A 72089-nucleotide genomic window follows, 5' to 3' on the forward strand; every position below is an offset into this window, starting at 1 on the left:
TTCTCTTGTTGGATTTTGACCTCAATGAATGTGAAGTGTCCTTCTTCATCACGATTGACAACCTTTGGTTGAAAGTCTATTTTATTGGATATTAGGATGGCAACTCTTGCTTGTTTCCGTGGACCATTTGCTTGGAAGACCTTTTTCTATCCTTTTCCTCTGAGATAGTGTCTATTTGTGTTGTTGAGGCGTGTTTCTTGTATGCAGGAAAATGCTGGATCTTGTTTGTGTATCCAGTCTGTTAGCTTATATATTTTTATAGGTGAGTTGAGTCCATTAATATTGAGAGATATTAAAGAGAGATGACTGTTGGTTCCTGACATGTTTGTTTTTGTAGGTAGTTTTATGTGCTTGTGGTTCTCTGCTTTTGACTTTGTTGTGAGATGCTTAGTATCCTGTCCTTTCACTGGTGCAGGTATCTTCCTTGTGTTGGAGTTTTTCTTCCAGGATCCTAAGGCTGGATTGGTAGAGAGATACTGTTTGAGTTTGATTTAGTCCTGGAATATTTTGTTTTCTCCATCTATGTCGATGGAGAGTTATGCTGGGTCTAGTATCTGGGCTGATATTTGTGTTCTCTTAGAGTCTGCATGACTTCTGACCAGGCTCTTTTGGCTTTCAGTCTTTGTTGAGAAGTCTGGGGTAATTCTTTTTTTTTTTTTTTTTGATTTTTAATATTTTTATTACATATTTTCCTCAATTACATTTCCAATGCTATCCCAAAAGTCCCCCATAGCGCCCCCCACTTCCCTACCCACCCATTCCCATTCTTTTGGCCCTGGCATTCCCCTATATTGGGGCATATAAAGTTTGCAAGTCCAATGGGCCTCTCTTTCCATTGATGGCCGACTAGGCCATCTTTCCATACATATGCAGCTAGAGACAAGAGCTCCGGGGTTCTGGTTAGTACATCATGTTGTTCCAACAATAGGGTTGCAGATCCCTTTAGCTCCTTGGGTACTTTCTCTAGCTTCTCCATTGGGAGCCCTGTGATACATCCAATAGCTGACTGTGAACATCCACTCCTGTGTTTGCTAGGCCCCGGCATCGTCTCACAAGAGACAGCTATATTTGGGTCCTTTCAGCAAAATCTTGCTAGTGTATGCAATGGTGTCAGCGTTTAGAAGCTGATTATGGGATGGATCCCTGGATACGGCAGTCTCTAGATGGTCCATCCTTTCATCACAGCTCCAAACTTTGTCTCTGTAACTCCTTCCCTGGGTGTTTTGTTCCCAATTCTAAGAAGGGGCACAGTGTCCACACTTTGGTCTTCATTCGTCTTGAGTTTCATTCGTTTAGCAAATTGTATCTTATGTCTTGGGTATCCTAAGTTTTGGGCTAATATCCACTTATCAGTGAATACATATTGTGTGAGTTCCTTTGTGATTGTGTTACCTCACTCAAGATGATGCCCTCCAGGTCCATCCATTTGGCTAGGAATTTCATAAATTCATTCTTTTTAATAGCTGAGTAGTACTCCATTGTGTAAATGTACCATAATTTCTGTATCCATTCCTCTGTTGAGGGACATCTGGGTTCTTTCCAGCTTCTGGCTATTATAAATAGGGCTGCTATGAACATAGTGGAGCATGTGTCCTTTTTACCGGTTGGGACATCTTCTGGATATATGCCCAGGAGAGGTATTGCTGGATCCTCCGGTAGTACTATGTCCAATTTTCTGAGGACCCGCCAGACTGATTTCCAGAGTGGTTGTACAAGCTTGCAATCCCACCAGCAATGGAGGAGTGTTCCTCTTTCTCCACATCCTCGCCAGCATCTGCTGTCACCTGAATTTTTGATCTTAGCCATTCTGACTGGTGTGAGGTGGAATCTCAGGGTTGTTTTGATTTGCATTTCCCTGATGATTAAGGATGTTGAACATTTTTTCAGGTGTTTCTCTGCCATTCGGTATTCCTCAGGTGAGAATTCTTTGTTCAGTTCTGAGCCCCATTTTTTAATGGGGTTATTTGATTTTCTGGAGTCCACCTTCTTGAGTTCTTTGTATATATTGGATATTAGTCCCTTATCTGATTTAGGATAGGTGAAGATCCTTTCCCAATCTGTTGGTGGTTTTTTTGTCTTATTGATGGTGTCTTTTGCCTTGCAGAAGCTTTGTAGTTTCATGAGGTCCCACTTGTCAATTCTCGATCTTACAGCACAAGCCATTACTGTTCTATTCAGGAATTTTTCCCCTGTGCCCATATCTTCAAGGCTTTTCCCCACTTTCTCCTCTATAAGTTTCAGTGTCTCTGGTTTTATGTGAAGTTCCTTGATCCACTTAGACTTGACCTTAGTACAAGGAGATAGGAATGGATCGATTCGCATTCTTCTACATGTTAACAACCAGTTGTGCCAGCACCATTTGTTGAAAATGCTGTCTTTCTTCCACTGGATGTTTTTAGCTCCCTTGTCGAAGATCAAGTGACCGTAGGTGTGTGGGTTCATTTCTGGGTCTTCAATTCTATTCCATTGGTCTATTTGTCTGTCACTATACCAGTACCATGCAGTTTTTATCACAATTGCTCTGTAGTAGAGCTTTAGGTCCGGCATGGTGATTCCACCAGAGGTTCTTTTATCCTTGAGAAGAGTTTTTGCTATCCTAGGTTTTTTGTTATTCCAGATGAATTTGCAGATTGCACTTTCTAATTCGTTGAAGAATTGATTTGGAATTTTGATGGGGATTGCATTGAATCTGTAGATTGCTTTTGGCAAGATAGCCATTTTTACAATGTTGATCCTGCCAATCCATGAGCATGGGAGATCTTTCCATCTTCTGAGATCTTCTATAATTTCTTTCTTCAGAGAATTGAAGTTTTTATTATACAGATCTTTCACTTCCTTAGTTAGAGTCACGCCAAGATATTTTATATTATTTGTGACTATTGAGAAGGGTGTTGTTTCCCTAATTTCTTTCTCAGCCTGTTTATTCTTTGTGTAGAGAAAGGCCATTGATTTGTTTGAGTTAATTTTATATCCAGCTACTTCACCGAAGCTGTTTATCAGGCTTAGGAGTTCTCTGGTGGAATTTTTAGGGTCACTTATATATACTATCATATCATCTGCAAAAAGTGATATTTTGACTTCATCTTTTCCAATTTGTATCCCTTTGATCTCCTTTTGTTGTCGAATTGCTCTGGCTAGGACTTCAAGTACAATGTTGAATAGGTATGGAGAAAGTGGACAGCCTTGTCTAGTCCCTGATTTTAGAGGGATTGCTTTAAGCTTCTGACCATTTACTTTGATGTTGGCTACTGGTTTGCTGTAGATTGCTTTTATCATGTTTAGGTATGGGCCTTGAATTCCTGATCTTTCCAAGACTTTTATCATGAATGGGTGTTGGATCTTGTCAAATGCTTTTTCCGCATCTAACGAGATGACCATGTGGTTTTCGTCTTTGAGTTTGTTTATATACTGGATTACGTTGATGGATTTCCGTATATTGAACCATCCCTGCATCCCTGGGATGAAGCCTACTTGGTCAGGATGGATGATTGTTTTGATGTGTTCTTGGATTCGGTTAGCAAGAACTTTATTTTTTTAATTCTTTTTTGGTTTTTTTTTTTTTTTTGGTTTTCCGAGACAGGGTTTCTCTGTATAGTCCTGGCTGTCCTGGAACTCACTCTATAGTCCAGGCTGGCCTCGAACTCAGAAATCCACCTGCCTCTGCCTCCCGAGTGCTGGTACTAAAGGCGTGTGCCACCACGCCCGGCCGTCTGGGGTAATTTTTATAGGTCTAACTTTGTATGTTACTTGGCCTTTTTCCCTTGCAGCTTTTAATAATCTTTCTTTGCAATGTGTATTTTGTGTTTTGATAATTATGTGAGGAGAAGATTTTTTTTCTTGTCCCATTTATTAGGTGTTCTATCTGCTTCTTGTACCTTTATGTCCATCTTTTTCTTTACGCTGGGGATGTTTTCTTCTATGATATTCTTGAAGACATTTTCAGGTCCTTTGAACTGGGAATCTTTGTCTACTGATTATTCTTCGATTGTGTTGGTCTTTTCATTGTGTGGTGAATTTCCCTGATACTTTGGGTTAGGAGTTTTTTTTTTTTTCTCACAAATTTGTATTAGATATTTTCTTAATTTACATTTGAAATGCTATCCCAAAAGTCCCCTCTAACCTCCCACCACCCCACTCCCCAACACACCCAGTCTTGCTTACTGGCCCTAGTATTCCCCTGTACTGGGATATATAATTTTTGAAAGAATAAGGGCCTCTCCTCCCATTGATGGCTGACTAGGCCATCCTCTGCTACAGATGCAACTAGAGACATAAGCTCTGGGGGGACTCTTTAGTTCATATTTTTGCTCCTGCTGTAGGGTTGCAGACCCCTTTGGCTCCTGGGTACTTTCTCTAGCTTGTTCATTGGGGGTGGGTTAGGAGTTTTTTGTGTTTTGAGTTCTTTGACAGTTGTGTCCATCTCTTCTACAGTATCTTCTCCACCTGAAATTGTCTATTCCATTTTTTGTATTCTGTTGGTAATACTTACATCTGTGATTCCTGACCTCTCTCCTTGGTTTTCCATTTTCAGATATGCATCCATTTGTGTTTTCATTATTGTTTTTTCTTCCACTACTAGGTCTTGGATCACGTTATTCAATTCCTGCACCTGTTTACCTGTGTTTTCCTGTATTCCTTTCAGTGAGTTATTGATATCCTCCTTAAAGGATTCTATTTTCTCCATGAGATTGGATTTTAGGAAAGATTCCTGATTTTCAGGTGTGCTGTTGTATTCAGGGCTTGCTGTGGTGGGAGAACTGGGTTCTGATGATGCCCATATATTTTGGCTTCTGTTGCTTATGGTCTTGTACTTGTCTTTCACCGTCTGGATATTCCTGATTTTTGTTGCTCTGAGTGATTGTATGGGCTGCCTCTTTTGTCCTTGGGTTGTTTTAGTTCTCCTGGTAGGCTTGTGGCCATGGTTCTATCAGACCACCTGTGGGACCTTTCTACTGGGGGCTCTTCCCTAGGGCAGAAAAGCTGCTTATCTGTTGCCCTGGCTGCAGTAGATCTGGGAGGCCCTCAGTCTGTTGGGTGTTCCATGGAGCAGTCAAGCTGTGTCCAACTGTTTTAAGTGCAGCTGATCCTCAACTTCTTTTTTTTTTTATATTTTTATTACATATTTTCCTCAATTACATTTCCAATACTATCCCAAAAGTCCCCCATAGCGCCCCCCACTTCCCTACCCACCCATTCCCATTCTTTTGGCCCTGGCATTCCCCTATATTGGGGCATATAAAGTTTGCAAGTCCAATGGGCCTCTCTTTCCATTGATGGCCGACTAGGCCATCTTTCCATACATATGCAGCTAGAGACAAGAGCTCCAGGGTTCTGGTTAGTACATCATGTTGTTCCAACAATAGGGTTGCAGATCCCTTTAGCTCCTTGGGTACTTTCTCTAGTTTCTCCATTGGGAGCCCTGTGATACATCCAATAGCTGACTGTGAACATCCACTCCTGTGGATCCTCAACTTCTTTGAGAGCAGTGGATCCTCAACTGCTGAGTGAAGTGGGTTCTCTGGCATGTATCGGGAATATGGAGACTTCAAGGAAGCAGACCAACTAGGGGCCTTCCCTAGTGGCAAGGACCAGGCTTAAAGGGTCAGAGGGATGGAAGGAAGGTCTGTGGCATTTGGGAGGGTGGGTGTTTTGGTGGGTAATGGGTCTTGAGTCCAACAGGCTCCCAGAATCAGCTCAGGAAGTTGGGATCTCAGAGGGTGTGCTTATCAACTGCACTGAGTGCAGTGAGACCTCTGGGATGTATCTGGATATGCAGTCTTCAGAGAGCAGACCAACTAGGGGTCTGCCTCAGCAGCATGGATCAGCATGGATCAGTCAGAAGCTACAGCTTGTTTTCATTAGGAGATCACATGAATGTTTGGGGTGGATGTTTATGCAAATGTGTGCATGACCTGATGGCCTTTGTGGCTATGTAGGATATGCAATTAATTTTCCTTGTTGAAGGTTATTTAAAACATTATATTCAGAAATATAATAATTATATTCATGCCCCAGACCCTTCCCCTGTCAGAAGAATGGTCTCAGGGCATGACTTTCCCTATTATTTCCTCAGGGAGCTGTAGCTCAGCATTTAAATTCAGTGATAGAACAATTCCTCAGGAATTCAGAAATTTAAACAAGGCAGCTAACAGTAGCAGCAACAGTTGAGGCAAAAATATGTAATTTGGTAGATGCATTATTAGGGAAAAATATGGAACATAAAATAAATGTAGTAGTATATTTCTAAAGGCATCTCTATATTCCTGGCAGGTTCACATACCTCCTCTGCACCTGCCAAGAGCTCTGGATTCAAGAATGAAACACACACACACACACACACACACACACACACACACGACTTATTTTTAATATGCCCTAAGGAAGCTGGATGCTTAGGCCACTACTTAACCTCCAAGTGTCTAACACAATCTCACCACAGACATCTCTAAATAATACTTACCTAACTCTATATACTAAATCTATATTTTATCTTTGCTACCCTGACCATGCTGGGTTTCTGCCAGACCCTCAACATCCCCCCCCCGCCCTGCCCAGTGCCCCCTGGGTCTGCTTTCCCGTTGTACCTACAGGCCTTCTCAACCTCCTGCATTTTCCCTGCTGGTCCTTCTCCTACCCCTTGTCATGGCTCTGCTGTGTTTCTTGCCCCCCCCCCACTCTAAAAGTCCCACCTCAGTCTCTCTGCCCAGACATTGGCTGGTGGCAACTTTCTTTCCCAATTAGCGCCAACTGGGGGAAGGCTTCCTTTAGCCTACATGTAGGACACTCCAAAAAGGTTTTTGGTTAACATAATTAGTATGATATCATAAGCTGCTACAAATAACATGTATAATAATCTCTTTTTTAAAAAAAATATTATGATTTGTGTGTGTGTGTTTTACAGGTATATTGATGGTACATGGATCGACATCGATACATAAAATGCATAGTATACTAGAAGACAGCTTTTGAGTATTTCACCATGGGTTCTGGTTATTAAACTCAGGTCATCAGGCTTGTATGACACTCTAAACACTAAACCATCTTGCCAACCCATTAACCTATTTGAAAATGTGGTCTTGAACTTGTATTATCCCACTTGCCCATGTAGCAGCTTGTAGATTGCCAGTATGGATTGTGACCTCAGTCTTCCCAGTTCTGTGACACACAGTGTTGCCATAGTTATGTGATTATATATGTTCATGTCTCAGTCCTGATCCTCAGTATAGTAGAGATTTCTGCAAAGAGACTGACTACTTGCTTCTTAATTTTGGTTGTGGTAAACATTTAAATATGGGAAATAATTGTTCGTGTCAAGGTATGATATTCACCATTGAATGTTGTCCTTCAACTGGACTGGTTAATATTCTACTTTCTGTGAAACATATTTTAATTGTTCTGTAAAGTAATTTGACTTTACCTTTTGATATTTTTTGTATCAAGGTTCTTTAAAGTAACAGAATTGATAGAATGAATACACACACACACACACACACACGAAAGGGGGGGTTATAAGATTGGCTTTTGGGATACTGAGGCTTTGGACATGCACATTCTGTGAGTCTTGAATCAGTCTCCATACTTGCCATGAAGTCAGTTCAAATCAGGGATACCTTTTAGTGATATTTGTGAAGCCAAGAAGTGTTTACATTGTATTAAATGCACACCCCAGAATAGGGATGTTTAAGAACTTGAAATAGCATTCCAATATTGATGTGATGTATCATTTTAGTGACAACTTGGATAGAGAGCTGGATTAAAGTATCCTAGTGGTCAATGGGTCTCAGACCCTCCTTCTAACCCGCTCAAGTGTGGATTTACTGATCTGTATCTGTGCAGCCACTCCACACCATGAAGACAAATGGAAGGAAGATCAACAGAATTACATGTGTGTAGTTTACTTAGAGTGTACTACTGACATCATCATCCACTCTTCAGCAATCTTACTGTTTTTTAAAGGATGAGTAGGTGAATGTAATTATGTTGTGAACATCCTGTCAAATCTATTTGTGTACTATGCTGTGTGGACTATTTAGTTTAAATTCCCATTTGCTTAATTACAAATGAAAATTCTGCATATTTCAGGTAGTGGGCATTGACATAGGTTTGAGAGGTTCCTGAGAAAGTGTCAATCTTCCTGGGGTTCAGAATGGCCTGAAGACATGACAGAGGTCCTGTGTTACCTGATGCTTCATTTTAGTACTTACCTGTCAAACATGGTTGGTGCACATGTCCTTAGACATTACTCTCATTACTGAGAGAGGCCAAAAGTTTTGTCCCCCATTCCTCTTTTCTCCAACTTTCCCATTAGAAGGGATGGTCCAGCAGTAGTTTGATCATGCTTATCGATGAACTATATCCACTCAGTTCAGCTGTGTAGACTAAATCCATAGATCTTCGTGCTTATGAAAGAAAGATCTCTGGGAAATTACAAATTGTACCTTGAGCTGTATGTTGTATGTGTTTTTTAAATATTATTTTTCAGATAACATCCAGACGACAGCCCCAATTGACGGGACTGTCCTGAGAGAAGAGTTGGCCCTGCCAAGGAAGGTAAGTTGGCCTTCACATTTTCCAAGTTATTTCCAAGGGACTTTACAATCCCTCTATTTTTAGTAGATGTCATATTGTAATAATAAAAACAATCATGCATACACATGTATTAAGTTATTTACTTAGGAAGTGAATGAAATGCAATTGTACGAAGTTATCCCCTGACCTGGTCACTGTTGTGAATGTTGTAGACCACCTTTTCTTCCCCCCCAAAGGTGCTCCTTTTTATAGTTAAATTTTTGTAATTTTTACTCAAAAGATAACAGATGAAGCTGGAGCAATGGTACCGTGATTAAGAGCACTTGCTGCTTTTCAAAGGAATCAGGTTTGATTCCTTTGGTGGTTTGCCATTTTGCTGACTCAGCTTATATCAGACTACACTATCTCTCTGATAAGGGTCCTGGACCCTACACTGTCACATGACAGAGAACCTTTATAACCATCTGTTCATAACCATCTATAACTCTAGTACTAGAGGACTTTACACTGTTTGCTGGCCTCTGTGGACTCCTGCACACATGTGTTGCTGTGGTGGTTTGAATATGCTTGGCCCGTGGTATATGGCACTATTAGGAGATGTGGCCTTGTTGGAATAGATGGGGCCTTGTTGGAGGAAGTGTGTCACTGTGTAGGCATGCTTTGAGGTCTACTACTTCTCAAGTTCTGCCCAGTGTTTTAGAGATGCTCCTCTTGGCTTGCTGTGGAAGACAGCCAGTTTTTGGCTGCCTATAGATCAAGTTGTGGAACCCTCCATTCTAATAGCACCATGTCTGCCTGGATGCTGCCCTGCAACCCACCACTATGATAATGGACTCAACCTCTGAAAGTGTAAGCCAGCCCCAATTAAATGGTGTCCTTTATAAGAGTTGCCTTGGTCGTGGTGTCTCTTCACAGCAATAAAACCCTAACTAAGACACATGCACATACATATACTCAAGCACAGATACACACCAAATAAATATTTTCAAAGGTAGCTGACTTATCATTTATGAAAAATGTGTATTTCCTGTAAGTGTTGTCTTTGTGCTCTCCTGCAGTATTCTATGATTTGGATGGGATGAGCAGGTTTTTGAGGCTTTGCTGTGCTAGAAACTTCCTATGTCAATCATAGGAACATTGAGGTCACCCGAGTTTTAAAACATGAAACTTAGTGTAGGTAATTTGAGCATGGAGGCACCCCTTTTTTAACATAACATTTTTTTTTGATTCTCTGTGACTTTCACTTCCTGCTCTTTGATGACATTCACTTCCCAGTCCCTCCATGTCTTCCTTCCTGCCAAGAAAAGTAAATATAAATATAATAATAATGAAAAGCAAGTCCAATTTTTGTCATTTATAAACTCACTGGAGCATGGTCAACTCTGATGGCAAGCCCCTTATCTAGAACTGAGTCACCCCCCTACCCATCCCAGAAGCTATGAATTGTGGTCAGCTACACTTCAGCATTCTCATCACCCTTCTTAAAAGAGTTCAGTTCTGTTGCTTCCTGTCTAGGCTGTTAGTTTTGGGTAAGTGTTGAGGTTGGGGTGAGGGCAGGGGTTGTCAGAGAAGCTCCCATATCCCTCCTCAACTGTGCATCTGTGGTCATCCATATCACTTCATAGGAACCTCTTTCTTCACAGCCAGGGGGCACACAGATCATGGGCCATGGATGCACTCATTAAAGGGGACTCATAAGGACAGGTTGTTACTAAGTTTCTTTGCCCTGTGACAGTGTAGCATCCAGAACCCTTAACAGGGTGATAGGGTGGTCTGATTTGGGCTGTATCAGGGAGTGTGAAAAATAGTTCTGTCACAGAGTATCCAAGTTCAGACAGATGTTTTTACATCAAAATCATATGACTAATACAGAATCTTTGTCTTGACTCGTCTTTCCCATCCTAATTATAATTACATAAGTACGAAAAGAGGAAGTAAACCATTTAGAATTGGAACTCCCTGTGTTCTGGACCTAAGAGTTTCTTTTCTCTAAATTGTAGGTGCAGCCAACCAAGAAACGATATCGTATGTATTGTGGAGCTGTTTCCTTAAGACCTATTTATGATGAGAGTTGTATAAGCACTGCCCATCTTTTGTCAGGTGTCTGTTTCTATCACCAGCTGGCAGGGACTGTCAAAACTTTCATTTAAAGAAACACCCCCATCCTCCCCAAACAAACCTATAAAGTGATATCCTAAGGAAGAAATTGTGAGCATGTGTACTCTGCATGCATTTAGTTGTGATAAACATAGTTTGAGATCTTATGCATCAGAATGTATGTATATCTATATGTCTCCTAGATAGAAATCCCAATTTTTAAAAACCAATTCCTATTCTTTTCTTTTATCATTTCTTTTCTTCTCTTTTCTTTTCTTTCTCTATTTCTGTCTCTTTCTTTCTTTCTTTCTTTCTTTCTTTTTCTTTCTTTTTAAAGATTTATTTGTTTGTCTTATATATGTGAGTACACTGTAACTGTCTCCTGACACACCAGAAAAAGGCAACAGATCCTATTACAGATAGATGTGACCCACCATGTGATTGCTAGGAATTAAACTGAGGACCTATAAAAGAGCACTCAGTGCTCTTGCACTCTTAACTGCTGAGCCATCTCTCCAGTCCCTAAACCCGAATTCTAACATCGATTTTCTCAATAAAGAAAGTACACACTTTCCCTACATTAGTTCAGACCTCATCACAGTCTTGTATGCTGGCTCTATTTGTTTGTGTATTGCTCCATTGAAGTAACCAAGACACAGAGGTAAGTGAGTTGTCTACCTTCATAGGCCAAGATCACCATTGTGTACACAACATGGGCTCCAGTATCAGTATATGAGATCAAACTTCCACTGACTGCCTTATCATGATTCCGTCAGTCAAAATAGATGAATTTCAGCCATTAGATGCACCTGGTACAAGTCAAATCTGCAGAGATAGAAAACCATAACAAAATCCCACTTAAGCATCCATTTGCCTGGGTGCAGACTTTGCACAAGGGTGAGAGACAGAGAGAACCCACATATGCTGGAAAACAGCTTTTATGGTAAAGTGCATACTTGGGATGTAGGAGGCCCTCAGTGTGAGCTTCAGTGCCACACGAATCTGAGTGGTAGTCTCATGACCATTATCTCAGCACCCCAGAGGCAGAAGCAGGGGATCTGGACTCCATGGTTATTTGCAATACTACAGTTTCTGGGCATCATGGGCTGTCCAATAGTCCATGCCTAACAACAACAAGAACAACAAGAAAATAGGAAACAGAAATGACAAACAGGGAATGAATGAGCTGACCTGCCTAGTGAGAGCATTCAATGTAAGAATGGAAGATCCAGCAAAGAAGGCAAACTGCATGTGTGTCCCATCTTAATTTCATTTGTTGTAACAGATCACAGTAAGAACTGGTGACAGACTTTTGGTTGTTATCATGAGCTCAAAGCATCACACAGTTTAGAGCCCAACTCCAATCAATGTTGTTGGAAATCTAGTCACAAGAATTCTTTTAACTGGCCCCACTTAAAGACTAGCTAGACTGCTTTAAACATATTTTCTTTTACTGTTAGTCAGTCTCCATGTTGATTAGCAAGTAAGAGCAGAGGAATCTCATCCATTCAGTGTATCTACCCAGCACTGAAGGCATGGCTGCATGTCATACCAAGGTGTGTCTGCATGTCTAGGCATCAGCAAAGGAGGCTTTGAGTTCAGGGGAAGCAAGGGAAGTTCTACCCCTGGGTAGAGAGTGAATAGAAACTCATCCTGTATAGTAGAAACTGGACTTTACTGAAGAAGAAGTGACCAGGGCATGTGCACACTCAGTGTGAGTGCAGCCACAGCCCTTGCTCTTGGTAGGCCTGACCTGGCTATAGAATAGTTGCTAAGGTAATGATCCCTGAGAGGCAGAATGCACACACTCAGTTTATTGAGCAACAGTTGTCGAGGCATCTTGTCTTGTCAGTTTATGTTGAGGGTTTATTTAGAGTGAATCAGTTGAAAGATAGTGCTATTTCCCTGCCAACCACCAAGTGATAATCTGGTGTCTGAGTCACTGTGGTAGATATGATCACAAAGCACCAATAGGCAGCTTGAGGCTGGTGGTGGTGGGAGGTGCACTTATACCCACAAGGCCCCTGGATTGCTTCTTTTGCAAACTCATATTCTGTGTCAGGGATTCAAAAGTAGAACATCCCTCCACATCTTACTTTTTACTTCTGTCAGGCAATTTGTTCACAGTGACATAAAAGCAAGTGCTCCAGTAGCTTCCAGTGAAATGTAAGCAATGTAATATAATTTTCTCCTGCTGTGGCCCACTGCAGGTAATACTATATGTTCTCCATGATCTGGGAAACATCATGCTGAGTTAAGAATGAGAAGCAAGCAATCACTGTCCTTTTGGCTCAAGGCCATGCAACCAACCCTTCTGCATGCACCCTGTCTAAACTTGCTGCTGGGTCTTGTCTGTTCGTTTCCCATACTTAACAAATGTCATGAGATTTCTGTATTGCCAGTGCTTTTAATTAAACCTCTATTATTAGGTATTTTCAGACTCATAAGGCTTATGAAGTGTCCTTCATTTCCAGTGCCCTAGTGCAAAGCTTAAAGGAAGAAGGAATTGTCTAAACCTCATTGCATCCATGTGGTTGTTAAAGTGCTCTAGATACTGGTCATCTGGGTTATACAGTGTTGCCACACTGATTCATGCTGCTTTTCTCCTGGTCCTGACATTACCTATATTGACCATGTGATGTCTACACCAAATGTACACTGATCTCTGTGATGATCCAGAAGGAAGCAATGAGATAAAATATTTAAACTCAGAGCAATGCTTAGCTGCCCTCTGTTATTTTTATACCATTAAGGTTGAACTTCATTGTTGGGTCTTCATTTCTTTTTCAGGTAAGAAAAAAAGAATGTTGAGGGATGTCCAGCCCTCAGGAGGCAGTGCAGAATTTATAAAGGGGCCTGATGGAGATATAGGAAACTCTAGCAGCAGCAGCAGTGAAGGTACGGTGAAACTCAGTAGCCAGGGAGTTATTTGCTGCCATTGTAAATGGTGTCGGATCCCATCTGTAAAATGATAATACCCATGGGTATTTTCTTTTTAACATGCTTAGAAACACTCATGGAGGGATAGCTGACAGCGTGAAGGTAGTGGTAGGAGATGGCTACATAGCTGAGCTGACAAAGGTCTCTCATTCCTGTTTTTATTTTATTTATTTTGTAACTGTTTTCATTTCTGGGATTGAGAAGTAGAACATTCATCCTCATCTGTTCTTTTCCCCTCTGCATGACATAAACGTAGCAACTAGCATGATATCTGCAGGTTCAAAGTAAGAGATGTAGTGTTCATGAATGTAAAATACCTTGGGTAGGTAAAGAATGCTAAGAAACAACCTCTTGAGACACAAAATCCAACAGGGGATTAAGCTACTGCTCTCTAGTGAATTCCCCTGGCACTTCCCAAACACTATAGAATACTTTTGTGGGGTGAGGGACTGTAAAGAAAAGATTGACATGATTTGCTTTTGTAGATTCATCAAGCTTAGTGTGAGTTGTTGGGGAACTGTGGCTTCATAGTGCCAAGAATGGAGAAGTGAGGAGCTGCACAAAGTTCACAGAGGTCTGACTCTTATATCGAGTTGCATGCTGGCCGTCCTGCACGCTCAGTTCACAGGGCCCCTCTGTTGATCCTGTGTCATCTCCATGAATAGAGACCTTTCCTACAGTGACCATGTCATACCTGCCATTAGGGTACACAGATGTCTGAGATGGTTCAGGAATAATGCCCGAATCAGAAGGATGTGCTTGGAAATAAGTAATGAGATGTATGGTAACATACAGCTTGATCTTTAATTTACTTGTTTGTCTGCTCTGCAGCTGACCTCCTTTTGTTGTGCTTGCATTCCAGAACATTCTCTGGCAAGAAGAGCAGTATATAGAAACAGGAGACTGCGTACTCAGAGCATAATATCAGAGTTAACAAGAGTATGTACAGCAGAGAAGTCCCGCGGCACTGCTGATGGTACTGTGGCCACTTGATAACTACTTTGAGTAACCAAATTGTAGTTGTAAATTATGTTGTCTTTTCTGTATAAAAAGAATTAAGATTCCTCGCACTGTTTTTTCATAGTGACATATTAATCTCCCTAATTCACCAGTAGAACTACAACCAAAAAATGTAAAAATCACATAAAATAAACTTCTCTTTCGGTTCTCAGTGAATGATGTAACCCAAAGGAAGTTGAGCTTGTTCTCATGTGAGGCAGGGTGGCTTCACAAACTACTAGGATCACCAAGGTGTGGGTCATTTACTGTCTCCATTTGCTTTCTTCCAGATATTCATATGTTTGAAGAAAACACTGATGTTGACTTGGGTAGGGAGAACAGCCTTCAAAGTGATGATCTTGGGAGTGGGAGATAATGGCATTCCTGGTGAGATTCAACTCTTCACTGATTTTCTTCCAGATGTCACTTATTTTCATAACGCCAGCATCGAGAATGACTCATCAGGAGAGAGCAGCCTTGGAAGCAGTTATGCTGGTAGTAGTGGTAGGTAATGGCAGTCCTGGCCAAATCCAATGGGAGGGTCTAGGATCATTTGGGTTTTTCCTATTCCTTCTCTTTGGGTATCTACAGATGACTGTCAGTTTGAAGGGTCTTCCAACTGGCTAAGAAGCAATGATAAAACTATTATTGAATCATTATAGTTAGGAATTTCTTCCTGAGAAGAAGCATTTTAGTTGACAATGACTTTTATTGTGGCATATAGTTAAAGAGATGATCCCACTGTGGTGGAGAAGATATGGCAGCTGGCAGGGAAGGTATCTTAGCCAGTTCAGGGGCTAGTCAGTCACATCATATTCACACTCAAGAGGCAGTGAGTTAAGAGAAATGAGACTGGGCTCTAAAGCCTAAAATGTCCTCAGTGACTCACTTTCTCCAGGGAAGATCTACCTGTGCTGGAGCCAACCCTTCTCAAGAGGCACTGCCAGCTGAGGACCAAGTGTTTGAACACTTGAGGCTATGTGGAACATTTCCCACTCAACCCAAATCACACAGTATAGTTTAAGGCCTTGTGTAAATGGATCCTCTTGTGCCACATAATCTGGACAGAAGGTAGAAAGACAAGGACCCAGTTTCTTATTTTTTCCCTGCTACAAAGGAAGATAATATACTCCAAGGACAGCATCATGACCATGACATTTGTCCCAGACTTTAATGTATGTTGTCATTATTTAGGTGTCCTTTCCTGTGTCTTATGTTTTCTCTAGGTATTCTCTGTGTCTGCCTTTGTCAAAGGTACACTGTTCTACTTTGCTTCCCATTGCTCTGAGACACACAAGAACAAGAGAAACTTGGGGAAGAAAAGATTTATTTCATTGTATTTTAAAGTCTTAGACCATCATTGAGACGAGTTAAGGCAGGAATCTTGAGACAGGAAGGTAAACAGAGATCATGGGCAACACTCCTTTCCGACTTGATCTCTGGCTTGCTAAGACACCTTTAATATACTTCTAAAGCCATTCTTTCCAAGAATAGCATGCCACTCACATTTGGCTAGGACCTCCTATATCAAGTAGCAATCAAGACAAGCCCCACACAGATTTCTACAGGCCAATCTGATGGAGACAGTTCTCCAATTTAGGCTCCTTCTTTTCAGGTGAGTGAGGCTGACAGTGAAGATTAACCAATACAAGTCACCACTTACAACTTGATACCCAAACACATTGCTGTTAAATACAAATCATAATCTTCTCTTTATTGCTTGTCCCCAAGATCTCACATTAATATCATATTACAAAAAAAGTCCCATGGCCTTCAAATAATTCTAACCATTTGAAAGCTCTTGTTCTTCTTAGAAATCCAAAGCCCTTTAGCCATAAGCTCTTCTTTTCTATGTAAAAGAGGTCATATACCTTGTTTCGCTTAGAAGGAAGAAACTTAGAATAAAAACACAATATAAACCCCAGAGTCTAAGACACATGCAATGCTCAATATGTATAACTCACTCATCTCCTGAATCCTGGGTAAGTTGTCCCTCTGTGGTTCTATGAGCAGTAGCAGGTCTTGTCTTGTAGACAAGAGAGCTCCACTTCACACCTGATAGTAATCCCAGTAGAGTCTCTGCTGCTGTATGAAACAACTCAGGCCTACACTGTCTGCCCTTCAGCAGGATCTTATAACCTGTAGCCCACCTATGAAGCTCTGAGGACTCAATGGCTGAAGTCGAGTTCCAGATGCTTCCACAATCCTCAAAATAAACTAGTCAGTTGGATCGCAACAACATAGAGTTTTTCCTGCCACCCATTTCTGTATTAGTTTCTTTTTGGTTTCAATAACAAAACAGCAGCCGCAAAAGGAACTTATGGAAAAAAAGAATGCATCTTGTCTTGCAGTTCCATAGGTAGAACCTTTAATGGTAGGACAATCTGGGGATCAGAAAAGCCAGAACAGGAAGTTGAGAGATCAATTCTTCAACCAGATGTAGAAATTAGAACAGGCCTGCAAGTGGGGGTGAGGCTATCCACTTTTAAAACATACTCCCAGTGATGCAGTTTGGTCAGGAAGACTTCCAGACCGTAACATGCTATAACCTTCCTAAAATCCCACCTTCAACTGGGGACCCAAATGTTTAAATACATCTGCTTTTGAGATGCATTTCCTATGGAAACCACCATATTCTGCTGCTGTCCCCACTTTCCCATGGAAAAGTGATGTTGAAGAAGGCATGAAAGTCCCGAGATTCTACTGATGGTATTGAGGGTACCCATTGTTTACATTTTGTGTTAATAATAGTTGTATATTTTCTGGTATCTCCTCTGTGAATAAGATGAAGATATCTTGAAAATTCTTTTGATATGTGAAGTGTTAATTTCCCTAACTTACATGGAGAAGTACAAACATGGGACTTAAAACATTAAAATTACTATTGTGGTGCTCACTGAATGATAAAACCAAAAGGAAAGCTGAGATTGATATTTTGCAATGCATGTGTAATCCACTACAGGTACCAATATATGAGTCACTCTCTCCACTTACTATCTTCTAGATACTGATGATAAGGTCGGCAGGGATGCTCCCACCAGCCCAAGTAAAACATCTTTGCACAGACCAACTTGGGAGAAATATTTTAGTGGTAAGTAATGACATTCCTGGTCATCTCAGATGGTCTAGGCACAGTCATGTTATTCTTTCTCCATGGCTTATAGTCAATTTAAGAGTCTTCCGAATAGGCAGAACCAATGATGAGGGTGTGTTGCTAAATCATTCTTTAAGCTCTTCTCAATGCTTTGACCAAATATTTTATTATTCATTCTTATTCTTTCACCCTTTGTAAGAAGAAAGTGTACTCTTTAGACAAAGAAATGGCCATGTCATCTAGTCCAGAGTTTAATGTAGTTTGTAACTGTCATCTAATAGCTGAGCCAAACGTGTTTCCTTCCCATGTCTCTGTCCTGCTGGTGTATTCATTAATAAGTATTTTTCATTTTTTTCTGTGTCCTACATCTTGTCAAAGGTACCTGTTAGACTTTGCTTTCCGCTAGTATGATAAACATATTGACTAAAAGTACCTTTTAGGAAGAGGCTCATTTCATCTTTGAGTTACAGGACACTACCAAGGAAAGTGAAGTCAGGGGCTCAAACAGCAAGCTGGAGGCAGGAACATAAGCAGAGGTCATGAAGGAATGCTGCTTACTGAGTTGCTTTCTCTGGGTTGCTCAGTCACTATTCTTACAGAAGACTGCTACATCTGCCTAAGGATTAACACTACCCATAGTGCTCTGGACCCTCCAATGTCAAGTAGCAATAAAGAATTTGCCCATAGTCATATTCACAAGCCAATCTGCTGGAAGCAACTCCTCAGGTTTGATTCCATCTTCCTAGGTGTGGGAGTAGACGATGAGGATTAAATGGCACTGTTCATATCAAAATGACACAGAAGCATGCCACTGTTGAATCATCGCCCTGCCTGGCTTTCTATGTAGTCTCATGTTGATATAAAATAGTGTACAGTGTTAAAAGTCCCCAGTCTTCAAATAATGCCAACCATTTAAAAATTCAAGTTGTCCAAAACTTCCAATCTCTTAACTTCAGTTTCCTGGGAAAACTCAACTTTTAAATGCTCCTAGTTCAAAGAAGCAATAAGAAGGCCACAGCGAAAAGAAAGGAAAACAAAACAAAACTCACAAGAAAATAATACCAGAAGGTCAATATCCAACATGGAGGAAGTACTCCTCCTCTTCTGCTTTTAAAAGCTTTCAGAGTTGTGTTTCGCAGACAAACACCCACAGCACATGTGCCTCCTATTGGAGGCTCATGCCAGCTCCACTCCAAGTTCACTGCTTTCGGTATCCTGTCATCTCCAATATACAGAGGTCTCCCTGGAATTAGCTTGGATTTCCCCCCCATGGCCTTGCTTAGCCTCTCTTTAGGGACTCTGACCCACCCACTTCGTGCCACACCACAGCTTCTTTCCATGTGTGCTTCAATCCTGAAGCGTTTATGCTACCACAGCAAGTAGCACATTAGAAACTGACACATTACCAAGTTTCGGTGCCACTCGAGATTCATGCTTGGCCTCTCTGAGCCAGTGCTTCTATGTGCTGACTTCAAGGACAAACTTCTTGGAAGATTTCACCTCAGGGTCCATGCTGGTTCTCTATTCATCTCATTTCCCAGCCCTGGCTACCCAAGAGCTATTATCCCTGTAAAGCACAGGGCTCTCTTCCAGAGTCCTAACCCAAACTTCATTCAAGTAGCTCCAAGGAGACTTTGCTGCTCTCTGAAACCCCACAAACCAAGATTTCTTCCTTGTCTTTCTTTTAGCATTATTTTCCAACATCCTACTCATGAGCTTATTCCATTTTAAACACTCAATGGTTCTTTCATGTCAAAGTTCTACATATCCATAATCCTCCATCAAGGAACATGGTCAGGTCTGTCTGTCACATCCATGCCCCAGCTTTCTGGTACCAATTTCTGCTTGGTTCTTTTTTGTTACTGTCATAAAATATCACAATCAAAAACAGAAGAAAAAACCCGTTTTGGCTTTTGTTCCAGTGCTACAGTCTATTTGGGGGGAGGCTTGGAATAGATGGGGCAGAAAAACAAGCCAAGATCCCATTTTCAACTACATCCAGAAAGCAGAAAAGATTGGATGGAAGTGGGGTGAGGCTACAACCTTACAAAGTTCAGACCTAATGATGTACTTCGCCAAGTAAGGCTTCAAGTCCACCAAGTACCACCACCTATGGAATCGAATATAGAAATGCATGAACTTTGAGTGACATTTGTTATCCAAAGCACTGTATTCGACCCTTGGCCCATAAGAATGTAAATAGGCATTGAGACATAAGAATGCCAGGGTTAATCAAAGTCATGCCTGTTTTTCTCCAAGATCCCATTTTGGTGTAATATAAAATAGTGTACAATGTTAAAAGTCCCACAGTTTTCAAATAGTGCCAGCCACTTAAAAGTTCAACTTCTCTTTCAAAGTCCATAGAAGCAGTAAGCGGCTTCAGTAGAAGGACATGGACACGGGCATCTGATAGAGAATAGAGCAGCAAAGTCATGCAGCACCACTAATGCATGGGGATGCTGTAGTCAGTTTGTTATTAATAGTACTTGTGATTATACAACAATTTTGTGAAAAGAATGTGAAAATAATCTTGCAGGTTATTTCTGGCTTACCTTTACAAGTTCAGCTGCACAATGTAAAAGTGTTTAAACTCTTAGTTTGGTTTTGATTGCATGATATGAACAAAGGAGAGCTGACGTGGTTCTTGTGTGAGGCAGTGTGGCTTTTCCTACTATAGGCACCTACCATAGACTCTCTCCACTGGCTGTCTCCCAGATTCCATATGGAAGAGCCTGAAAATTGCTTATGGATGGAGACTAGCCTTCAAGGAAATGACCATGGTAGGGGTAGATATTGGCCTTCGTAGTCAGATCCAGTGAGAAGGTCTGGGTGAAGTAGGGCTATTTCTTTGCTTGAGTGGTTGAGGCAGAGAGAATGGCAATTAAAGGTCTTCCAAGTGGGCAGAGGTGGTGACTGAACCATGGCATATTAGTTGATTTCCTGTTGCTGCCAAACTACCTGACTGAAAGCTTGGTAAGATTCCTGCTTATAGTACAAGGGGATCAGTGCACCACAGTGGAAAAGAGACACAAGGGGCTTTAGCAACTATAGCAGCTCCTTTTGAAATGTAGTACTATTAGTCTTTTCAACTTTGTATATATTTATTTTTTTATTTTATTTTATCCAGGGAGCAATGCCATTTTATTTTAGTTTTGATTTTTTTGATTAGATATTTTCTTCATTTACATTTCAAATGCTATCCTGAAAGTTCCCTATACCCTGCCGCCCTCCCCGCCCTGCTCCCCAATACATCCACTCCTGCTTCTTGGTCCTGGCATTCCCCTGTACTGAGGCATATGATCTTCAGAAGACCAGGGCCTCTCCTCCCATTGATGTCCAACTAGGCCATCTTCTGATACATATGCAACTAGAGACACAGTTCTATGGGGTACTGGTTAGTTCATATTGTTGATCCTCCCATAGTGTTGCAGACCCCTTTAGCTCCTTGGGTACTTTCTCTAGCTCCTTGATTAGCGGCCCTGTGTTCCATCCAATAGATGACTGTGAGCCTCCACTTCTGTATCTGCCAGGCACTGGCATAGCCTCACAAGAGACAGCTATATCAGGGTCATGCCAGTAGTATCTTGCTGGCATATCCAACAGTGTCTGTGTTTGGTGGTTGATTATGGTATGGGTCCTCAGATGGGGCAGTCTCTGCATGGTCCTTTCTTCCTGCTCAGCTCCAAACTTTGTCTCTGTAACTCCTTACATGGATATTTTGTTCCTCATTCTAAGGAGGGATGAAGTATCCACACTTTGTTCTTCCTTCCTCTTCAGTTTCATTTGTTTTGCAAATTGTATATTGGGTATTCTAAGTTTCCGGGCTAATATCCACTTATCAGTGAGTGCATATCATGTGAGTTCTTTTGTGATTGGGTTACCTCACTCAGGATGATATCCTCCAGATCCATCCCTTTGCCTAAGAATTTCATGAATTCATTGTTTTTAATAGCTTAGTAGTACTCCATTGTGTAAATATACCACATTTTCTGTATCTATTCCTCTGTTGAGGGACATCGGGTTCTTTCCAGCTTCTGGCTATTATAAGTGAGGCTGCTGTGAACATAGTGGAGCATGTGTTCTTATTACCAGTTGGAACATCTTCTGGGTATATGCCCAGAGGAGGTATTGCTGGATCTTCTGGTAGCACTATGTCCAATTTTCTGAGGAACCGCCAAACTGATTTCCAGAGTGGTTGTACAATCTTGCAATCCCACCAAGCAATGGAGGAGTGTTCCTCTTTCTCCACATCGTTGCCAGCATTTGCTGTCACTTGAAATTTTGATCTTAGCCATTCTGACTAGTGTGAGGTGGAATCTCAGGCTTGTTTTGATTTGCATTTCCCTGATGGTTAAGGATGTTGAACGTTGTCTCAGATGCTTCTCAGCCATTATGCATTACTTCAGTTTCATGGCATCAAATACACTGTGCTAACCTGTGATATCATCAGGCATGGAATTGGTGCACATCCATACAGGCACTCCAGGCACTCAGATAGACATTCAAACAAAACAAAAGAAAACAAAGCCAAACAAAAACAAAAACAAACAAAACAAAAATTTAACCAATATGACTACCTGTCTTGATTTGCAGATTTCATGTAATCCATGAAGGAGAAATGAAATTCTATAAAGTTGTCTTCTGGACCTACATCATACATAGCATGAAGAAGCACACACTGCATTTACACAAACACACAATACAATATTAAGGTCACACATCATTAAAAATCATATACATTTAATGCATGTGGGATCTAGATGCTGGACAATGGAGTTAAAAGAGGTCTGACTGATACCTAGAAGGAAGTAGCAGCTGTCCTGATGTCAAAGTATTTTGAAGAAGTAGCAGAAACCTATCATTAACATTTATTTCATTGTCTCCTCAATAAAATGTTTTCAGGTAGCTTCAGATTCACATTATATAGAAGGGCAAAACTTAGGTTTCTATTTCTCCAGTTCTTCTCTTAAAATTGATTTCCAGCCAAGAGGGTGATTTTGCATCAGCGTGACCATATTTATTAATGAACTATGTTCATTCAGCCTGAATGTTTAGACTAAATCCAAAGAATTCTGTCAACATCAAGCCAAGAGCCCCTGTTATGCACTAAGTGGTATAACTATGCAATAGCTAGAGCTATTTTGTGTTCTTCTAGTGGTGTCCGTCAAGCGCCAGATGAAGCTTCCCCAAGTCATGGAGACACGTACATCTCTAATGAAGGTAAAATACCTTTTTCCTTTTCCTAAGACACAGAAAGGCAAGGTTTAGGATTCCTTTATATTCTATTTTATGCCAGCAGAGTGATGAATCAGGTAACATACACTGTAGGTATTCAAGAATATTTTCAGTAAGAGGAGGATCTGGAACAGGATCCTGTCATTCTTAATGGAGGACTATATACAAAAATGTCAGTGCCACCTTCTACAGATTGTTTTCAGGGGGCCTTTCTTATGACAGAAGGTTTTTTTGTTTAGATTAAAACTAGAGTTATTTTCACTCTAAGGTTTGCCCATATTACCTGTTAAAAGTTTGTTTCTCTCAAAGTATCGTCTTATCTTTCTTCAGGAGATTTCTAAGACTAAGGCAGTTGGAAAGTATTTCCCCAAAGATTGATGTGGTAAAAGATTTTTATGTCCATGATAAGGATATCGAGGCACTGAGATTTTAAAGCATGAGGTTAGGGTAAATAATCCAGACACAGAGGCACCCCTTAATAAACAGGGATTCATCTTCCAAGAGCAGGCTCTCATAATAGTTCTCTGCTGTATCCCAACAAAGCTTTAAGAATCTCCTAGTATAGGACAAAGAGGTAAGATTGTCTGATATGGGCTAAATGGGCTGCAGTGTGAAAAATCCTATTTTTATTTAAACTGTACCCATCCTCAGGTGTTTTGTCATAGTATCACACAATGAGACTAATATAGAATCTTTCACTTGACTACTCTTCCCAGTCCTGTCTACCGCTGCTCAAAGTGTCTACAAGAACCATAGACAAACATAACTCAGTATGATCTGATCCTAAGAGATTTTTCTCTAAATTGCAGATTCAGTCCAGGAAGCAGAGATTCCGTATGTATTCTAGAATGTCTTTCTTAAGACACATTGTAGATATGAATTAAGCACTTACTAGACCATTTTCTGAGTGACCTGATAGCCACGAGAAGGGCAAGCATAATTTAGAAAACCTGGTATTCCAAGAGACACGCTGACAGTCATGTGTTTTTAGTTCTGTCATTTCTTTTAGTAGCCTTTGGATTTTGTATCACAGGTCATATTTGCATATGTGTCCTTCCCCAAAATATCTTCATTTGCCAGTCAATTTTGTCTAATTGGTTAATGAAAAAAATTGAGGGTTCACACATTAGTTGTACCTCACCACAGATATTCTTGATTTCGTTTCTCAGCATGTATCCTGTTAAAGAAGGACCTACCAGGACATGGGGGCATGTGACCAAGAGTGGTAGCTAGTGAGCACAAGAACAAAATGTTTTTCCAGATGGGAGGTGTAAAACTAGCTTTCCTCACTATAAACTGTGCCTTTTATTCTATCAAGGTTTGGGTAGAAATTATGGAGAAACCCTAGCTTTCCTGAATAATTCCAACACACAATGAACTCTGAACAGTACCTTAGCTGTCTTGGCGGTCAAATCTGAAAGAACATCCATCCATTCATTGTGCTGGAGATACAAGTTTAAAAGCTAGAGAAAGCACAGGTAGGCCCAGTGTGTTTATCTTACAAAAAACTGGGCTACCATGCAGAAGGCATTGGGTTAAATCCTTAGCACTGCATAGCTGGGGAGTTGGTGCACAGTCTTGTAATCCTAGCTCTGTAGTGAGTAATGCATGGTGATCAGTCTGAGGCATTTCCTGGTCAATCCTGGTTGTGCCAGGAAACCCTGTCTGGGAACAGTAAAACAGCCACCAGAAACAAAACAACCCAGAAAAATAAAAGCCTTTCTGCTTCTTGTCAAATTGATTTTGACAATGGGAGACTCTACACCAGAAATCATGGTGGGCTGGTGTGGTGACTGGGTTTTTACTTCAACATGGCTTATTCTAGACAAATGGTTTAGTGCTATAGGTGCTATTAATGTAAGTCCAAAAGCCACACATTTCAGACTCATGTCCACTACGTAATAAATATGGTCTCATTATTTGGACCGTACTTCTTTTCATGATGAGTTATACTTTATGCCTGAAGGCTACTTCGCCTCATTGCTGCTATTCCCATCTTGGCTATTATGAGTGTATAGGGAGCCAGTACACTCAGTAGATGTATACATTCACCATCAAATAATGTGATTTCATGTCACTATTTTTTTATATGCCTTGTGACTGTGGGCACATATCTATGTTGACATCCACTACAGATTGTTGTGGTTAAAGGCATATAGGAATGTGTGTCTTGTTCAGGATTGAAGTAAGGATAGTAGAGTTTGTAGTTTAGAAACTGAACTTTGTTGAGGAAGAATGCAGATGAGAGGTGCATACTCAGACTTAGTGAAGGCTCTGACCTTCTCTGGGACACTTCTTCATTATGACTTCACAGACAGTGTGGATGGCAGTAGTCATCTAGAAAGTGATGTACACAGACACATCCATTAAATCACCAAATCACCAGAGTTCTTGTGTTGTTCATTGAGTTTGAAGGCTTATCCAGAATATATCAACTCAAGGGAAATGCTCTCCCCTGACACTATAATATAACAACTGTGTTAGAATGGCTGGAGTCAGAGTCATTGTGGGGTCATTGGATGGTAAGCATGGATTGCAAAAGGAGGCATTGGATCTATCCAAAGTCTGTCTTATCACTTCTCTTGGAGAAAATTGTTAGTATTTAAATTAGGAACTGAAAAAAAAGTAGAACATCTATTCCTCTTCTGAGTTTTTTCTTCAGGGTAATTATGTCAAAGTGGAATGAAGACAGCCTCCTGCCTACTTCTCTATTTGAATGTGATATTATACAGTCTTCACAGGTTATAAAACATCATGGTTAGGTGAAGAATGAAAAGAACAGCCACTGCCTACTGGTCTGAAGCTGGACCCAACCACTGCTGCCCTGCTGACACTTCAGGCATTGAGCAGATACCTGAGAGCACTCCTTTAGGCCTAGTGGTGTTTTTTCTGGCTTTATGTTCATTTACTTTCTAAGATTCATCATGCTAAATGTAAGTGCTTGGGCTATAGTGGTCATAGCACCAACAATGCTGTACCCAGAAGTTGTGTAAGTCTCACTAGGTTTACATGGATCTAAATGGATACCTCACACACTGTGTCCCATTGATACTCTGTAAATACTATGTCATTCCCATGAACTGAGACCTTACCATGCCATACTTCTGTTAAATGTACACTGATATTGTGATATTCTGAAAGTAACATTATTTCAGAAAAGTATGATTGAAAGTCACTATTGAGATCACATGGTATCCACATACCAGTTGTTAGATTTTCTTGGTTTTGTTTGTTTGTTTTTTTAAATTCCATTGATCTGAACCTTATTTGTTCTGAATGCATTCCAGTTAAAGCTATATTGCGAAGGCTTCGTCTTCGGCGCACAGAGTCCTCCAATATGGTTCTTAACAGATCAATTGCGGACATCGCAAGAAAGGACTGTGCAATTAATAAAGGTACGGTTGATATTCAATACTTGGTGTGAAGTACGTGCAATACTAATGCTAAGATGGAAGAGGAGACTCTGAGAGCCCCACCAATATGTAAGGAAGTGTAGACTCCTGGAGAGTAAGAGAACAGGAGAAATCGTCTTCTTCAAAAATGAACTCCTCCCTCTACCCCTGACCTCATTGTCGGATAATGAGCGATCAGCTCTGAAAATCATATCCATACAAGTAGCATCACATAGACTGAACAGTTTGTATTTACATCCACCTCACAAAAGGATGACCCAGGAAAGGAAAACTAGCAGGAGTGAAAAAGTGTGTGATGGTTATTTTTAAAATGTAAACATGTCAGTATCTTGCACTCATCAATAATGTATTGTGGATCAAAGGTGAATAATTTAGTGTCATTACATCTTGTGCCTCATAGTACATTAAATTTCTTGAACAATGTGTACATGTCAAGATCCAAATTCTATATGCTGTAGTATTTATAGTCTATATAGAAATATGATTCAATAGCTAGCTGTATATTTCTTACAGTTCTTGGGACCTGAGTGAGAGTTCTCAGATCAATATGAAGGTGAAGGACAGAATCAACTCCACAACTTGTCCTTTGACCCCAGACAGAAGCTACATAGCATGCATTCTTACATATACACTTTGGATGTGTACCTCCACGCACAGTGATAAATGAGCAAAGTAAAAACATAAGATGATGGTAAATGATTACAGAATCTACGTATGTTGTTGTGTAGAGGTCGGAAGAGGTTAGGGGAGATCTAGAAAGTCTTGAAAGCTTCCAGAAAGGTGATAATAATCTGTCATTCAACACAAGCTTTACTTAGTGTTGACTGTATCCAAGGTGGATTATGTGCCCGGGCTTTTAGAGTCATCTTATTTAGGAGAACAACATTTCTTCTGGAGATCTTGCACTGCTCTCCTTTCCCAGGCTGTGAGTATGGTTTTATAGAGCTTCAACCATGTTTGTTAATTATACACACTGAGGCAAGACATACAGACTATATCCAGATGTCACTGTCCCTGCCAACATGAAAACCCCTACCCATGACAAGTGATGTCATGAGCTGAAAGTTCTTTCTGCCCCCTAGATTTGAATGGGGAGGAGCGAATGGAGGCAACAACACTGGATACTAAGGTCAGATGGCTTTTCCTTTTTCTTAGAAAGATTACTTTCATGAGACAACTTCTAGTTTAGATGAAATCATGTATAAGAGGCTTATAGGTTATTGTATGGGGAAAGGTCCGGTTTCTTCTGCAACTGTCCTCTTGTCTTTCTGCTGGGTGTCTTTTAAGATTAATACAGGTGGAGTGAGTTTCCCCAAATATTGATGTGGCAGAAGATTCTGAGGTCCATTAAAGGACAGTGAGGCAGTTAGAACTTTCAAGGATGAAGTTAGAGTAGATAATTGGGCTGCAGAGGCACTCCTTAGAAGGGATTCATTTCAGAGCACCAGGTTGTCATAATGTTTCCCTGCCATGTTTCAAAGTAGCTTTGAGGGAATTCTTAGCAGAGGAAAAAGGGATAGGTTTGCCTGACCTGGGCTAAATGGGCAAAAGTGTAAAGAATTAATTATTTTCTGCACACAGTACCCTGCCTCAGGTGTTTTCTAAGAGTATCATACAATAGACTAATATAGAACTTTTGACTTTGCTATTCTTTCCAGTCCTGTTTACCACTTCCCTGAGGCACTAGAAAAACCAAAGATCTGTGCAAACATCTCATTATGATCTGGGCCTAAGTGTGTTTTCTCTAAATTTCAGGTCCAGACAAGGAAGAACCGATTCTGTACGTATTCTGGAGTGCCTTTCTCAGGACATACTGTAGATAAGATCTGTGTTCTTACTCGTTGTCTTTGTCAAGTTCTCCACTCTGTATTTCCTTATAAACAGATTTATTTCCATTTTCGAGAAATAATCTTGTTTCCCATTCCCATTTCCTTTAATCTCTCCCTCAAACTCCAACCCATCCAACTTAGTGCGCTTTTCAATCATTCCTTGGAAAACAGACAGGCAGGAAAAAAAGAATAAAAATAAATAAAACAAAGAAAAAGCATGAGAAACACACACACAACTGTTGAAACACAGAATGAGAAACCATAACATACAAAATATACAAAAAGATTATTAAGATATAACAAAACTACATGAGACCAAAAAATCTACAAAAATGTCAGTGAGTTATTAATTTTTTTGTTTTTTAGTGTGCGTGCATGTGTGTGTGTGTGTGTGTGTGTGTGTGTGTGTGTGTGTGTGTGTGTGTGTTGGATCTATTGTTGGGCCAGGGCATATCCGAAGTGTGGTTTATATATCCAGTGAGACTCCATTGCAGAAAGCTAATTTTTCCCTTGTAAGTGGTTCCAGTTGCAGAGAGCTTCTTGGTTAGTAACTGGAGCCCATGTCCACTTCCCCTCTAGACCCAGGGACTTGTCTGGTTTGAAGCTGTGGATGCTGCCACCATGTCTGTGGGGTCCTATTGGCTTCTTATTCTTTTCAAAGCAACCTAATAGCAATAAGATTGTGAAGTTAGGTAAAACAACAACGGATACACATCCTGGTCATGTGTATGTTGTTCCTGCATTCACCTTAGTGGCCTTGAGATTTCCTGTATCAGAAAATGTCTTTATGTGTTTTCTCCCAAAAGATATGCCAATTACTCCTGCCAATTTTGTCAATGAAAATATCAGAGACTATGCTTTACCTGCATTACTTAGTTAAAAGCTCATCATAGCCATGTATGGTGGGTTCATTTCTCTGTATACCCTGCTATAGAATCACCACCCAGGACAGGAGGTGAGTGTCCAGTACAAGAGCAAAATGTGTTCTCAGTTACTTGGTATAAACGTGACATTTTTAGTCATAAACTCAACTTATCTCCTCATGGAGACATGAGCTGTTATATTTCAAGGATCCATTCAGATTTCCAGCCCGTACCCAGAAATAATCCCACCTATAGAAAACATGAGCAGTTCCTTGTCTGTTTCAGTGATCAAAACCCACAGGTAGGAGCTGGGGATCAGGTGACAGTCATTCACAACTGTGAACGATGGAAAGCTATGGTGTGCAGGTTTTGTGGTTTTGTTTGTGTTTTTGCTATGTTATTGGAATACCAGACTTTCACTCAGGGCCCTCTGGGTTTGATATTCAATAGTGCATAATGTGGACTGGATGTTCATAGGTTTATTCACCTCCCACTCTAGCAGGGGATCTGGGATTATCAGGAAGTCAATCTCATTTTCAGATACTGTCCTTTCCCAGCCAGGCAAGCCCCAAGACAATACCTGAGAGACCTACTCACTATGGTCCCTTACACTACTTCTTTGGGAGGAATGGTGACGTTTTGTAGGAGGATTTGAAAAGTGGGGCATCCATGTTTGTTTGTTTGTTTATTATGAGCTACTTTGTCCCAGAGACATTAACTTCTCAGGTAACTTCTACAGTGCCTTCATGTTATAACTCATGTCATAGTAGGAGATGTTGAGTGCTTTCTACTCTACTGATGCCTTTCTTCTGTGAAGATAATACTTCTATGTCTGTGAACTATAAAGTGTTACATTGTGTAAATAATGAAAGACACATGCATAGCTCCTTTCCAGAAGCCAACCAAATACAGTCTGTGGTTCTAACCATCACCATCCAGCTGATTTTCTGGTATCCCCAAACACAAGAGAACACCTTTGTGGTGACAGTGTTTGCTGTTAGGGACTTTTTCTTCATTTGCCTTTTTAGTTTCCTTAGAGTTAATATGCATTCCTAGGAAGCTGTATTGTTATATTTAGAGAGTGTAGAACTGAGCAATTGCACAGAAATCAGTGTGTTCACATGGCTCTGAGAGTGATGTGGATTTTGGCTATCTCACACATTCACACTGCTCTGTTGATAACTGTCTCTCATCCATGTGAGTTGAGACCTCCCCTACACTGACCATGCCACATCTCTATTAAGTGGACACTGACTTCCATAACTTTCCAGAGGTGACATTCTGAATCAGACGAGCATGCCTGCAAATCAGTAATGAGATCAAACGTTAAAGACAGAACAATTTTTTGTTTCTTGTTTGTCTCTAGTAAATCCTGTGGACCTAAGGAAATTAGGTCCTTAACTAATTTCTGTTGTTTGTGCATTCCAGTTGCTGCTATGATGAGAAACCTTGGAATTAGCTGCTCTGTCATCAACTGCATAAGACCTGTAACATCGTCTGTGATTTTAGCAGAAGAGGCCCATGGCCCTAAACATGGTACTGTGTAAATTTAATCATTACATTTATTATCAGAAATTGTGGATGATATTGTATCCCCACTATAAAAAGAATGAAGGTAACTTGTAGTAGTTCTAGTATGGAAGTGGTTCATCTCCCTAGCCCACCAGTAGAAGTACAACCACAGAACTCAAAACCATATTTAGACATCTCTTTTGGTTCTGATTACATGATAAGGAACCAAAGGAAAGCCGAGATGGTTCTTGTGTGAGACATTGCGGGTTCATCTGTGATCTGTGTGAGTCACTCTGTCCCCTGGCTCTCTTTGAGACATAACTGGCAGTGATACCAACTCCAATTTGTCTAGTCATGACTTCCTGAAAAGCAAAGACCATGTTTATGGTAGGACATGGCACTGGTTGGATGCTGAGTAAGGGCCTTCCAGACAGACAGACAGACAGACAAATAGACAGACAGACAACATGATGTAACTCTCAGGGGATCATTCTGTTTTGTTGTTTTCCTCCTTGCTGTGCACTAAGAAGAAGCACTGATGGAAGGAAGTGTTTTCTGTCATGTTTGAATCCCTGGCACTGGCAAGGATGGCTGGGTGGCCTTGTTTGTACAAGACAACTTTGTCTAGTTGCATCCACATCGAGGAGGAAACCTAATAAGCAGAAGTGGGCCCAGGCTCCAGAACCTGAAGTTTTGTCCCTTGTACTCTTAACCACTGATCCATCCCTCCAGCCGAGGATGCTCCTTGGAACTCGCTAACTCAGCACAGGCCCCACACCCTAAAGCTTCGGCACTCTCCTGGGGTAGCATCTTGTGCAGACCCAAACCAGAACACACAGAGATTGCCCATGTTATGCCCTATAAGATAGATACAAGGTAGAAATCCAAGGACCCACTTTCTTTTATTGCCTTTCTGTCACCCTTTTTCCACAAAGGAACAAAGCAAATTCCAAGTAAAAAGAAATGACTATGTTGTATGGTCAAGTGGTTTTCTGTGTGTGTGTATGTTAGTAAACCAAAACCCATTTTCTCTGCCTCCTTGTCCTCCAATTGCTTTCATTAATGATTATTTTAGTTCTTTCTATCACGCCCCAATTATGGGAATCATGCTTAGGGAATAGGGACTCTGTTTTGACAAAGCTCAAATCAGAATGAACATATTTCATACAAGGAAAATTTTTGAAATCTTACAAAAATATTGTCTAGGGACTGGTAAATAAGGTGGAAAGACTTATTTGTTGTATGAAAACTCAATCAACAATAAAAGAATATTGATTCATATGTCCCTTTTACTATGTTTTTGAGGGCTAAGGGAATCTCATTTGAAAAAATTCTTGCTTTGCAAACCTTCAACAATTGGCCCACATCTAGAGGGAATAGCCCTCATATCTGTGAGGCCTTAATAATATAAGATGGAAAATTTTCTTTGCCTTACAATAATGGAAATCATGATATACCATGATAATTCATTGTATGTTCTGAGGTTCATTTCATTCAAAAAGAAATCTATGGACCTTAGATAGGCAAGTGCAACCTTCTGTTGAACAGTGCTGGACTGACTATTAACAATAGATACTCTTGCCAATACAGGAGTTATTTTTAAACTTTTATCCAATTCTGCTAAACCTGAATCTGTGTGAAAGTAAAATTAATATTTTCCAGGAAAAGCAGAGATAACTCGTAGAATAGCAATCACTGCAGTGCTCTGTCAGAGTACCGACACCCCACTCCTGTGCTCATTAGATCTCACACTAACAGGACAGACACATGTCCTTCAGTTGTGACATGTGTGCCCCTCATGGAGTCAGCCAGAGATAGTGAGGCACATATCTGAGCTCCTGAAACACTTAGGTGAAGTAGCCAACCTGGGAATCAGTATGTGACTCTTAATTCTCAGGTTCTAAACTTGACCTGTGCTCATAATTCAGGCCTTGTGGTCTTTAGCCACTATACCAGATAGATCATCTATCTTATGAGTAAATTTCTGCAGTCTATAGAAATACACACAATAAGGTGAATCCAAAGCAACCTAGCCTAGGACATATTTTGCTACTGAAATGTCTCAGTTCACCATTGTCCTGATGTTCAAATCCCATAGGAATATCCAAATGAGATAGGGATTGTGAAGTCTCACCATTTGTGATGCTCACACTGAGTCCTGGGTCACTCCTTTCTCATGTTCTAAAGCTATTTAAGAATGGAGACACCCTTTAGTAATATTCAAAATCAGAGTAACTGTGACCTTAGAAGAGCTCTGTAGCTCTGTGAACTGAATACTCTGGGAGAGTGGCAGTATAATAATAAGTAGGTAGTTCAGTGTTAAATGATGGCTCTCCCTTGTGGAGAGTCTCATGGGGAGCTCCCTTATCAATCCTCAGTGGCCCATGGGTGCCACATCACCATACTTCCTCCATTTAGTGTGAGCTGGCTGGATGAACCTGGGCAGCTCCGTCACACAATGAATAGAAGTCATGACATGGTAAAGGGAAACCAGAGGGAGAAATAAATGATATGCTATGTAGCTAGATTCAGTATGTAATGATATCAGTATGTTGTGCTACTCAATAAGACATTGTGGATCAAGGAATGAATACTTGAGTATCATTACATCTCCTGGATGATATATTCATATACCCTGAACAATAGTATGTGAAAATTACCATCCTATGTGCCAATCCTAGGTTGGCAAGATGGCTGAACTGGGTAAACATGCTTTTTTTCCAAAATTCATGACCTCAGTTTGATTCCAAGAACCCATATAAAAATTGAAGAAAAGAAACAACTCCCCAAAGTTCGTCTCTGAGTCACACACATTCTATGATATGTAGATACATACACATCATATGCACACATATGCATAATAATAATAATGAGAATGTAATTTTTCCAAAAGATTTGCTTATTTTATGCATGGATACAGGATATATTAACATTGGTCTGTGATGCTTAAAATACATTTTGTGAATACGTAGAAAGTATTGTCATTTTTCTTGAATTAAAAATGGTCTGAAGAAGGAATTGAAATCTGTGATTTAACATATTTATTACAATGTTTACTAAATTATCCTAGGTTTTTTGTTTTTTTTTTTGTTTGTTTGTTTGTTTTGTTTTTTTCACCAATGCCAAAAGCAGCTTGGGATGGAAAGGGTTTATTTAGCTCACACTTCTAGATCACAGTTCATGATACAGGAAACTCATGGCTGGTGCTCAAACAGGAATCAATAGGCAGAAACTGAGGCAGGTACCTAGGAAGACCATGCTTACTGGTTTGCTTTTCCACACGACCAAAGGAGTCTTTAGAAACTGTTGGTTCTATCCAGTCGGACGACCACTATATTTACCTCCAAGCCTGCTAGAGAAATTCATTTTTACAACTTCTCTTTCTCTAAGCCACTTGTGGTACTACAATGTTTGTTGTGTTACACACACACACACTCACACACATGGCAATGGCAGCATCTGCAGGGCACATCCACATGGTGGCAATGGAGAAGCCATGCCTCCATCACACTGCAAAATACCTTCCTCCTGCCATCTGTCTTTTCATCTAGGCTGCTATCAGAGCAGGCATTCTCATAATGCCGGGTGGATCTTCTGGCATTAAATAAGGCAATCAAGACAATTCTCTAGGTGAGGCTTGCTATTTATGTGATTCTAATTTGTGACAAACAGGCATTAAAATCTACCTTAATACCAAATGTCAACTACCAATTTGATATTGCTTTTATTTCCATTGTTTAGGACAGCCATAGATCTTCCAGTATAGATCACAGCCATAGTCCAGTATACATATCAGTATAAGAACCCTTGACCATGACAAGTGCTGTCATGAGGTGAAAGTTCTTTTTGTTCTTGTAGAAATGGACGATGAACAAACGAAGGCTTCAGGAAGACAGGTAACACCACCATTTACTGAGGTAAGATGGCTTTCTTTTTCCTCAGACAGAGAGGTTACTCTCATGATACTTTAGTTTTGTGACTATCCCATCTCAGTAATAAAACCACTCACACACTATGGGTATTAAGTATTTACATAGGAAGAAGAACTAAGTCACCCATGATATGACACAGCATGATAGGGAAGTATAAGTCATGTCAGGTGCCATAGTTCATGTCAGGGAGGTCTCCTGCCAACTATTTCCCGTTTAGATGAACATAGGTATAAGAAGCTGACAGCCTATTGTATGGGGAAAGTTCCTGTTTCTTCTCCTCTGCAACTGTTCTCTTGCCTTTCTGCTGGGCGTCTTCTAAGATTAACACAGGTAGATGAGTTTCCACAAATATTGATGTGGCAGAAGATTCTGAGGTCCATTAAAGAACATTGAGGCAGTGAGACCTTTCAAGGATGAAGTAGGAGTAGATAATTGGGCTGCAGAGGCACTCCTTAGAAGGGATTCATCTCAGAGCACCAGGTTGTCATAATGTTTCCCTGCCATGTTTCAAAGTAGCTTTGAGGGAATTCTTAGCAGGGGAAAAGGGGATAGGTTTGCCTGACTTGGGCTAAATGGGCAAAAGTGTAAAGAATTACTTATTTTCTTGATACAGTACCCAACCTCAGGTGTTTCATAAGACTATAATAAAACAGACTAATATAGAATCTATGACATGGCTATTTTTTCCAGTCCTGCTTACCAATTCCCAGAGACACTGGAAAATCAAAGACCTGTGCAAACATAACTGATTATGATCGGGGTCTAAGAGTGTTTTCTCTAAATTTCAGGTCCGGTCACAGAGGTGGAGATGCTGTATGTATTGTGGAATTACTTTCTTAGGACACACTTTAGATAAGAACAGTATACACACTTGTCTTTGTCTTGTTTTCCACTATTTCAAAGATGTCTTCTGGCAATAAGATTGTGAATTTAGCTTAAAACCACCAATGATACCCCAAGAGAGTCATCATGGTCATTTGTATGTCATTCCCTCCTTTACACTAGTTACTGTGAGATTTGAATTATGTGTTTTCTTCCTAAAGATAACCCAATTGCTCAACCCAATTTTCAGCCAATTTTGTAAATGAACAAAAATGAGAGACCATGCTTTACCTATATTATTTACTTGCACTCATCATAGCTGTGTTTGGTGGAGTCATTTGTTAGCATACCCTGGTACAGAAGAACCAACCATGATTCAGGCATAAAGGTGACATTCCTAGATATAACTTCCATCTATCAAGTCATCAAGACATGAGTATCCAATATAGAAGAGTCCTAGCTCTTCATAAAACCCTCCAAACAAGTCTAGGCTATGCAGAGTTCAAGGAACCCCACAGCTGCTCCAGTTGTAGAACCCAAAGGTAGTTTTTATGTATCAGGCTGCAGATATTTATGGCTGAGAAAGACAGAGGAAGCTCAGGTGTTTTGGGTTTTCTGTTATTTTTTGTTGTTGTTGTTGTTGTAGTTTTGTTTTGATTTCAGCTCATTTAGTTGAATACCAGACTGTCATGAGCAAGATTTGATGCTCAGTTTTGGAGAAACAAGGGTGTTGGCATGTAGGTTTGTAGTCCTACTGTACTAGAAGGGATGTAAGGTAGTAGAGCTTACTGTCATCTTCAGCCTTGGTCATTTTCTGATCAGTCTGGGCTGTGCCATGAGACAATGCCTGAAAACGTTAATTATTATTACGACACCACCAGCATCAAAATCAATATCATCAACATCACCAAATGAAGACAAAAACCCCACCTGTTCCTAGCCGTATCATTCTGACAATAGTATCCTCAACATCAGAAAACTCAGTGAATGAGTATCATAATTTGGTTTTCTTTTAAAATATCTGAATCCCAAAGAATTGGTGAGGTGCTTCAACATAATTACAAACTATTCCCATGACTCCAAACCCTACACACTGGTGTAGGGATGCTACCAATAAGAACTGCAGTCAACACTAGTCTCAGCCATTCTTTTAACTTTTCCAGACGAATTAGACTCTGTCCCTCAAAAGCACTTGTGCTCACTTCTGGCCAGTTCCCATACTGAATGATGACTGATAACTGCGAAAGTCTATGCACTCAGTGGATTATCCAGTTAGCACTGGATATGGTCATTTCTAAAATGACTGTGGTTCAGGGTGTATCTGTGTGTACAGGTGATAGCCAAGGAGGGTTTTAGTTCAGGAGGCAGTCTGTGTGTACCCTGCCATTGGACTGCATGTGGCCACGAGAGTTTTCCTGTGCTAACTGGACTGTGAAGAGGAAGCAGTGACTAGATGTCATAGTTAGGGGGTCTATTGTTGCCATAAAATATCATGAAAATAAAGCAAGTTGGGGAGCAAAGGGTTTATTTGAATTACTCTTCCAGATTATAGTTTATTATTGGAGGAAGTCAGGACAGGAAATCAGGCAGGGCTGGAACATGGAGGCAGGAGTTGATATAGAGGCTGCTTATTGGCTTGCTCAGCCTGCTTCCTTATAGAACCTAAGTTGACCAGGCCAGGGATGTCACCACACACCATGACTGGGCCCTCAGCACGCACCATGTCTAACCTCCCCATGTCCCACTGATCATTAATTAAGGAAATGTCTTACAGCTGGATCTCATGGAGGCATTTTCTCAACCGAGTCTTCTTCTCTGATGATTCTAACTTGTGTCAAATTGATGCCCAAACCCAGAGAAGAGCAAACTTAGGTTTAGTGAAGCTTCTGCTCCTTGTTTGTTTTGTTTAGGTGTCACAGACAGTTTGGAGTGCAGTTGTCACCAGAGTGTGTGTGCACAGGCACAGTTCATGAAATCCTCTATGTTTGGTGATGTGGAGGTCTAAGCACAGTGTGCCAGCTGAAGGGAAGGGACTTTATTTGTTTACACCCCTCTCATGATACCTAAAATAACTTGGAACCGGAGTCTAGTCACTGAGAGAGAGCTGATGGCATGTGGGTGGTGGGGAGGCGTGCCACAGGTTTCCACTCACCAAAGTCCCTTACATTGATTCTTTAGGAGGAATTAGTCTCTTTTGTTGTCAAAGTTAAAAATACAGTGTCCATCCCTATTTTATTGTTTTATTGTTCTGGGAATTTGGTCTCATGGACATAAAGGAAATAATACAGTGTCCACAGATTAAAACTCTTAGGTACAGAAAGCCTCCATCACTAAAGGTGGTAGTACTTGTTGTGCATGAGATAAAAGACAATGGTTAGCTAAACAATGAAAAGAAACAACCATTGTCCACTGTTCTGAGGCCATGCAACACTGATCTGTTGATCCAGTCTGGGATTTCTATCTGATTCTTCTAGTATCCAGAAAATACCATAGAGCACTTGTGTAGACCTAGTATTATTCTTTAAGGGTCTCAATTTACTTACATTTTTAGACTCACTAACCATACTGTGAGTGCTTCAGGAAATTGTAGTGTCAGAGTGTTAAGAATGCAGAACTGTGGAACAGCCCCCATTTCACTGTGTTCACATGACTCCTAAAGAGAGTTGTATGCTGATCTCCCTGCTACACTACCGTTCTGTCAACATTACCTTGTGCACATGTATCGAGAGCTTATACATGTAAGGACTGACCAGTCCTACGTACAGTAAATGATCATTGGTGCCTGTCATCTTCAAGGATTCTGAATCAGATAAGTTCGGTGTTTAAGCACAGCTATTATTAAACGATAGGGTTCCTATTTTTTAATGCAGTTCAGCTGACCTAGCTTTTTGTTGTTGCTGCAAATGCATTTCAGTTTCTGCCATCATGAGAAGACTGGGTTGTGAAAATATACATTCCCAGAAAGAACCTGACACAAAACCCCTCCATTCCAAGGAAAAGGCACGCAGCACTAAAGGTACAGTGGAAGTTCAATCCTTACTTTGAGTTATTCCCGTGAGTTGTAGGTTTATACTGCATCACCTCTGGGAAAAGAATGTGGCTGTTTTGCAGTATTTTTTTTTAATTTCTAATATTTTTTTATTACGTATTTTCCTCAATTACATTTCCAATGCTATCCCAAAAGTCCCCCATAACCCCCCCCCCACTTCCCTACCCACCCATTCCCATTCTTTTGGCCCTGGCATTCCCCTGTATTGGGGCATATAAAGTTTGCAAGTCCAATGGGCCTCTCTTTCCAGTGATATCCGACTAGGCCATCTTTCGATACATATGCAGCTAGAGACAAGAGCTCTGGGGTACTGGATAGTTCATCATGTTGTTACCCCTATAGGGTTGCATATCCCTTTAACTCCTTGGGTACTTTCTCTAGCTTCTCCATTGGGAGCCCTGTGATCCATCCAATAGCTGACTGTGAGCATCCACTTCTGTGTTTGCTAGGCCCCGGCATATTCTCACAAGAGACACCTATATCTGAGTCCTTTCAGCAAAATCTTGCTAGTGTATGCAATGGTGTGAGCGTTTGGAAGCTGATTATGGGATGGATCCCTGGATATGGCAGTCTCTAGATGGTCCATCCTTTCATCACAGCTCCAAACTTTGTCTGGGTAACTCCTTCCATAGGTGTTTTGTTTCCAATTCTAAGAAGGGCATAGTGTCCACACTTTGGTCTTCATTCTTCTTGAGTTTCATGCGTTTAGCAAATTGTATCTTATATCTTGGGTATCCTAAGTTTTGGGCTAATATCCACTTATCAGTGGATACATATTGTGTGAGTTCCTTTGTGATTGTGTTACCTCACTCAAGATGATGCCCTCCAGGTCCATCCATTTGGCTAGGAATTTCATAAATTCATTCTTTTAAATAGCTAAGTAGTACTCCATTCTGTAAATGTACCATAATTTCTGTATCCATTCCTCTGTTGAGGGGCATCTGGGTTCTTTCCAGCTTCTGGCTATTATAAATAAGGCTGCTATGAACAGAGTGAAGCATGTGTCCTTCTAACCGGTTGGGACATCTTCTGGATATATGCCCAGGAGAGGTATTGCTGGATCCTCCGGTAGTACTATGTCCAATTTTCTGAGGAACCGCCAGACTGATTTCCAGAGTTGTTGTACAAGATTGCAATCCCACCAACAATGGAGGAGTGTTCCTCTTTCTCTACATCCTCGCCAGCAACTGCTGTCATCTGAATTTTTGATCTTAGCCATTCTGACTGGTGTGAGGTGGAATCTCAGGGTTGTTTTGATTTGCATTTCCCTGATGATTAAGGATGTTGAACATTTTTTCAGGTGCTTCTCTGCCATTCGGTATTCCTCAGGTGAGAATTCTTTGTTCAGTTCTGAGCCCCATTTTTTAATGGGGTTATTTGATTTTCTGGAGTCCACCTTCTTGAGTTCTTTATATATATATATTGGATATTAGTCCCTTATCTGATTTAGGATAGGTGAAGATCCTTTCCCAATCTGTTGGTGTTTTTTTTGTCTTATTGATGGTGTCTTTTGCCTTGCAGAAGCTTTGCAGTTTCATGAGGTCCCACTTGTCAATTCTCGATCTTACAGCACAAGCCATTGCTGTTCTATTCAAGAATTTTTCCCCTGTGCCCATATCTTCAAGGCTTTTCCCCACTTTCTCCTCTATAAGTTTCAGTGTCTCTGGTTTTATGTGAAGTTCCTTGATCCACTTAGACTTGACCTTAGTACAAGGAGATAGGAATGGATCGATTCCCATTCTTCTACATGATAACAACCAGTTGTGCCAGCACCATTTGTTGAAAATGCTGTCTCTCTTCCACTGGATGGTTTTAGCTCCCTTGTCGAAGATCAAGTGACTGTAGGTGTGTGGGTTCATTTCTGGGTCTTCAATTCTATTCCATTGGTCTACTGGTCTGTCACTATACCAGTACCACGCAGATTTTATCACAATTGCTCTGTAGTAAATCTTTAGGTTAGGCAAGGTGATTCCACCAGAGGTTCTTTTATCCTTGAGAAGAGTTTTTGCTATCCTAGGTTTTTTGTTATTCCAGATGAATTTGCAGATTGCACTTTCTAATTCGTTGAAGAATTGAGTTGGAATTTTGATGGGGATTGCATTGAATCTGTAGATTGCTTTTGGCAAGATAGCCATTTTTACAGTGTTGATCCTGCCAATCCATGAGCATGGGAGATCTTTCCATCTCCTGAGATCTTCTATAATTTCTTTCTTCAGAGACCAGAAGTTTTTATTATACAGATCTTTCACTTCCTAAGTTAGAGTCACGCCAAGGTATTTGATATTATTTGTGACTATTGAGAAGGGTGTTGTTTCCCTAATTTCTTTCTCAGCCTGTTTATTCTTTGTGTAGAGAAAGGCCATTGATTTGTTTGAGTTAATTTTATATCCAGCTACTTCACCGAAGCTGTTTATCAGGTTTAGGAGTTCTCTGGTGGAATTTTTAGGGTCACTTATATATACTATCATATCATCTGCAAAAAGTGATATTTTGACTTCATCTTTTCCAATTTGTATCCCTTTGATCTCCTTTTGTTGTCGAATTGCTCTGGCTAGGACTTCAAGTACGATGTTGAATAGGTATGGAGAAAGTGGACAGCCTTGTCTAGTCCCTGATTTTAGAGGGATTGCTTCAAGCTTCTCACCATTTACTTTGATGTTGGCTACTGGTTTGCTGTAGATTGTTTTTATCATGTTTAGGTATGGGCCTTGAATTCCTGATCTTTCCAAGACTTTTATCATGAATGGGTGTTGGATCTTGTCAAATGCTTTTTCCACATCTAACGAGATGATCATGTGGTTTTTGTCTTTGAGTTTGTTTATATACTGGATTACGTTGATGGATTTCGGTATATTGAACCATCCCTGCATCCCTGGGATGAAACCTACTTGGTCAGGATGGATGATTCTTTTGATGTGTTCTTGGATTCGGTTAGCAAGAACTTTATTGAGGATTTTTGCATCAATATTCATAAGGGATATTGGTCTGAAGTTTTCTATCTTTGTTGGGTCTTTTTGTGGTTTAGGTATCAGAGTAATTGTGGCTTCATAGAATGAGTGGGGTAGAGTACCTTCTGTTTCTATTTTGTGGAATAGTTTGTGAAGAACTGGAATTAGATCTTCTTTGAAGGTCTGATAGAACTCTGCACTAAACCCATCTGGTCCTGGGCTTTTTTTGGTTGGGAAACTATTAATGACTGCTTCTATTTTTTTGGGGGATATAGGGCTGTTTAGATCATTAACCTGATCTTGATTCAACTTTGGTACCTGGTATCTGTCTAGAAACATCTCCATTTCATCCAGGTTCTCCAGTTTTGCTGAGTATAGCCTTTTGTAGAAGGATCTGATGGTGTTTTGGATGTCTTCAGGATCTGTTCTTATGTCTCCTTTTTCATTTCTGATTTTGTTAATTAGAATGCTTTCCCTGTGCCCTCTATTGAGTCTGGCTAAGGGTTTATCTATCTTGTTGATTTTCTCAAAAAACCAGCTCCTTGATTGGTTGATTCTTTGAATAGTTCTTCTTGTTTCCACTTGGTTGATTTCGCCCCTCTGTTTGATTATTTCCTGCCGTCTACTTCTCTTGGGTGAATTTGCTTCCTTTTGTTCTAGTGCTTTTAGGTGTGTTGTCAAGCTGCTAATGTGTGCTCTCTCTAGTTTCTTTTTGGAGGCACTCAGAGCTATGAATTTTCCTTTTAGAAATGCTTTCATAGCATCCCATAAGTTTGGGTATGTTGTGGCTTCATTTTCATTGAACTCTAAAAAGTCCTTAATTTCTTTCTTTATCTTGACCAAGGTATCATTGAGAAGAGTGTTGTTCAGTTTCCACGTGAAGGTTGGCTTTCTATTACGTATTTTGTTATTGAAGATCAGCCTTAGTCCATGGTGATCTGATAGGATGCATGGGACAATTTCAATATTTTTGTATCTGTTGAGGCCTGTTTTGTGACCAATTATGTGGTCAATTTTGGAGAAGGTACCATGAGGTGCTGAGAAGAAGGTATTTCCTTTTGTTTTAGGATAGAATGTTCTGTAGATATCTGCCAGATCCATTTGATTCATAACTTCTGTTAGTTTCACTGTGTCCCTGTTTAGTTTCTGTTTCCATGATCTGTCCATTGGTGAAAGTGGTGTGTTGAAGTCTCCCACTATTATTGTATGAGGTACAATGTGTGCTTTGAGCTTTACTAAAGTTTCTTTAATCAATGTGGCTGCCTTTGTATTTGGAGCATAGATATTTAGGATTGATAGTTCCTCTTGGAGGATTTTACCTTTGATGAGTATGAAGTGCCCCTCCCTGTCTTTTTTGATGACTTTGGGTTGGAAGTCAATCTTATCAGATATTAGAATGGCTACTCCAGCTTGTTTCTTCATACCATTTGCTTAGAAAATTGTTTTCCAGCCTTTCATTCTGAGGTAGTGTCTATCTTTTTCTCTGAGATGAGTTTCCTGTAAGCAGCAAAATGTTGGGTTCTGTTTGTGTAGCCAGTTTGTTAGTCTATGTCTTTTTATCGGGGAGTTGAGTCCATTGATATTAAGAGATATTAAGGAACAGTAATTGTTGCTTCCTGGTATTTTTGTTGTTAAAGTTCGCATTCTGCTCTTGTGGCTGTCTTCTTTTAGGTTTGTTGAGGGATTACCTTCTTGGTGTTTCTAGGGAATGGTTCCCATCCTTGTATTGGTTTTTTCCTGTTATTATCCTTTGAAGGGCTGGATTCGTGGAGAGATAATATGTGAATTTGGTTTTGTCGTGGAATACTTTGGTTTCTCCATCTATGTTAATTGAGAGTTTGGCTGGGTATAGTAGCCTGGGCTGGAATTTGTGTTCTTTTAGTGTCTGTATAACATCTGTCCAGGTTCTTCTGACTTTCATAGTCTCTGGTGAAAAATCTGGTGTAATTCTGATAGGCTTGCCTTTATATGTTACTTGGCCTTTTTCTCTTACTGCTTTTAGTATTCCATCTTTATTTAGTGCATTTGTTGTTCTGATTATTATGTGTCGGGAGGTATTTCTTTTCTGGTCCAGTCTATTTGGAGTTCTGTAGGCTTCTTGTATGTTCATGGGCATCTCTTTCTTTAGATTTGGGAAGTTTTCTTCTATAATTTTGTTGAAGATGTTTGCTGGTCTTTTGAGTTGAAAATCTTCATTCTCATCCACTCCTATTATCCGTAGGTTTGGTCTTCTCATTGTGTCCTGTATTTCCTGGATGTTTTGAGTTAGGATCTTTTTGCATTTTCCATTTTCTTTGATTGTTGTGCCGATGTTCTCTATGGAATCTTCTGCACCTGAGATTCTCTCTTCCATCTCTTGTATTCTGTTGCTGATGCTCCCATCTATGGTTCCAAATTTCTTTCCTATGGTTTCTATCTCCAGTGTTGCCTCATTTTGGATTTTCTTTATTGTGTCTACTTCCCTTTTTAGATCTAGTATGTTTTTGTTCATTTCCATCATCTGTTTGGATGTGTTTTCCTGTTTTTCTTTAAGGACTTCTACCTGTTTGGTTGTCTTTTCCTGTTTTTCTTTAAGGACTTCTACCTGTTTGATTGTGTTATCCTGTTTTTCTTTAAGGACTTGTAAATCTTTAGCAATGTTCTACTGTAATTCTTTAAGTGAGTTATTAAAGTCCTTCTTGATGTCCTCTACCATCATCATGAGATATGCTTTTAAATCCAGGTCTAGCTTTTGGGGTGTGTTGTGGTGCCCTGGACTGGGCGAAGTGGGAGTGCTGGGTTCTGATGATGGTGAGTGGTCTTGGTTTCTGTTAGTAAGATTCTTACGTTTACCTTTTGCCTTTTGGTAATCTCTGGAGTCGTTATAGTTGTCTCTGTTTAGAGATTGTTCTTCTGGTGATTCTGATTACCGTCTATCAGCAGACCTGCGAGACAGGCTCTCTCCTCTGAGTTTCAGTGGTTAGAGCACTCTCTGCTGACAAGCTCTCCTCTTACAGGGAAGGTGCACAGATATCTGGTGTTTGGACCTCCTCCTGGCCGAAGAAGAAGGCCCAAAACAGGACCTTTCCCAGATGCTGTGTTGCTTTGGCAGGTCACAGAAGCTGTCAGCTTCTGTGGTGCACACTCTCACCTGTGCAGACTAAGTTCCTAAATTCGGCGGAGTCCCGGATCCAAGATGGCGCTCCCTTCTCCTGAGGCAGAGGGCTCCCATGCAGGGCGGGACCACTGTCCTCCGGCTGGGAGGGTGCAGGATGTCTGCGGCCCCAAAAGGGTGCTGCCTCAGCGGCTCTATGGCTCCCGCCTGTCCCAGAAGCTGTCTGCCTCTGTGGTACACACTCTCACCTGTGCAGACTAAGTTCCTAAGTTCGGCGGAGTCCCAGAACCAAGATGGCGCTCACTTCTCCTGAGGCAGAGGGCTCCTGTGCCTTGCAGTATTTTTAAAATGACAAATTTGTTCTCCCAGTACATTTGTAGAACTGCAATCCATGTCTATTGTGGTTCTCACTGGATGACAAGTGTTGTGGGAGGCCTAGTGGCTTCCCCTACTATAGGCACTAATATGTGAGGCAATCTCTCCACTGATCATCTTCCAGATATCGATGGCATGGAGCACAACACTGAGGACACAATTTTTAGTGAGAGAAGTAAGCATTCATGCAAGCAGTGGCATTTCTGGTCAGATTCCATGACAGAGTCTAGGAGTAATTGTGTTGATTTTTCTGCTGGGGAGGCAGAGAAAGCCAACTCAGGAGACTCAACACTGGGCAAAAGATGATAAGAACTTAACATGCAATCATCCTATTTCAGTAGCTTTTAGTTTTTGAGATAATAACCTGACATGAAGCATTTTAATGCAGGAAGTGTTTACTCTGGCTTCCAATTCAAGAGGATAGTTCTATTTTGGTGAGGAAGATATGGAAATTCCCCAGAAGTGTTTTAGCAAACTTCAGTCTTCAACAGGGGCCAAATCACCACACTCCCTCCCTTTAACATCAGTTTTCTGGTCTGAACCTGGACAGATGCTTTACACAGTGAATACAATTGGTGCCACTGGGAAAACTTTAAGTGTCTCCACCAAATAAGCTATTACTATACAACAAAGCGCAAATAATTTGGCATCATTACATCCTGTGTTTCATAGTACTCTCCCTTTTCTAGAACAATGTTACTCTATCAGTATTGAACTCGTGTGTTTGGTCTGATGAGATAGTTCCATTGGTAAAGGTGCTTGCCTTTTATAACTGGGACCTGATGGCCTGAGCTTGCCTCCTGGAACCTACATAGATGTGAAAGGAGAGAGCCATCTCTTCCAAGTTGTTCTGTGACCCCCACACATGTACCATGTGTGGCATGTTCTCTAACACAAATTCCATGTACATGCACAAGTATAATGACAATAATAATTGAATATAATGGAAAATTACATATCAATAATGAATGCAGTGTGCTAATCATGATCTGTGGTGGATAAAAAATTCCAGATGTCAAGAAATGTTAATTTTCTTCCCTCTAAAATGGCCTGAAGAAATGATAGAGATCTGTCACTTAATCTTAACATGCATTTCAGTTTACCCATTCCAAGATGAATTATTTTATATTACTTTGAGGGAAATTGCTGTTTTTCCTCATTGATTTTTCAGGTCTTCCTTTGCTTTTCCTTTTCCATCTGTGGGATAGTATAGGAGAAGCCTAACTTTGTTTCTTCAGTATATTCATCATGTCTAAGTGCTAGTGCAAACATATAAGTAGCTGGTTTTCTTTAACCCACAAGCTCCCAAATTATTGAGGCATGGCTATTAGATTTACTTAATAAGCTTTATGGCACAGTAATTGGGAAGTTATTAATCTAATACTCTAAGGTAATCTGGCTACCTCCCAAGCAATATGCCCAAGATACTTCCGTTTTGGTATTGATCTGGCTCTCTCTGCTCCATGTGTTTTCTCATGGTGTCTTCTGGGCTCTCTCCTAGAGACCAATTCTCTCTTCGTCTCTCTTCCACACTCTCTGCTGTGAACAGAAGTCCAGCTCTAGTCTCTCTTCTGCTCTGTTACTGGCTGATTAGGTTTTATTGGGCCAACCAATCTGAGGATAACTGGGGACCAATGTTTATGCAACATCGAGACAGGAGAGTCTTAGAATAAGTATTATAATGCCATATCCAGATTGCAAGAAGTTATAAGGGCTGAGATATCAGCATTTGAATAATACAAGGATAATCATTATACAATGCACCATAACATTATGTGTAAAGCTAGGTATATAGGCTCAATACATATACTGTTGTCCATCTCAAGCTAAGAACCCTCGGTATATATCAAGCAGTACCATGAGCTCAGGGTCTTTTTGTGTCCTCTAGTGATCTGTGAGCAGAACCAAATGAAGGCTTCACAAGACGATGGTGGCAAATCGTCACTAGTTGTGGTAAGATGGCCTCCTCCTTTTCCTAAGATAGGAAAATTAGTTCCACGATTTCTTTATATATTTACAAATACAGCATTCAAATGATGATGCTGACAACTTAAACAGCAGACATTCCCAGGAAGTAGGGGAATTATGCCAAGTCACCCATGGCATGACACACTGTGAGAGAAGACTGTGAATTGTGTCAGATTCCACAGAGAGTGTCAGAAAGCTCTTCTTCCGGAAAACAGTTACCTGTTTAAAGTAAAAGATGTAGAAGGGATGACAGGCATATGGTATATGAAAATTTTCTTTTTTTTTCTCCATTTATTCTCTTGACTTTCCTCCAGAGATTTCTAAGGTTAGCACACTTGGAATGAGTTTCCCTAAATATTGATCTGGTAAAAGTTTCTGATGCCTGTTAAGGGACAATGAGGTAGTAGGCTCTTTAAAGCACGAAGTTTGAGTAGATAACTAGAAGGAAGAACCACTCCTTGGAAGAAATTATTCTCACAAGATCAGACTGTCAACATGTTTCTCTTCCAAGTTTTAAAGTAGCTTTTGTACAGGACAAAGACATAGGTTTGATTGATCCTGCTTGATAGCTAAAAGTGAGAAAATTCTTGTTTCATTACACAATACCTAGACTCAGGTATTTTGTGACAGCATGAAACAGAACAATACATACTTTTTGTGTAGTAGTTCTCTAGCAAAACAAGAGAACCAAAGACCTGTGCAAACATAACTCAGTATGATCTGGGCCTAAGAGTGTTTCCTCTAAATTGCAGGTCCAACCGAGGAAAAGAAGGTGTTGTAAGTATTCTGGAAGGCTTTCTCAGGACACACTGTAGATAAGAACTGTGCACTTACTCATTGTCTTTGTCTGGTTTCCAGGTGTTTTCAGAGCAACCTGCTGGCAAGGAGGATTTAGAGTAGAGTTTAAGATCACAACTGCTGTTCTAAGTGACAAATCATGGTCATGAGTCTGTAGTTACCTCTTTCCCCTTAGCTGCCTTGGGATTTTTTGTGTATAATGACATGACCATGTGTGTTTCACGTGACTTTTTAAGCCAATTTACAGTGTTAGTTTTGTGAAGCAAAGAAATCAGAGTTCGCCCATTTGCTAAATTAATTAGTTCAGAGCTCATCCAGCCATGTATGGTAGATCAATTTCTTTTCAAGCCATGCTACAGAAGAACCAGCCAGGACAGGAAGATAAGTCACCAAGGTGGATTGCTTGGGAGTATGAGAGCTAAATATGTTCCCAGATATGTGGGCTAAAGATCACACTTCAGTCTATAACCTCTGGCTCTCATTCTATAAACATATGTATAGAAAGTACGTAGAATTCTCAGCTTTCCAGCATATACCTGGAAGAAGCCTTACTTCCAGAGAATGTAAATAGTAATGTGGCTTTTCCAGTGGTCAAAAACTGAGGGTATCTTCTATGCTGCAGGTTATAGCAGATACCTCAGTGTCTTAGTCAGGGTTTCTATTCCTGCACAAACATCATGACCAAGAAGCAAGTTGGGGAGGAAAGGGTTTATTCAGCTTACACTTCCATACTGCTGTTCATCACCAAAGGAAGTCAGGACTGGAACTCAAGCAGGTCAGAAAGCAGGAGCTGATGCAGAGGCCATGGAGGGATGTTCTTTACTGGCTTGCCTCCCCTGGCTTGCTCAGCCTGTTGTCTTATAGAACCAAGACTACCAGCCCAGAGATGGTCCCACCCACAGGTGGCCTTTCCCCCTTGATCACTAATTTCGAAAATGCCTGCCAGTTGTATCTCATGGAGGCATATCCTCAACCGAAGCTCCTTTCTCTGTGATTACTCCAGCTGTGTCAAGTTGACACAAAACTAGCCAATACACTCAGGTATACTGATACAGGTTGTCTTGTCTTGTTCTGTTTTGTTGTGTTCTGTTCTGTTCTGTTTTGCTTTGCTCTGTTTTGTTTTAGCTCAGCTATTGGAATACCAGGCTGTCATGTGTGAGGCCTAGGGAACACTCAACACTGCAGAAACTAGGGTGTTAGCACATAGATTTGTAATCCTAGCATTCCAGAAGGAGATTCAGGATGGCCAAGGATTTAATGGCATCTTCAGTCTTGGGCATTTTCTGAATAGACCAGGTTGTGAAACAGACCAATTACCAACTGCGCAACAAAAAGAAAAAGTCAACCTCACTGTAAGTCAGAGCCCTCCAACAGTAGGAAACTGTTGGTCAGATGACATGGTGGATGTGTGCCAGGACAGGGTTACACTTCAGCATGATTGGTTTTAGAGAGAACTGATTAAACACTTCAGCATAATAGAACCCGTTACCGTGAGACCAAAATCCACACAGTACTGAGCTCCTGCCCACTAAGATCTCCAGTCAGCCCTGATGTTATTGATCTCGTCCCAGCCATTCTTTTGACCATAAATGTCTCAAGTGGATCTAGACCTTGTCCCCAAAAAGTACTCACACTCAGTGATGGCCAGTCTCCATGTAGGATAGTAAGTAAGACCATGGGGAGCCCATGCAGTCAATGAATCCACGCAGTCTGCTTTGGAGAGTCATCATTCCTAAGAAGCCCTTTTCCTTAAGGTGTGTTTATATAATGACTCATTAGGGTAGGAGGGCTTTGGTTAAAGAATGAGACTGTTTGTCTTGCTCATCAGTACAGTACAGAAAGAAGATTTTGTAGAGCCGAAACTGGACTCTGAGCAAGGAGGAAGCAAGGTTCGATGCATACATTGAGCTACTAAAGCCACTGCCTTCTTTTGGGTATATTTAGTCGAGGCTACATAGACAGCACTGAGGGCTATTTTTACCAAGGAAGTAACAATAACCGATTAAATTAGTCCATTAAATCACCAGAATTCTTGGCTTGTCAGTTCAGGTTGAGGGCCTATGCAGGGTTTGTTGATTGAAGGGGGAAGTATCTTTTGGGGGCTTAGACATTGGGTGACAAGTAGGTTAAATTAACTTGGAGTCAGAATCATAATGAGGTCCTCCCCTAGTGTGGTTGCCTGATCTTTAGAAGTTTATACTGAGAGCCCACAGAGAGGGATAACACAGTGGTGAACAAATGCTACACATTTGAGGAACAACCTGGTTCCTCCTATCACTTCTTCAAAAGGAAATAGCTTTTGTTGAAGGCCATTCAAAATCAGGGTTGGAAAAGTGGACCGTGTATCCTTGTTTCTTTTTTCTGTCAGATAACTTGGTCCACACTAGTAAGATAAGTGTTACAGTGTCCTCAGAACAAAGTAGGAAGTAGAGATGGTCCCTTAACAACACCCTTTCCTTTTGGCCATATTATATGTTGTGCACAAACTGTAAATCATCTTGTTATGTGAAGACTAAAAAGAAACTACCTTTGCCTGCTGACCTGGCATGTGGTGTCATACAGACACTGTCTCTGAATCTAACTATGGACTCTGGCTGATTTTTCTGGTCTTTGGCCTTAGAGCTCCTTTTTCAGTGGTAGTGATTCACTTTAGTTCATGTATTCTTTCAGGCTCCTTAGGCTTAATGGGGTTGCTTAGGAAGGTGTAGGGTCATGTAGTTTCAAGAACAGAGAAGTGAGGAATTGCTCAAGTTCCACTGTGTTCACATGGCTCTTAATGTCATTTGGATGCTGCCCATCTTGCATAATCAGTAAAATGCTCTTTTGTCCATCTCATGTCATCCACATGGATTGAGATATCATCTCCACTGACCATGTTATATGGGTTTAAGGGTTCACTGATGTCCAGAAATGACATTGGGAAACAAACAAATGTGCTTGCAAGTCAGTAATGAGATCAAACGTTTAACTACAGAGCAATGGACAGCCTTCCTTTTATGTGATTCAACTAACCTGTTTTTGTTGTGAATGCATTCCAGTTTCTGCTCTCTTGAATAGACTGGGCCTCAGAAGGGCCCAGGATCATGAATACAGTGGCACACCTCCGAAAAAGAGTGTGCTTAGAGGTGAAAAGACCTGTGGCACCACAAAAGGTACTGTGAAAATTCAATAATGTTTGAATTCTTAAAATTAATCCATTAACTTTTAATGTGTTTTGCCTGCATGTATGTGGGTGCACTACATGTTATGTTCTGTCCTACCAGTGGAGGGGAGAGAGGACATGAAACCCTCCCAAATTGGAGGAACAAATGGTCATGAAGAACCATGGTATTGTAGAAATAGTTAATCTCAATCCAGGACTTCTACATGGCCTTTGACCATTCAGTTCCTGGAGGAAAGAAACACAACTTTTATATTCATAATAAGCCTCGATCACCACTACATCTATGCAGATATCCACCCATCCTGCCATTAGAATCTATTTCCGCATCTATAAGCCCAAGTTATACCTTTCCATGTTCCATTTGGGCAGCTCATATCTTCAATAGTCTACCACCATGGCTGTGTTTCCATGATCTACATACCCCATGGGTGCTTCTCCCTCTCTCTACCCCTTCTTCCTGTCCTTGTGGTTCTACTCTGACCCCAAGGCTGGGGAACCCCAAGGCCTGCCTATATAAATTCTGCCCATATGTCTATAAGCTTTATCTATTGGCTATATGCTATAGCTTATAGGCTGCAGGCATCTTTACCCACCAATCAGGAAAAACTTGGAGGGCAAGGTCTCATAGTGTCACTTGGGTCTATGTTTAGATTCTTATGTCCTTCAGGCAACTGGTCCTCAGAGGGTAGTATTTAGCAGTAGAATACATAGCAAGATTCCAAACTTCAACACCATGGGAGTGTTGGGAATTAAACCTTAGTCCTTTGTAAGAGCAGTGCTCTCATCTCTAGAGCCATCTCTCAAGTACCTAGTCTACTATTGACAGGAGCTGTGAAAGTAAGATTGTAGCACCTCTGTCAAAAGAATTAAGATGTTTTGCAGTATTTTTAATATGGAAGGTGTTACTCTGTGCCAGTAGTAGATGGGTATTGTGGTCCTCAGTGAATGATATGACCCAAAGGATGTTGAACTTGTTTTTATGTGAGGCAGTGTGGCTTCACCTACTACAGTCACCAAGGTAAAAGTCACTCACTGTCTCCGTTGACTTTCTTCCAGACGTTGATATGTTTGAAGACAGCACTGATGATGATTTGGGTAAGAAGAACAGCCTCTAAAGCTTGACCTTGGTTGTAGTAGTTACTGGTTTTCCTGGTCACATCCAACTCTTCCCTTCCCTTTCTTCCAGATATTGATCATTTGGATGATGACGAGGTTGAGAATGAGTTGGGTAAGGAGAACAGCCTTCAAAGAGATGGTCTTGGTAGTCCATTGCTGGCCAGATCCAGTTATCCACTGAATTTCTTCCAGAAATCCACAACATATATGAGGATAACAGAGAGAATGACTTGGGGAGTGTCACCAGTGTGCACACCTTTGAACTTGATACTGGTAGGTAATGGTGTTCCTGGTCACATATTATGAACAGTGTCCTAGTGTGGGGTTAACTTCTTTGAACAGGCACCATGACCAAGGCAATTCTTATAAAAACCACATTTATTTAGGGCTTTCTTACAGGTTCAGAGGTTCAGTCCAGTATCGTCAAGGCAAGAGCCTGGCTCTGTCCAGGCAGGCATTGTGCAGAAGGACCTGAGAGTTCTATATCTTCTCCCAGGGTAAACAGGAAAAGACTAGTGCCCTGGCAGCTGGGAAGAGGGTCTTAGAGCCCACATCTACAGTGACACTCTAACTCCAACAAGGCCACACCTAAAAGGAGTGTCACTTCCTGGGCCAAACATATTCAAACCACTACAAACTGAATAGCAATCATTAGGTCATTCCTTCTGCTTAGAGGGTAGAGGAAGAAAGAAAGTCAATTCAAGGGTCTTCCAAATGGACAGAAGCGATGACCAGAATCTAATACTGGATCGCTGTGTGTTAATTCTTTTCATTGCTCTGCCGAAATAAGTTGGCAAGAAACAATTAAATGGAGGAAGGATTTATTGTGGCTTGTTGTTATAGTGAATCACTGAATCATGTTAAAGAAGACATGCAAGCTAACAGGGAAGAGGAATTTGTAGGTACAGTTCTAGCTGGTACATTGTAATCACAATCCATAATCAGAAGGCAGACAGTAAACAGACCTGTGGCCTGCTTCAAAGCCTAATGGCCTCCATAGTGGTCCACTTCATCCAAGGAGGCCCCATTTTTAAGAATTCTAAGCTTATCACAAAAAGGCACTCCTGGCACCATAGTACATGTTTAAACACACAAGGCTCTGAGGCATTTGACATTCAGACTAGAACCCATAATATTTAAGTCTATGCCTTGTATGAATTAACCACATCAGGTCATGAATGTGAAATCTAAACAAAAATGACACAGTTCCTAAATTATTCTTCATCTGTTATCTTTTTCCCCAGAAAGGAATATAATGCCCAAAGCAAGAAGACAATGTTGTTTTGCTGTTTGTTGTAATTTAGTTCCTTAAATGAAAGCTCATTTTCTCCCATGTCCTTGTGCTGACGGTTTTCAGTATTCCATACTTTAGTCATTTCTATGGGTCTCGTTTTGCTGAAACCATAAGGTATAGAGATTCCAGAGGGAAGGAATCTGCATTACAAACACTGTGGGGATTTGGTCTTTATATGTAGTGTCATAGCCAATGAAGGTGAAAAATGTTATGTAAAACTGTTAGACATTTACCCAAAAAGCAATTGTTTCTCTCTCTCTTTATGCCCCTGTGTGTCTGTGTGGGTAGCTCAGGAGATACAGAGCTTTCCTTGAAGAACAAACACTTTCCTCTGAGTTGGCTGATGGCTAAACAGAAGCTCATATTTATGAGACAATAATAATGGAAGATGGTAGAGTTTCCACGTGTAACTAAAGTAGGCATTTTAATATATAATTTCAATGGACCCAGTCTATCTGAGTTCTCACTGAAACAAAGAAATCTGTAACATATAGAATAGTGGTGACTTATGTTAGGAATAGACACCAAGTACCCACTCAGGACAAGTTAGGAACTATTTTTAAGCTTTTTTTTATAACTACCCAACACAAGTACATGTGGAATTAAAATGAGACCCTTCCCAGCCTGCAAGGTTAGGTTCCAGAAGAACAACTATTTGAGAGAGTATTATCTGGTGGGTTTACCTGTCTATGCACCCAAGTTATTTGGTCTGTGACAACACAATTTGCAAATACCTGACCTTCCTCAGCATTTACCCCACATGATTCGTGTTCACCAAGGAACAGCACTCTAGCATGTCTTCTTCAGTTAGGCATATCCCCTGGGTGGAGTCAAGGAGACACAGTGATGGATGGACTCAGGCTTGTGATTGTCTTAGGTGAAAAGGCCAAGGTGGAAGTTCCACATATAGTTCCAGATTCTGTGGTTAGCATTAGCCTGTGGGCTCATTAACCACCATACAAGGGTTCTGTATTATATGTATGCTTGCGGATCTCTGAAGCCTATAGAAGAGCATGATAAGGTAGAGTCTGAGGTAACATAGCTTAGGTAGGGATTGCTACAGGAATTCTGATTTTCAACATTGTGGTGATGTGAAAGGCATAAAGAACCAATGCTGATATGGAGTGTGGAGGCCCACATCCTGTGAGAATGAAATCACTCCTCATCCCTGCCCTTGACCTAAAGTAAACCTCTATTATGTGTTTCCTCAGACAGAGAATTGAGTGTTTTATTAATAGTTCTTCACTTACCTGCTATCTGTCTGTCAGAGTACCTTGTGCCTCATGAATCATGGCTCCACCTGACTCCCTGACAAAGGTGTTCACAGACTTGAGCCTAACAGTGTGAAGATAGAAGTGAGCACTTCATAGAAATATTCCTAGGGAGACAGCCATTTGAGACTTGGTATGTCACCTCAGTTGCTCCTTTCACTGGGGAGCAGTTATGAAGTTTGCTGATGACCAGCTGTTCAAGCAGGAGAACTGCACCAAGAGGGAAGAGTTCAATTCCCTGAGAATTGTAATTCCCAGCTTGAGAATGGACCCAGAGAAAGAATCAAAACCAGCAGAAATGTTCCCCATACATGGGGAGAGCAGGAAAGAAGGCATCTTGATCCATCCAGGGCACTGTGAGAAAACCTTGGTCACAAACTCATCTCTGTCTCTTCTGCTTCCCGTTTCAGATTCAGATTCAGATTCTGATGAGATGTTTGGTCTCCATACAGGAAGACAAGGATGTGGAGAAGAGACCGTTCCTAACGTGGAGAAATGGCCCAGCTTGAAAAGGCCAGGGTCACAAAAATATTATCGGAAGTGACTGTTCATCCTGGAAGTTACACCAGTATTTTTCTACTTTTCTTTTTCTGTTTTTTTCCTTTTTTTTCACAGCTTTCAAAATTTATTATTTGGTTTTTATAACTGAGTACAGTATTTCTGTTATAATGAAATAAAATTCGAATATTTCTTCAAGTAAGTGACCAGCACAGACTTTTAAAAAGAACATAAGGTGTGATACCTATATGCACTTCAAATGTAAAAAGTTTTATTTATTTATTTATTTCATTTTATCTTGCTCACCCTGATTTTTTAAAATTTTTTATTAGGTATTTTCCTCATTTACATTTCCAATGCTATCCCAAAAGTCCCCCATACCCACTCCCCCACTCCTCTACCCACCCACTCCCCCTTTTTGGCCCTGGCGTTCCCCTGTACTGGGGCATATAAAGTTTGCAAGTCCAATGGGCCTCTCCTTCCAGTGATGGCCGACTAGGCCATCATTTGATACATATGCAGCTAGAGACAAGAGCTCCGGGGTACTGCCATATTCTTGTTCCACCTATAGGGTTGCCGTTCCCTTTAGTTCCTTGTGTGCTTTCTCTAGCTCCTCCATTGGGGGCCCTGTGATCCATTCAATAGCTGACTGTGAGCATCCACTTCAGTGTTTGCTAGGCCCAGGCATAGTCTCACAAGAGACAGCTATATCTGGGTCCTATCAGCAAAATATTGCTAGTTTATGCAATGGTGTCAGTGTTTGGAAGCTGATTATGGGATGGATCCCTGGATATGGCAACCACTAAATGATCCATCCTTTCATCACAGCTCCAAATTTTGTCTCTGTAACTCCTTCCATGCGTGTTTTGTTCCCAATTCTAAGAAGGGGCAAAGTGTCCACACCTTGGTCTTCGTTCTTCTTGAGTTTCATGCATTTGGCAAATTGTATCTTATATCTTGGGTATCCTAAGTTTCTGGGCTGGTATCCACTTATCAGTGAGTCCATATTGTGTGAGTTCCTTTGTGATTGGGTTACCTCACTCAGGATGATGCCCTCCAGGTCCATCCATTTGGCTAGGAATTTCATAAATTTATTCTTTTTAATAGCTGAGTAGTACTCCATTGTGTAAATGTACCACATTTTCTGTATCCATTCCTCTGTTGAGGGGCATCTGGGTTCTTTCCAGCTTCTGGCTATTATAAATAAGGCTGCTATGAACAGAGTGGAGCATGTGTCCTTCTAACCGGTTGGGACATCTTCTGGATATATGCCCAGGAGAGGTGTTGCTGGATCCTCCGGTAGTACTATGTCCAATTTTCTGAGGAACCGGCAGACTGATTTCCAGAAAGGTTGTACAAGCTTGCAATCCCAACCAACAATGGAGGAGTGTTCCTCTTTCTCCACATCCTCGCCAGCATCTGCTGTTACCTGAATTTTTCATCTTAGCCATTCTGACTGGTGTGAGGTGGAATCTCAGGGTTGTTTTGATTTGCATTTCCCTGATGATTAAGGATGTTGAACATTTTTTCAGGTGCTTCTCTGCCATTCGGTATTCCTCAGGTGAGAATTCTTTGTTCAGCTCTGAGCCCCATTTTTAATGGGGTTATTTGATTTTATGCAGTCCACCTTCTTGAGTTCTTCAGTTCTTCATATATATTGATATTAGTCCCCTATCTGATTTGGGATAGGTAAAGAACATAAGTTGTGATACCTATATGCACTTAAAGCTTTAAAAATTCTATTTATTTATTTATTTATTTATTTATTTATTTATTTATTTTATGTTGTCTTGCTCACCTGAAAGAGGAAAAACTGAACTCTCCATGAACTCTTCAACTCAAAGTCCTCTTACCCCTCCCATCTGGAGATTGTTCCCGGAATACTCTTGAACTTTTTACCCCAGAGTACATTCCTGAACTCTTCACCCCAGAGTCCGACCCCCTCCCAATTGAAAACTGTTCCAAGAACATTTTTTAGATAAGGGTCTCCTGGAACAAACCCAGTCCAACCCCTCCCAACTGAGGATTGTGCCAGGAACATTTTTGAGATAAGGGTTTGAACCAACCTCAGAATGTTCCAATAAATCAAGTACATTGCCAAAATATAGGACACGACCCCTTGGTTATGGAAAGCCCCTTGGAAGAACTCTTGGCAAAACCCTTTGGTGACGTAAATTTGTACTTTCCCTGCCCTGCTCCCCCCTTGGCTGATTTTCTATAAAAGCTTGAGAAAAACTTGGGCCGGGGTCAAATCTCCTCTATACCATGCTTGGTGTATGAGTTTCGGCCCCAGAGCCTCTGGTACATGTGCTTGCTTGCTGTTGCTTTATTAAATCTTCCTATATTCAGAGTTTGGTCTCAGTGTCTTCTTGGGTTCGCGGCTGTCCCGAGACTTGAGTGAGGGTCTCCCCTCGGGGGTCTTTCATTTGGGGGCTCGTCCGGGATTTGCGCGACCACCCAGAAGTCCTAGACCCACTTGAAGGTAAGATTTTCTGTCTTGTTTTGGTCTGGTGTCTGTGTTCTGTTTCTGGAGGCCGGGAAGGTCTCGATCTGTGGGCCTTGGAGAGGCCATCTGAATCTGTATCTGGTGCGATCGCAGTTTTGGTTTTGCATGACGCTCTGTGCTCATTACGAGCACCAGAGACCGCGCTCCGGGAGGGAGCGCGGGGTGGATAAGGACAGACGTGCCCAGGTGTCCACCGTCCGATCTGCCCCTGGGAGACGTCCCAGGTGGAATAGGGGAGGATCAGGGACGCCTGGTGAACCCCTCTGAAGGCCAAGAGACCATCACTTTAGTGGAAGGTCTAAATCGGCCGGCCTTGGAGAGGCCATCTGAATCTGTAAGTTGCCTGTGGGCGACGCGAAGTCGCCGCCGTTTTTGGTTTCTTTTTTGTCTCAGTCTCGTGTCTGCTCTTGTGTGTCTGCTATTATTCTAGAAATGGGACAATCTGCCTCCTCTCCCCTGTCTCTAACTCTGGAGCATTGGGGAGAGGTGAGGGTCAGAGCTCACAACCAGTCTGTGGAGGTTAGAAAGGGTCCTTGGCAGACCTTCTGCACCTCCGAGTGGCCGACGTTTGGAGTGGGCTGGCCACCGGAGGGTGCTTTTGACTTGTCACTAATCGCCGCCGTCAGGCAAATTGTTTTCCAGGAAGAAGGAGGTCACCCTGATCAGATCCCCTACATTGTGACCTGGCAAAATCTTGTTCAGTTCCCACCTCCGTGGGTCAAGCCGTGGGTCCCAAATCCTTCGAAACTGACGGTCGCGGTTGTCCAGTCTGATGCAGCTGAAAAATCCAGTCCTTCAGCACCTCCCAAGATTTATCCAGAGGTTGACGACCTCCTCTGGATGGACTCCCAACCTCCCCCTTACCCCCCACCCCAGCAGCCGCCTGCGGCTGCCCTGCCACAGGGACCAATAGCGAGAGGGGCACAGGGACCGGCAGGGGGGACTAGGAGCCGTAGAGGCCGAAGCCCTGGAGAGGAAGGGGGGCCAGATTCAACAGTTGCCTTGCCACTTAGAGCACATGTGGGGGGGGCCGGCGCCAGGACCTAATGATCTCATCCCTTTGCAGTACTGGCCTTTTTCCTCTTCTGACTTATATAATTGGAAAACTAACCACTCTCCTTTCTCAGAAAACCCCTCTGGGCTTATTGGGCTCCTTGAATCGCTTATGTTCTCCCATCAACCCACTTGGGATGATTGCCAGCAACTTTTGCAGGTCCTCTTCACTACGGAGGAAAGAGAAAGAATTCTGCTGGAAGCCAGGAAGAATGTCCTGGGACAAGATGGGACCCCCACTAATCTCCCCAATCTCATAGATGAATCCTTCCCCTTGACTCGCCCTAATTGGGACTACAACACCGCGGAAGGTAGGGAGCGTCTCACGGTCTACCGTCGGACTCTAGTGGCGGGGCTCAAAGGGGCCGCACGGCGACCTACTAATTTGGCCAAGGTAAGAGAGGTCCTTCAGGGGCCAGTGGAGCCGCCCTCTGTTTTCTTAGAACGACTGATGGAGGCTTACAGGAGGTATACACCATTTGACCCCTCTTCAGAGAGTCAAAAAGCAGCCGTGGCTATGGCTTTCATTGGTCAGTCCGCCTCTGATATTAAGAAAAGGTTGCAGAGACTAGAGGGGCTCCAAGATTATACTTTACAGGATTTGGTGAGAGAAGCTGAGAGAGTGTATCACAAGAGGGAGACGGAGGACGAAAAAAAAGGAGAGGGAAAAGAAAGAGATGGAAGAGAGAGAAAATCGGCGTGATCGCCGCCAGGAGAGAAATTTAACTAGAATTTTGGCCATAGTAGTAGGTGTAAAAAAGGCAGAAAAAGAACAGTCAGGGTACCTGGGCAACAGGGCAAGAAGACCTCCAAGAGAACAGAAACTTCCACTTGAAAGAGACCAGTGTGCATTCTGTAAAGAAAAAGGACATTGGGCCAAAGATTGCCCCAAAAAGAAGCCAAGAGAACCCAAGGTGTTGGCTATGAAAGAAGACTAGGGAAGTCGGGGCTTGGATCCCCTCCCTGAGCCTAGGGTAACACTTTCTGTGGAGGGGACTCCTGTTAATTTTTTAATAGACACAGGAGCAGAACATTCAGTCTTGACTAAACCGTTAGGACAATTAGGAAATAAGAAGACTATGGTAATAGGAGCTACTGGCAGTAAATTTTACCCCTGGACTACTAAGAGAGTGTTAGAAATAGGAAAAAATCAAGTAACTCACTCTTTTCTTGTGATTCCTGAGTGCCCTGCGCCCCTTCTGGGACGAGACTTATTGACCAAACTTAAAGCTCAAGTTCAGTTCACCTCAAAGGGACCAGAAGTTACCTGGGGAGAGACCCCTATAGCGTGTCTGGTTTTAAAATTAGAGGAAGAATATCGCCTCCATGAGCAGGGTCCCAAACAATTGCCTGACCCTGAATGGCTATCCACTTTTTCTGGAGTCTGGGCTGAGCAAGCAGGAATGGGATTAGCTAAACAAGTACCACCGGTCGTGGTAGAGTTAAAAGCTGATGCCTCCCCCGTCTCGGTCAAGCAATACCCTATGAGTAAGGAAGCTAAAGAAGGCATCCGGCCGCATATTCAGAGACTGATAGAGCAAGGAATTCTAGTGCCTTGCCAATCCCCTTGGAACACACCTCTCCTGCCAGTACGAAAGCCTGGGACTAATGATTATCGACCAGTGCAAGATTTGAGAGAAGTTAACAAAAGGGTGCAGGATATTCACCCTACCGTTCCAAATCCTTACAACCTACTAAGTTCCCTCCCACCAGAGCGGACTTGGTACACTGTTCTAGACTTAAAAGATGCCTTTTTCTGCCTTCGATTACACCCTAATAGCCAGCCACTGTTTGCTTTTGAGTGGAGGGACCCAGAAGGAGGACACACGGGCCAGTTAACCTGGACAAGGTTGCCCCAAGGATTTAAGAACTCTCCTACTCTTTTTGATGAAGCACTTCACCGGGACCTTGCGCCTTTTAGAGCGCAAAACCCTCAGATTTCTCTTTTGCAGTACGTAGATGACTTACTGGTTGCAGCCTCAACCCAAGAACTGTGCCTTGAAGGAACCAAGAAGCTCCTGAATGAACTGGGTGAGTTGGGGTACCGGGTATCAGCCAAGAAAGCTCAGTTATGTCGTACTGAGGTGACCTACCTAGGATACACCCTCCGAGACGGAAAGCGGTGGCTCACCGAGGCCAGAAAAAAGACTGTGATGCTGATCCCAACCCCCACCACCCCGCGCCAAGTACGTGAGTTTCTGGGGACGGCGGGCTTTTGCAGACTCTGGATACCAGGGTTCGCAACATTGGCGGCCCCTCTATATCCACTTACTAAAGAAAAAGTCCCATTCACCTGGACTGAGGAACACCAAAAAGCCTTTGACAGCATAAAGGCAGCCCTGCTTGCAGCCCCTGCTCTGGCCTTGCCAGATTTGACTAAGCCTTTTACCCTATATGTTGATGAGCGGGCTGGAGTAGCCCGCGGGGTTTTGACTCAGACTCTGGGGCCCTGGAAGCGGCCAGTGGCCTATCTATCTAAAAAGCTTGACCCAGTCGCCAGCGGTTGGCCCTCCTGCCTGAAAGCCATTGCTGCAGTAGCCCTACTTGTTAAAGACGCTGACAAGCTTACCCTGGGTCAGCATGTGACTATAATCGCCCCCCATGCTTTGGAAAGTATTGTACGACAGCCCCCTGATCAATGGATGACTAATGCCCGGATGACCCACTACCAGAGTTTGTTGCTAAATGATCGAGTAACTTTTGCTCCACCTGCCATCCTCAATCCTGCCACCCTCCTCCCCTTGGCGGATGACTCCACTCCTGTACATCAATGTGCTGATGTCTTGGCTGAAGAGACTGGAACGAGGAGGGATCTGACTGATCAGACTTGGCCAGGTGTGCCTGCCTGGTACACAGATGGTAGCAGCTTTGTGGTAGAAGGAAAAAGGAAAGCAGGAGCGGCAGTGGTAGATGGAAAACAGGTAATTTGGGCAAGTGGTCTTCCAGAGGGAACTTCAGCTCAGAAGGCTGAACTCCTGGCGCTAACCCAAGCTCTGCGGTTGGCTGAAGGTAAGGCGATTAACATTTACACTGACAGCCGCTATGCTTTCGCTACAGCCCATATCCATGGGGCTATCTACCAACAAAGGGGGCTACTTACCTCGGCAGGTAAAGACATTAAAAACAAAGAAGAAATTCTGGCCCTCCTAGAGGCTATACACATGCCAAAGAAAGTGGCTATTATCCATTGTCCGGGCCACCAAAAAGGACAGGATCCTGTGGCCCGAGGGAACCAGATGGCTGATGCAGCAGCAAAGCAGGCAGCTCAGGAGGTGACAATCATGGTAGAAAAAGGCAGATCCCTGCCAGAGCCCTCACCGGCAACCAGTCCTAATTATACTTACTCTGATGAAGATTTTAAACTATTAGATTCCATGGTTTGTCGCAAACAGGCGCAAGAATTCAATTTTGGGGGGCTAGCGCGGACTGTAGATGGGCGTATTATTTTACCCATGAAAGAAGGAAGAGACTATGTCCAAAAATTACATCAACTGACTCATCTGGGATCTGATAAACTCCTACAGCTGATCAAGGGTTCAGATTATTATATTTTAAAACTCAACTCGGTAGTACAACAGGTAATTGACTCCTGCCAGGCTTGTGCTCTCACCAATGCTGCCCGACCTTACAAAGAACAAGGAAAGAGACAGCGAGGAGATCGCCCCGGAGTTTACTGGGAAGTGGACTTTACTGAAATTAAACCAGGAATGTATGGCAACAAATACCTACTAGTGTTTATAGACACCTTTTCTGGATGGGTAGAGGCTTTTCCCACTAGGTCTGAAACCGCTCAGGTGGTGACCAAGAAGATCCTTGAAGAAATCCTACCCAGGTTTGGGATCCCCAAGGTAATTGGCTCAGACAACGGGCCCGCATTTGTTGCCCAGGTAAGTCAGGGATTGGCCTCACAATTGGGGACTGATTGGAAGTTACATTGTGCTTATAGACCCCAAAGCTCAGGACAGGTAGAAAGGATGAATAGAACTCTAAAATAGACCCTAACTAAATTAGCTATTGAGACCGGCGGTAAAGACTGGGTGACCCTCCTTCCCTTTGCGCTTCTTAGAGTCCGAAACACACCTGGACGTTTCGGTCTTACTCCTTATGAAATTCTACATGGGGGACCGCCCCCCTTGACTGAGTCTAGCAGGATATTGGATCCCTGTGTTGACTCTTCCTCACCCTCTGCTCTGTTTACCCATTTAAAGGCCTTAGAAGTTGTCAGAACACAGATCTGGGACCAGATCAAAGAAGCTTATGCACCGGGGACCACGGCAGTGCCCCACGGGTTCCAGGTTGGAGATTCGGTCCTCGTCAGACGACATCGCACCGGCACTCTTGAGCCTCGGTGGAAAGGACCATATCTGGTACTGTTAACAACTCCAACAGCAGTAAAAGTAGACGGAATCGCCGCCTGGATCCACGCCTCCCACGTCAAGAAGGCTCCTAGCCAGGGTAGAGGCAACCATGAAGACAACTGGACGGTGGCAACTACTGACAATCCTCTTAAACTTCGCTTGTGTCGCGGGTGCCACCCTAAGCCTAGGGAACCACAACCCTCATGCCCCAATTCAGCAGTCTTGGGAAGTGCTTAATGAAAAGGGAAACATTGTGTGGGCAATCACTGCAGTCCTTCCCCTTTGGACTTGGTGGCCTGATCTCACACCTGACATCTGTAGATTAGCAGCAGGATCTCCCAATTGGGACCTCCCCGATCATACTGATCTTGTTAAACCACCCCCTGAACAGCAGTGCGTTCCGAGTGGGATAGGGAGCAACTATGGATGTTCAGAGCAGTTCTACCGAGCTAATCTTAGAGCTGCACATTTTTATGTTTGCCCTGGTCAGGGTCGGAGCGGAAGGCTTCAACAAGAATGTGGAGGGGCATCAGATTATTTTTGTGGTAAATGGACATGTGAAATGACAGGGGAAGCCTACTGGAAGCCTTCCTCTGACTGGGACCTAATCACGGTGAAACGAGGTAGTGGTTATGATAGGCCAGACCAAGGAGAAAGGAACTCCTATAAATATCCAGAGAGTGGGTGCGCTCTTAAAAACAGCCCCCCAGGACCATGCAAGGGTAAATACTGCAACCCCCTACTTATAAGTTTTATAAAATTCACCGAAAAAGGGAAACAAAATCGTTTGAGTTGGCTTAAAGGAAATAGGTGGGGTTGGCGCGTATACATTCCACCAAGAGACCCTGGGTTCATTTTCACGATCAGACTAACGGTAAGAGACCTAGCGGTAACATCCATAGGGCCCAACAAAGTCCTTACAGAACAGGGCCCCCCAATAGTACCAGCCCCCCCCACAAGTCCCGGCCGTACCAGCTCCACCAACTCCACAGCCCAACACAGTGAGACCTTCCCTAGGGACTAATACTTCCCTCATGAGGCCGACCTTAGTTTCCCCACCGCCCCTAGACACAGAGAGCCGTCTGGTCAGTCTAGTCCAAGGAGCTTTTTTGGTGTTAAATAGGACCAATCCTAATATGACTCAATCATGTTGGTTATGCTATGCCTCTAGGCCCCCTTATTATGAAGGAATTGCTCAGATCAGGACTTATAATACTACTTCAGATCATTCTCAATGCCTTTGGGGGGAAAACAGAAAGCTGACTCTGGCAGCAGTTTCAGGAAGTGGGCTCTGTTTAGGCCAGGCGCCTCAGGGTAAACGACACCTTTGTAATCAGACCCAGACCATCCAGCCTAGCAAAAGTGGTCAGTATCTGGTGCCCCCCATAGACACAGTATGGGCTTGCAATACCGGTCTCACTCCTTGTGTATCTATATCTGTTTTTAATAGTTCCAAAGATTTCTGCATTTTAGTTCAACTTATTCCTAGACTCCTGTATCATGATGATAGCTCCTTTTTAGACAAGTTTGATCACCGGATCCGCTGGAAAAGAGTACCCGTTACCTTAACTTTGGCAGTGCTTTTAGGATTAGGAGTAGCAGCAGGAGTAGGTACAGGTACCGCTGCCTTAATTGAGACCCCCCAATACTATGAAGAATTACGTACAGCTATGGATGTTGATCTTAGAACTATAGAACAGTCTATAACTAACTTAGAAGAATCTTTGACTTCCCTGTCTGAAGTAGTGCTGCAAAACAGGAGAGGATTAGACTTATTATTCCTTAAAGAAGGAGGACTTTGTGCTGCCCTAAAAGAAGAATGTTGTTTTTATGTTGATCATTCAGGAGTAATCAAAGACTCTATGGCCAAACTTAGAGAACGCCTAGATATGCGTAAAAGAGAAAGAGAAAGCCAACAAGGATGGTTCGAAAGCTGGTTTAATAAGTCCCCTTGGCTCACCACCCTCCTCTCCACCATAGCAGGACCCTTAATTACACTTATGCTTTTGCTTACTTTTGGCCCTTGCATACTCAATAAGTTAGTAGCTTTTATTAGAGAAAGAATAAATGCAGTGCAAGTTATGGTACTAAGGCAACAATATCGGGTCCTCCAGGAGGCCGAAACCCCGCTCTAGGATTAGAGCTTTTCACTAGAAGAAGGGGGGAATGAAAGAGGAAAAACTGAACTCTCCATGAACTCTTCAACTCAAAGTCCTCTTACCCCTCCCATCTGGAGATTGTTCCCGGAATACTCTTGAACTTTTTACCCCAGAGTACATTCCTGAACTCTTCACCCCAGAGTCCGACCCCCTCCCAATTGAAAACTGTTCCAAGAACATTTTTTAGATAAGGGTCTCCTGGAACAAACCCAGTCCAACCCCTCCCAACTGAGGATTGTGCCAGGAACATTTTTGAGATAAGGGTTTGAACCAACCTCAGAATGTTCCAATAAATCAAGTACATTGCCAAAATATAGGACACGACCCCTTGGTTATGGAAAGCCCCTTGGAAGAACTCTTGGCAAAACCCTTTGGTGACGTAAATTTGTACTTTCCCTGCCCTGCTCCCCCCTTGGCTGATTTTCTATAAAAGCTTGAGAAAAACTTGGGCCGGGGTCAAATCTCCTCTATACCATGCTTGGTGTATGAGTTTCGGCCCCAGAGCCTCTGGTACATGTGCTTGCTTGCTGTTGCTTTATTAAATCTTCCTTCCTATATTCAGAGTTTGGTCTCAGTGTCTTCTTGGGTTCGCGGCTGTCCCGAGACTTGAGTGAGGGTCTCCCTTCGGGGGTCTTTCACACCCAGAATTTTTTTAATTAGGTATTTTCTTCATTTACTTTTCCACTGCTATCCCGAAAGTCCCCCCATCCCTTTCCCCCCTCTCCCCCTCCACTCCCATTCCCTGGTGTTCCTCTCTACTGAGGCATATAAAGTTTGCTAGACCTTGGGCCTCTCTCTCCAAAGATGTTCTGATACATATGCAGCTAGAAATACAAGCCAGGGGAGGGGGGGTGTTACTGGTTAGTTGGTATTGTTGTTCCATCTATAGGGTTGCAGAACCCTTTAGCTCCTTGGGTATTTTCTCTAGCTCCTCCATTAGGGTCCCTGTGATCCATCCAATAGCTGACTGTGAGCATTCACTTCTGTGTTTCCTAGGCCCTGGCATAGCCTCACAAGAGAGCGCTATATCTGGGTCCTTTCAGCAAAATCTTGCTAGAGTATGCAATGGTGTCAGCGTTTGGAGGCTGATTATAGGATAGATCCTCAGGTAGGGCAGTCTCTAGATGGTCCATCCTTTCGTCTCAGCTCCAAATTTTGTGTCTGTAACTCCTTCCATGCGTGTTTTGTTCCCAATTCTAAGAAGGGGCAAATTTTTCATATTTTGATCTTTGTTCTTCTTGAGTTTCATGTGTTTTGCAGATTGTATCTTTTATTTTTGGTATTTTAAGTTTCTGGGCTAATATCCACTTATCAGTGAGTACATATCATGTGAGTTCTTTTGTGAATGGTTTACCTAACTCAGAATGATGCCCTCCAGGTCCATCCATTTGCCTAGGAATTTCATAAATTCATTCTTTTTCATAGCCGAGTAGTACCCCATTGAGTAAATGTAGCACATTTTCTGTATCCATTCCTCTGTTGAGGGACATCTGGGTTCTTTCCAGCTTCTGGCTATTAAAAATAATGCTGCTATGAACATAGTGGAGCACGTGACCATCTTACCAGTTGGAACATCTTCTGGATATATGCCCAAGAAAGGTATTGCTGGATCCTCTGGTAGTATTATGTCCAATTTTTTGTGGAACCACTAGACTGATTTCCAGAGTGGTTGTACAAGCTTGCAATCCCACCAACAATGGAGGAGTGTTCCTCTTTCTCCACATCCTCGCCAGCATCTGCTGTCACCTGAGTTTTTGATCTTAGCTATTCTGACTGGTGTGATGTAGAATCTCAGGGTTGCTTTGATTTGCATTTCCCTGATGATTAAGGATGCTGAACATTTTTTCAGGTGTTTCTCAGCCATTCGGTATTTCTCAGGTGAGAATGATTGAGCCCCATTTTTTAATGGGTTTCTTTAATATTTTTGGCGGCCAGCTTCTTGAGCTCTGTATATTTTGGATATTAGTCCCCTATCTGATTGAGGATAGGTAAAGATCCTTTCCCAATCTGTTGGTGGCCTTTTTGTCTTATTGATGGTGTCATTTGCCTTACAGAAGCTTTGCAATTTTATGAGGTGACATTTGTCTATTCTCGATCTACAGCACAAGCCATTGCTGTTCCATTCAGGCACTTTTCCCCTGTGCCCATATCTTGGAGGCTTTTCCCCACTTTCTCCTCTATAAGTTTCACTGTCTCTGGTTTTATGTGGAGTTCCTTGATCCACTTAGATTTGACCTTAGTCCAAGCAGATAGGAATGGATCAATTAGCATTCTTCTACATGATAACCGCCAGTTGTGCCAGCACCATTTTTTTGAAAATGCTGTCTTTTTTCCACTGGATGGTTTTAGCTCCCTTGTCAAAGATGAAGTGACCATAGGTGAGGGGGTTCATTTCTGGGTCTACAATTCTATTCCTTTGGTCTACTTGTCTGACACTATACCAGTACCATGCAGTTTTTATCACAATTGCTCTGTACTACAGCTTTAGGTCGGGCATGGTGATTCCCCCAGAGGTTGTTTTATCTTTGAGAAGAGTTTTTTGCTATCCTAGGTTTTTTGTTATTCCAGATGAATTTGCATATTGTCTTTTCTAATTCTTTGTAGAATTGAGTTGGAATTTTGATGGGGATTGCATTGAATCTGTAGATTGCTTTTGGCAAGATAGCCATTTTTACAATGTTGATCCTGCCAATCCATGAGCATGGGAGTTCTTTCCATCTTCTGAGATCTTCTTTAATTTCTTTCTTCAGAGACTTGAAGTTCTTATCATACAGATCTTTCACTTCCTTAGTTAGAGTCACGCCAAGGTATTTTATATTATTTGTAATCATTGTGAAGTGTGTTGTTTCCCTAATTCCTTTCTCAGCCTGTTTATTCTTTGTGTAGAGAAAGGCCATTGACTTGTTTGATTTAATTTTATATCCAGCTACTTCATTGAAGCTGTTTATCAGGTTTAGGAGTTCTCTGGTGGTATTTTTAGGGTCACTTATATGTACCATCATATCATCTCCAAAAAGTGATATTTTGACTTCTTCCTTTCCAATTTGTATCCCCTTGATCTCCTTTTGTTGTCGAATTGCTCTGGCTAGGACTTCAAGTACTATGTTGAATAGGTATGGAGAAAGTGGGCAGCCTTGTCTAGTCCCTGATTTTAGTGGGATTGCTTTCAGCTTCTCATCATTTACTTTGATGTTGGCTACTGGTTTGCTGTAGATTGCTTTTATCATGTTTAGGTATGGGCCTTGAATTCCTGATCTTTCCAAGACTTTATCATGAATGGGTGTTGGATTTTGTCAAATGCTTTCTCTGCATCTAAAGAGATGATCATGTGGTTTTTGTCTTTGAGTTTGTTTATATACTGGATTACGTTGATGGATTTCCACATATTAAACCATCCCTGCCTTGCTGGAATGAAACCTACTTGGTCAGGATGGATGATTGCTTTGATGTGTTCTTGGATTCAGTTAGCGAGAACTTTATTGAGTATTTTTGCATTGATATTCATAAGGGAAATTGTTCTGAAGTCCTCTCTATCTTTGTTGGGTCTTTCTGTGGTTTAGGTATCAGAGTTATTGTGGCTTCATAAAATGAATTGGATAAAGTACCTTCTGCTTCTATTTTGTGGAATAGTTTGTGAAGAACTGGAATTAGATCTTCTTTGAAGGTCTGATAGAACTCTGCACTAAACCCATCTGGTCCTGGGCTTTTTTTGGTTGGGAGACTATTAATGACTGCATCTATTTCTGAATGGGATATAGGACTGTTTAGACCATTAGCCTGATCCTGATTTAACTTTGGTACCTGGTATCTGTCTAGAAATTTGTCCATTTCATCCAGGTTTTCCAGTTTTGTTGAGTATAGCCTTTTGTAGAAGGATCTGATGGTGTTTTGGATTTCTTCAGGATCTGTTGTTATGTCTCCCTTTTCATTTCTGATTTTGTTAATTAGGATGCTGTCCCTGTGCCCTCTAGTGAGTCTGGCTATGGGTTTACCTATCTTGTTGATTTTCTCAAGAACCAGCTCCTTGTTTGGTTGATTCTTTGATAGTTCTTGTTTCCACTTGGTTGAGTTTGCCCCTGAGTTTGATTATTTCCTGCTGTCTACTCCTCTTGGGTAAATTTGCTTCCTTTTGTTCTAGAGCTTATAGGTGTGTTGTCAAGCACCTAGTGTGTGCTCTCTCTAGTTTCTTTGTGGAGGCACTCAGAGCTATGAGTTTTCCTCTTAGAAATGCTTTCATTGTGTCCCATAAGTTTGGGTATGTTGTGGCTTCATTTTTATTAAACTCTAAAAAGTCCTTGATTTCTTTCTTTATTCCTTCCTTGACCAAGGTATCATTGAGAAGAGTGTTGTTCATTTTCCACGTGAATGTTGGCTTTCTATTATTTATTTTGTTATTGAAGAGCAGCCTTAGTCCATGGTGATCTGATAGGATGCATGGGAATATTTCAAAATTTTTGTGCATGTTGAGGCTTGTTTTGTGACCAATTATGTGGTCAATTTTGGAGAAGGTACTATGAAGTTCTGAGAAGAAGGTATAGCCTTTTGTTTTAGGATAAAATGCTCTGTAGATATCTGTTAGATCCATTTGTTTCATAACTTCTGTTAGTTTCACTGTGTCCCTGTTTAGTTTCTGTTTCCATGATCTGTCCATTGGTGAAAGTGGTGTGTTGAAGTCGCCCACTATTAATGTGTGAGGTGCAATGTGTGTTTTGAGCTTTACACAAATTTCTTTAATGAATGTGGCTGCCCTTGTATTTGGAGCATAGATATTCACAATTGATAGTTCCTCTTGGGGGATTTTACCTTTGATGAGTATGCAGTGCCCCTCCTTTTCTTTTTTAGTGACTTTTGGTTGGAAGTTGATTTTATTAGATATTAGAATAGCTACTCCAGCTTGTTTCTTCATACCATTTGCTTGGAAAATTGTTTTCCAGCCTTTCATTCTGAGGTAGTGTCTATCTTTTTCTCTGAGATGAGTTTCCTGTAAGCAGCAAAATGTTGGGTTCTGTTTGTGTAGCCAGTCTGTTAGTCTATGTCTTTTTATTGGGGAGTTGAGTCCATTGATAATAAGAGATATTAAGGAAAAGTAATTGTTTCTTCCTATTATTTTTGTTGTTTAAGTTGGCATTCTGTTCTTATTTCTGTTTTTAGGTTTGTTGAGGGATTACCTTTTTGCTTTTAGGATGTGGATTCCATCCTTGTATTGGTTTCTTTCTGTTATTATCCTTTGAAGGGCTGTATTCGTGGAAAGATAATGTGTGAATTTGGTTTTGTCGTGGAATACTTTGGTTTCTCCGTCTATGGCAATTGAGAGTTTGGCTGGGTATAGTAGTCTGTGCTGGAATTTGTTTTCTCTTAGTGTCTGTATAACATCTGTTCAGGCTCTTCTGGCTTTCATAGTCTCTGGTGAAAAATCTGGTATAATTCTGATAGCCTTTCCTTTATATGTTTTTGACCTTTTTCCCTTACTGCTTTTAGTATTCTATCTTCATTTAGTGCATTTGTTGTTCTGATTATTATGTGTCGGGAGGAATTTCTTTTCTGGTCCAGTCTATTTGGAGTTCTGTAGGCTTCTTGTATGTTCATGGGCATGTCTTTCTTTAGGTTTGGGAAGTTTTCTTCTATAATTTTGTTGAAGATATTTGCTGGCCCTTTAAGTTGAAAATATTCATTCTCATCTACTCCAATTATCTGTAGGTTTTGTCTTCTCATTGTGTCTTGGATTTCCCGGATGTTTTGACTTAGGATCTTTTTACATTTTGCATTTTCTTTGATTGTTGTGCCCTTGTTATCTATGGAATCTTCTGCACCTGACATTCTCTCTTCCACCTCTTGTATTCTGTTGCTGATGCACGAATCTATGATTCCATATTTCTTTCCTAGGGTTTCTATCTCCAGTGTTGCCTCACTTTGGGTTTTCTTTATTGTGTCTACTTCCCCTTTTAGGTCTAGTATGATTTTGTTCATTTCTATCACTTGTTTGGATGTGTCTTCCTGTTTTTCTTTAAGGACTTGTAACTCTTTAGCAGTGTTCTCCTGTATTTCTTTGAGTGAGTTATTAAAGTCCTCCTTGATGTCCTCTACCATCATCATGAGATATGCTTTTAAATCTGGGTCTAGGTTTTTGGGTGTGTTGGGGTGCCCAGGACTGGTCGAGGTGGGGTGATGCATTCTGATGATGGTGAGTGGTCTTGGTCTGTTAGTGAGATTCTTATGTTTACCTTTTGCCATCTCGTAAACTCTGGAGTTAGTTGTTATAGTTGTCTCTGATTAGAGATTGTTCCTCTCATGATTCTGTTAGCCTCTATCAGCAGACATGGGAGACTAGCTCTCTCCCCTGAGTTTCAGTGGTCAGAGCACTCTCTGCAGGCAAGCTCTCCTCTTAAAGGGAAGGTGCAGAGATATCTGGCATTTGGACCTCCCTCCTGGCCGAAGACGAAGGCCGGAAACAGGACCTGTCCCAGAAGCTGTGTTACTTTGGCCTGTCACAGAAGCTGTTAGCTTCTGTAGTCCACACTCTCACTTGTACAGACTAGTCTCAGGGGATATGGGAACCAAGATTGCTCCCCCAGGTGCTCCATCAAAGCCCTCATGGGCAGGGCAGACACCTATCCTCTGGCAGGGAAGGTGTCCAGATGTCTGGAGCCTGAAATGGGGTCTGTCTCAGAAGCTGTCCTCTAGGGACCTTGGGGGTGTCCGCTGACTCTGCACCCAGGTGACTCATTGCTGGTGCCGACCTGAAGGGACTTGTGACCCTGGTCAGGCCGGGTTTCCTGCTTTCCTAATGCTGTCTCAGGTCCCGCGTGATTGCATTGGAACAGAAGTTGTGTTCCACTCACCGGTGTTCCTAAGATTGCATGGAGAGTCCTCTAGGGGACCTTGGGGGTGTCCACCGACTCTGCGCCCAAGGTGACCCAGTGCTGGCACCAACTGGAAGGGCCAGTATTTTTCATTATCAAACATTGATCTCCCCTTCCTCTCTCATAGCCCATCTGTCCACATGAAGGGACATTCCTGTTTTGAGAACTATTAGGTAATGAGCACTCACACACCTTTGTGATACCATGTATGGCTCGCTGTCAATAGAGAAACATAGCTTGAGACAGCTGGGTTGTAGAACTGTTTGTACATCAGGACTGCCAGCAGTTGGAGCTACCTGGCAAGATGCTGTCCC

The 72089-nt window shown here is 41.7% G+C and overlaps 2 protein-coding genes across 2 annotated transcripts; both read left to right on the forward strand.

Moving 5' to 3' along the window:
• The first annotated feature begins 5659 nt into the window (after nucleotides 1-5659).
• On the forward strand, nucleotides 5660-23778 carry LOC147002039 (uncharacterized). Its single transcript, XM_085828316.1, has 10 exons — nucleotides 5660-5744; nucleotides 8483-8550; nucleotides 10530-10554; nucleotides 13417-13524; nucleotides 14429-14542; nucleotides 14856-14894; nucleotides 14986-15069; nucleotides 17570-17656; nucleotides 22815-22879; nucleotides 23704-23778. Exons 1-10 carry the CDS (start codon nucleotides 5660-5662, stop codon nucleotides 23776-23778), a joined length of 750 nt encoding a protein of 249 aa, XP_085684442.1.
• A 1601-nt stretch (nucleotides 23779-25379) lies between these two features.
• On the forward strand, nucleotides 25380-54885 carry LOC147002040 (uncharacterized). The gene is made up of 15 exons (XM_085828317.1): nucleotides 25380-25416; nucleotides 26182-26289; nucleotides 27390-27436; nucleotides 28063-28087; nucleotides 30428-30535; nucleotides 34370-34428; nucleotides 35232-35256; nucleotides 38180-38281; nucleotides 46620-46684; nucleotides 47452-47476; nucleotides 50536-50649; nucleotides 51717-51755; nucleotides 51847-51888; nucleotides 51969-52049; nucleotides 54752-54885. Exons 1-15 carry the CDS (start codon nucleotides 25380-25382, stop codon nucleotides 54883-54885), a joined length of 1011 nt encoding a protein of 336 aa, XP_085684443.1.
• Nucleotides 54886-72089: the final 17204 nt, after the last annotated feature.

Source organism: Mus caroli, unplaced genomic scaffold (genome assembly GCF_978045245.1).
Source record: "Mus caroli unplaced genomic scaffold, Mus_caroli_1 scaffold_11, whole genome shotgun sequence".
Classification (NCBI taxonomy): Eukaryota; Metazoa; Chordata; class Mammalia; order Rodentia; family Muridae; genus Mus; species Mus caroli.

Bases quoted from the DNA above. Each gene is read 5' to 3' on its own strand.
- LOC147002039 (XM_085828316.1), top strand. From the start codon at position 5,660: ATGGGTCTTGAGTCCAACAGGCTCCCAGAATCAGCTCAGGAAGTTGGG. The intron at 13,525-14,428 runs GTACGGTGAAAC...CTTGCATTCCAG, and splicing joins TAGCAGCAGCAGCAGTGAAG to AACATTCTCTGGCAAGAAGA. The intron at 15,070-17,569 runs GTAGGTAATGGC...ACTATCTTCTAG, and splicing joins CAGTTATGCTGGTAGTAGTG to ATACTGATGATAAGGTCGGC.
- LOC147002040 (XM_085828317.1), top strand. From the start codon at position 25,380: ATGGCTGGAGTCAGAGTCATTGTGGGGTCATTGGATG. The intron at 35,257-38,179 runs GTATGTATTGTG...AATGCATTTCAG, and splicing joins GTCACAGAGGTGGAGATGCT to TTTCTGCCATCATGAGAAGA. The intron at 38,282-46,619 runs GTACAGTGGAAG...TGTGTCCTCTAG, and splicing joins AAAGGCACGCAGCACTAAAG to TGATCTGTGAGCAGAACCAA.